Source organism: Schistocerca piceifrons, chromosome 7 (genome assembly GCF_021461385.2).
Source record: "Schistocerca piceifrons isolate TAMUIC-IGC-003096 chromosome 7, iqSchPice1.1, whole genome shotgun sequence".
Lineage (NCBI taxonomy): Eukaryota > Metazoa > Arthropoda > Insecta > Orthoptera > Acrididae > Schistocerca > Schistocerca piceifrons.
In genome coordinates this window covers 201,442,829-201,514,917 of record NC_060144.1, presented here as the reverse complement: position 1 = coordinate 201,514,917, position 72,089 = coordinate 201,442,829, and the positions used below count along the sequence as shown (strand labels likewise).

General features: G+C 42.9%; 1 long non-coding RNA gene across 1 annotated transcript; it reads left to right on the top strand.

Annotated features, from left to right (window-relative positions):
- The first annotated feature begins 19,560 nt into the window (after positions 1 to 19,560).
- LOC124805120 lies at positions 19,561 to 59,222 on the top strand. The gene is made up of 4 exons (XR_007017398.1): positions 19,561 to 19,587; positions 31,761 to 31,932; positions 40,827 to 40,931; positions 55,036 to 59,222. It is a non-coding gene; the product is annotated as an uncharacterized LOC124805120 (long non-coding RNA).
- The last annotated feature ends 12,867 nt before the right edge of the window (positions 59,223 to 72,089 follow it).

Genomic DNA, 72,089 nt, shown 5'->3' with positions numbered 1-72,089 from the left:
TAGTAGTAGTAGTAGTATTCTGCCTTACGACAGATCTTGTCATGGGTTCAGCCTTCACCACTTTTGTCTGTCCATAGCCAGTCTTTTCATTTCTGAATACGGACCTCTTTGTACAATATTCCTGAGGCATTATGAAAATGTTATTGTTCTGGTGTAACCACAAGCGCCGGAACGAAGATGCAGAACGCAAGAGAAGAGAAGGCGGTGAAACGACGTCGGCCAATAGTGCGCTGACCAGGACGTCACCACAATAGGAGCGGCATCTAGCCCAAGTGAATATAAGTGCCGCTCCTGCCAGCCTCGGTCGGCCATTAGTGGCAGTATTCGCAAAGTATTAGCACGGCCTAGCAGAGAGTGCTACGATAGCAGTTATTAGTGATCCACAAACTGTGTGACAAACTTGCATGAACACTGCATGTAGCAAAGAACTCAGATTTATATTGCATGTCACCCATCGCTTGCGACACCATTGCAAATGCAAGTTAACTATTGTCAATCTACTTTACTGAAATAAAACTACTAATGTTCTTTGCTTGAATTGTTGTATAACATTCCGAGAACGCAGAATCCTTTAGGCACCCTATACCAGACGAGTGGATAGTACCCCACAGTTATGTGGATTTATTTGGCAATGGTGGGGGTTAAACTGGGAGAGGGACACCAAGGCTTGAAAACGGGCAGCAGGTTCAATTAAATGTAGGTAGCAGTAGTTACGTAAGGATGAAGAGGATAGACTAACGTGGAGAGCTAAATCAAACGGATTTTCGGGTTGGTAACTTCAGCAACAACGTGTGAGACTAATGGTCTAACTTCGAACCTTTCATAATTTGCCGATTTCCAATGTACACTACTGGCCATTAAAATTGCTACACCAGGAAGACGACGTGCTACAGACGCGAAATTTAACAGACAGGAAGAAGCTACTGTGATATGAAAATGATTAGCTTTTCAGAGCATTCACACAGGGTTGCCGCCGGTGGCGACACCTACAAGGTGCTGACATGAGGAAAGTTTCCAACCGATTTCTCATACACAAACAGCAGTTGACCGGCGTTGCCTGATGAAACGTTGTTGTGATGCCTCGTGTAAGGAGGACAATGCGTACCATCACGTTTCCGACTTTGATAAAGGTCGGATTGTAGCCTATCGCGACTGCAGTTTATAGTATCGCGACCTTGCTGCTGGCGATGGTCGAGATCCAATGACTGTTAGCAGCATATAGAATCGGTGGGTTCAGGAGGGTAATACGGAACGCCGTGCTGGATCCTAACGGCTTCGTATCACTAGCAGTCGAGATGACAGGCATCTTATCCGCATGGCTGTAACGGATCGTGCAGCCACGTCTCGATCCCTGAGTCAACAGATGGGGACGTTTGCAAGATAATAACCATCTGCACGAACACTTCGACGACGTTTGCAGCAGCATGGACTATCAGCTCGGAGACCATGGGTGCGGCTACCCTTGACGCTGCATCACATACGGGAGCGCCTGCGATGGTGTACTCAACGACGAATCTGGGTGCACGAATGACAAAAGTCATTTTTTCGGATGAATCCAGGTTCTGTTTACAGCATCATGATGGTGGCATCCGTGTTTGGCGGCATCGCGGTGAACGCACATTGGAAGCGTGTATTCGTCATCGCCATACTGGCGTATCACTCGGCGTGATGGTATGGGGTGCCATTGGTTACGGCACTTTGAACGGTGGACGTTACATTTCAGATGTGTTACGACCCGTGGCTCTACCCTTCATTCGATCCCTGCGAAACCCTACATTTCAGCAAGATAATGCACGACCGCATGTTGCAGGTCCTGTACGGGCCTCTCTGGATACAGAAAATATTCGACTGCTGCCCTGGCCAGCACATTCTCCAGATCTCTCACCAACTGAAAACGTCTGGTCAATGGTGGGCGAGCAACTGGCTCGTCACAATACGCGCCAGTCACTACTCTTGATGAACTGTGGTATCGTGTTGAAGCTGCATGGGCAGCTGTACCTGTACACGCTATCTAAGCTCTGTTTGACTCAGTGCCCAGGCGTATCAAGGCCGTTATTACGGCCAGAGGTGGTTGTTCTGGGTACTGATTTCTCATGATCTATACACCCAAATTGCTTGAAAATGTAATCACATGTCAGTTCTAGTATGTTATATGTGTCCAATGAATAGTCGTTTATCATCTGCATTTCTTCTTGGTGTAACAATTTTAATGGCCAGTAGTGTAAACTTCTTGTCTGAATCCATGTCATCCTTCATTAATGGTTTATTGTATGTAATACATACTGTTTTTTCATCTCATATTTGAGATATCGCTATTGTTGTTATTTTTCCTTGTTTCACGAGTGCCTTGTGGAACATTGGAACACATGCTACGACACACCACGATGCTGTCAATCAGTACTGCTCTTTGCTACGTCAAAGCAAAAGTACGCTCATACGCTAGGTATGGGGTAGAACTTCTGTAGTTCGTGAGTAGTGTAGTACGAATACTTCGTTAACTTGTACGCTCCTGGTTTCATGGCTACCCTTTGTATGTAGAAGGGTCAGTCAATGGATGCCAAGGCGATCGGATGTGAAAAGCACACACTTCACTATGAAGGAGGGACGACTGTAGACGAACGTCCCAACGACATCTGAACCTACAGAGGCAGCGAAGGAATCTGCTGTAGTCTGTTTAACATTTCATTCCTGTATTTGCTACACGAGATACCAGCAAAGTACGAAAATCGAGAATCCAGAGAGTCAAAATGGAATTTCAATCGGAAAAAACTCCAGTATGGTCACAATTGTCCCACTTCGTCCAGTAACTCGGTCTAAATGAATCTCTTCTTCTCAAACCGTTGTGCTGCCTCCAGTGAGTTATATGTTCGCTGTCGTGGGAGCGAGACACCTGACGGTTCGATTTTGCCAACAGCCGATTGAGAGAAGGTTTTTCTTAGGCGCGGCCAGACGATCACGAGCGAGAGGCCTCTCCTCCATATTGATCGCGCCGACTAGTATCTTATTGGCAGAGAACATCGACCTAAGTTGCCACGCCGCTCACTGGCACTTCCCACGACGGCTGCGTTCGACTCCTGCGGAATGTATTGTTACGTAGCATCCCTAAACTAATGTAGGTAGGTCGCTGCGGTCTTCAGTCCAAAGATTGATTAGATTCAGATCTCCACGCTAGGCTAATCTGAGAAAGCCTCTTCGTCTTCGAAGAGCTCCTGAAACACACATACATTTGAACTTAGTTGCTGTATTCATCTCTTGGTCTCCCTCTACGATTTTTACCTCTCACACTTCCTTTCAATACTAAATTGATTGTTTCTTGATGTGTGATATGGCCTATCAACCGATCTCTTCTTTTAATTTAGTTGTGTCACATATTTCTTCTCGTCCTCATTAGTTACGTCACCTAGCCACCTAAATGTAGCACCACATTTCAAAACCTCCTACTTTCCTCTTGACTGAACTGCTTATCGCCCTTATTTCACTCTCATAAGAGGCTGCACTCCGGACAAATACCTTCAGAAAAGAATTCCTAACACTTTAATATATTACATTTTAACAAATTGTTCGTTTTTTTAGGTCAGTCTGCATTTTTCATTCTCTCTATTTCGCTCGTCATCAGCTATTTTGCTGCCCAAATAGGAAAACTCATCAACTGCTTTTAGTGTCTCGCTTCCTAACCTAATTCCCTCGACTACATTCCAGTACTATTGATTTGCATTTGTTGATGTTCATCCTGTATCCTCTTTTCAACTCACTGTACATTCCATTCAACTGCTCTTCCAAGTCCTTTGCTATCTCTGACGGAATTGCAATGTCATCCGCAAACCTCAATTTTTTTCTGTCTGTACTTTAACTCCTTTTCCAAATTTGTCCTAGGTTTCTTTTATTGCTTGCTCAGTGTGCGTAGTGAGTAAGATCGGGGATAGGCTACAGCCCTGACTCTTTCCCTTCTTAATTACTACTTCCCTTTCATGTCCTTCGGCTCTTATAAATGCAGTCTGGTTTCTATAGAAGTTATAAATGACCTTTCGCTCCCTTTGTTTTATCGCTGCCACCTTAAAAATTTCGAAGAGTGTAGTCCAGTCCCATTGTCAAAAGGTTTCTACCGCTAATTAAATCTCCGGCAGCATGTTTACTGTTTCAGTGTCTGATCAGTTTTTCCGACCGCCAGACGGAGTACACGGCCTCCATACGAAATACCGCCGGAGCTGATGAGAGAAATATAACAGAATTCGTTCACCCTCTCTGCGACAGCTGAAGAACCGCATGAAGACGTAGCGGCATCGATCTGTACAGCTGTCATTACCAGCTAGGAGGATGTTAGCCACATGCCCTTCCAATACTGATGTAAGAGAACGTCTCAGACAGAGGATGAAGCTGGTTCTTCGGGAGGTTAAGTGCTACAGCATCAAAAGCACCACGAAGTTCAGGTTTGTGTGTTGTCGCAATTAACGTCTGTTGTCTACGTCATTAAATCACGATAATATAGTAGCATAAGACAACTACTTCGGGACTAGAGAAATGCTAGTCTCCAGCCATGCCGGAACTGGTGACAATTTGCCCAAGTTCGGGAGCTATTAGTGACGGCCTGTTGGCATTTACGCTACGATGAGAAAGAAGGTAGTGCACTTCATTTGTCTGCTAATTGTTTAGGTATTATTAGATGTGTTTTAATAATTTGTTAGTGACGTTCAGTGATGTTTCCGAGACACATTTAATGAAACGACTGTACCATATTTCCAGAATAGTGCAAGAATGAGACTAAAGTCATTCAATCTCTATTGGTCCAACATGGCCAGGGGACATCGGCTTGTAAGTACTTTTCAATGTCAGTTAAGTTCACCAACAGCCTTATACTCTGAGATATTTTATTTTATTCTGAAAGCAAAAAATTTCGCCAATTCATTTTGCCATCTTCAGGCCCCATACGCTTTTATCCAAATAAACGAACTTATCGTATAGCACCATAAAACACTGGGTATCGTGAATTCCAATCGTTGTACAAATACTTCATTCGAAGACGTGACGGCACCAGTATGAAGTATTTGTATATCTTGCTTTCGCTCCGCGCTGCTATAACATTTGCCGAAATTTGTTAAGTTAAAGTTCGATTTTCCAGAAGCGTTTGTCGAATTGAAGAGTGATGCGGTAATTTTTTTATACTAAATGTAGGAATTCTCTTACTCGCATATACCTATCTGTATCTGCCAGTCATGTGATTCAATTTTGAGTGGCTCAGATGAAATACACACTGTTGGTGTTTTGCAAATATTCCAGATATCGCACCCATACGTACAAAAAGTGATGATACGCAAAGGGCAATAACTGAAGCAACTTTATTATGTTATGTCATATAAGGGGCGATTACAAGCGTTTTCATTCGAAGGCCACAGTAACTCCTTGTCTACATGTCGTCGATTATATTCCCGCATCCGAGTGCCCGGGACTGCGTATACGCTTCAGCAACCCTCTCAAACAGAAACGGAAATTTTGATGGTTAAAACAGCGTTCTTGGAATAAGTAATGTAGTCATATGACGCCAGTTTAGCTTTTCAGTGAAACGTTTCGCAAAAACTGTGGGAAGTGCAGTGCATTTAAAAAGAAGCCTGTCGGCACGTATTCTCATGTAAATATCGGATAATGAAGCGAAGAGTGAGCTGTGTCGGCAGTCATCTCCTTAACACTAAGGGAACTCTTAACTTTATTTCTGAAATGTTTCACTCAAATTGTAGTCAAACATGTTTGCACTGTAGTCGGCTTTTAAAGAGTGATTCCCGAACACTGCTTTCCTTTTAAAAATCAACAGTCTGATGTAACGAGGTAATGTAAGAACAGGTACAAATGTTTACCACATAATTACTGTCACTTGCTCTTTCTCCGCCACGCGGGGTAGCCGCGTGGTCTCGGGCACCTTGTCACGGTCCACGCGGCTTTCCCCGTCGGAGGTTCGAGTCCTCCCTCGGGCATGGATGTGTGTGTTGTCCTTAGCATAAGTTAGTTTAACTTAGATTAAGTAGTGCGTAAGCTTAGGGACCGATGACCTCAGCAGTTTGGTCCCATTTTTTTTTTTTTTTTTTTTTTTTGCTTTTTCTCCCTTTTACACATGGTGTGGGAAAACGATTCCGTCAAACTTCGAGGGATTGTGTGAACGTCTTGAGGAATTGACTGAGGGTGGGAATGAGCCCGTGCCTGGAACCGTCATTTGTCGACAGTACAGTACGTAAAAAAATTGAAGCAACTTGCAGAGAAAGAGGTTTGAGAGGAGATGTGGCGTTATTTCAGTGATTACAAAATCGAGCCAAATTTACAAATAACTTGACAGCATGAGCCCACTCATCAGTATAATGTTGCATCCCCTCAGACCTGAATAATGCACGGATTCGGCTGGGAAGGATATCATAAAGCCGTTTTATCATCTCCCGAAGCAAACTAGCCTACAACTGTTTTAACTGGACTACTGACAGTGGGACAGAGTTGACACCCTGGCTGTTCACGCTTTTGGAGAGACGTCTGAGAAGCTTGCTGGCCACAGGAGCACCTCAGCCTCATGCAGAAAGTTCATAGAGACGTGCCGTGTGTGGAAGAGCATTGTTCTGTTGAAAAATGGCACCACGATACAGCCGTAAGGGAGGTAAGACGTGAGGACGTAGGCTGTCCGTGAGATAGCGTTGTACCGCCAGAGTTTCCTCAGTCACCACCAGCCGTGTGTTGATCATACGTAGTGCTCCCTTCAGCAAGGCACCAAGGGTAACGCCGCTGTGCTTCTTCAAAACACTGGAGGGATTGAACCTCTCCCAAGGTCGCCACCATACTCGCTGGCGATGCTTATCCAGGTTAGTACAGAATCGCGATTCATTGCTGAGCAGAGTGCGACGACATTCATAAGCGGCCCATGCTTGCCGGTCAGGGCGCCACTCTAAACTCAACCGTTTGTGTTGTGGTGTTAATGGCAGCCTACAAAAACGTTCAAATGTGTGTGAATTGCTGAGGGACGAAATTGCTGAAGTCATCGGTCCCTAGACGTACACACTAGTTGAAGTAACTTATGCTAAGAGCAACACACACACACCCAAGGCCGAGGGAGGACTCGAACCTCCGGTGGGAGTGGCCACGCAGTCCGTGACATGGCGCCTCGAATCGCGCGGGCACTCGCCGCGGCGGTACTCTACACATGGGACGTTAATACCCTAGTTCGGCTCCTGTTACTCTCCGACCAAAAGTTCTCGGATAGCAGACGCAGATGTGAATCATATACAGATCCACCCTTGTGATCATCAGACGTGGTCGACCAGAACAACAGTAAGCCTGCCCTCACATTAGCATGCAGCCCAGCACTGGGCCAACGTCACATTCGAATACCTTACAAATCTGGGCACTGCAGGGTTCGACCAACTGGCCAGATGACGACTCACACTGAGGCCGCTTTTAAACTGTCTCACAGGAGTATGTGGCACGTAAGTGTCCTTCACAATGATCACTCAACATCTAGCGCTATTCACGCTTCTTATATACCCTACTAGGCCTTGTAATGACACTAAATACGAATAACACTAATGCATTCTGGTCGCCGTTCTACCCGTTACAGAGAAATGCAAGTATAACCATTTGAAAACCCGCCACTCGTGTGTACGAAGTTACATTTACATTCAATCACGTCTTCTGGCTCTTTCAAAATGGTTCAAATGGTTCTGACCACTATGGGACTTAACATCTTAGGTCATCAGTCCCCTAGAACTTAGAACTACTTACACCTAACTAACCTAAGGACATCACACACATCCATGCCCGAGGCAGGATTCGAACCTGCGACCGTAGCAGTCCCGCGGTTCCGGACTGAAGCGCCTAGAACCGCACGGCCACCGCGGCCGACTGGCTCTTTCACATTTTTTTAAAGGCAGTGTATATTCCTCAAGATACTCTTTATTATCCCTCAAAGGCTGCTAGCATCGTCTGTTACATTTAGTGTGTATACCTAGCACATACCTTCGAGTTTGTTTTTCGCCGTTTATATACAGTGTATAGCACAATAGCAATGATCACTCGAGTATGTGGTATCTACGTGTCCTTCACAATGATCACACAACATCTGACGCTGTTCAGAGCTTTTATATACCCTACTAGGCATGGTAACGACACTAAACACTAACAGCCCAAATGCATTCTGGTCGCCGTTCTACCTGTTATAATCATTTGAATACCCTTCACTATTGTGTACGAAGTTACACTGACATCAACCATGTCTTCTGGGTCTTACACATTTTTAAGGCAGTGTATATTGCTCAAGATAATCTCTACTACCCCTCATAGGTTGACCGAGCGAGGTGGCGCAGCGGTTAGCACACTGGACTCGCATTCGGGAGGACGACGGTTCAATCCCGTCTCCGGCCATCCTGATTTAGGTTTTCCGTGATTTCTCTAAATCGCTTCAGGCAAATGCCGGGATGGTTCCTTTGAAAGGGCACGGCCGATTTCCTTCCCCATCCTTCCCTCACCCGAGCTTGCGCTCCGTCTCTAATGACCTCGTTGTCGACGGGACGTTAAACACTAATATCCTCCTCCTCCCTCATAGGTTGCTGGTATCGTTTGTTGCATTTTGTGTGTATACATACCTTCGAAGTTTATCTGCGTGATTTTCTTATATCCCGTTTATATACACACCGATAAATTTCGACTCCAACAACCTACACGGGAATGGAGAGGGTGTTTCGAGGAAACAATTGTGAATAGCTGCTCATATTCGGAAACGCCACTCGACGACGGTAAGAGCGTCGAAGTCACAGAGGCCAACGCCTGTTATTATGCCACACTTTGGGCGGAAAACGTGACTTTTCCATGCTGACTGACAGGAAATGGACTTCCTCACAATCTTCCTGGCAGCGTCAGGACTTTATGTGATAACGGGAACGTCTACACCTGTCCCAGAAACTCTGTAGAACGTACAGACCTACGTTTTCTGCGGGAAAGATGGCCTATCTGCAGGCATTTGTCTCTATAATTTCCACGTTCTGCGGCGTCGTAAGATGACAATTCCAGACACGGGTTCGTATCCTCAGTTCATTTCTCGAGGCAGCATCTATAATTCCTCGAAGTTTGTCGCTGTATTTTCGTTACATCGTGTATATCAAGTCATGCAGAAATTAAACACACTCGGATTAGAGGAGATGCGATGTTAAATCATTACATGTAGTGTAGTTTCTAAACTGATTCAGAAATCTCTCCCATGAATTTAACTTTAGATCTAGTGTCGATTAACGTTTCTTTAATCAGTGTTAGAATTTTATTATCTAGCCCTTGTTCCTTTAAAATCTGGAAAAGAGATTCACGATCAACTGAGACGTAAGCCTTTTAAAAATCCACAAATGTACATACAATATTGTTACTAGGAATCCTTTGGTGTCTGAGGATTAGCTTTAAAGTAAGAATTTGTTCCGGACAGGATCTCTTTTACTATATAGTGTGTATTATATTCATTGTAGTATCCCACATCACTGGATATTTAATTACATTTATTTTTTTACGTGTTGACAATTCCTCTTCATTTCTTTTGTTTTGAATTTTGACTGCAAGATATTCTGTTAATTAGATAACGGATCACAGCAGTCGACGAGATTACTCAGGTACGGCACAGTCGTGCAGAGCTCGCCGATGTGACGTTCATGCTCTTTATGAGAAAGTTCAAGGCTGCTAAAGGCATTACAGTGAGCGATCCCCCAATGTACATCAATCAACAAGACATTTATATATGTAGACTGAGATTGAGGGACATTATTTCATTGCAGTTGGACAATGCGTGTAATAGGTAGGGGTACACATATTATATTAATACTTCAATATGTTTTATAACATGAACTCTACAGAAGTTTTATTTATGAATATTTGTCAGATAGTAAGGATCTGAATCCAATAACGTCATGAATTTTGGTCCTCCCCCCCTCCCCGCCTTGGGGTCCTACATCTTCGGACTACCCCTCTTCCTCAATTCCCCCCCCCCCCCTCTCCGATTTACCATCCACACTACTACCATCCCTATTGCCGGCCACTGTGGCCGAGCGGTTCTAGGTGCTTCAGTCCGGAATCGCGCTGCTGCTACGGTCGCAGGTTCGGATCCTGCCTCGGGCATGTATGTGTGTGATGTCCTTAGGTTAGTTAGGTTTAAGTAGTTCTAAGTCTAGGGGACTGAAGACCTCAGATGTTAAGTCCCAAAGTGCTTAGAGCCATTTGAACCATTTGAGCCACCCCTATTTAGTATGAATAATGTCCCACGTTCTGTTGGCTCCATAGCTGCATCCTGATTGCTTCCCTCTCCCCACCATTTCGTCACCATGGCACTGTGGTGTCTGGGATGATTGTACTGGTGTGAAGGACTTTTTGGAGTACTTTCGTACTGCTGTTGCAATTTGTAACGCTACACGTTACTACTCGCCTAGATAGTACACCATGCTTTACATAATTACCTGTATAACAAGGTAGATATTCCATATTTGTTACAAATCTATTACGAAAGACACTTCACGATATTAACATGTGAACTTTAACAGTGGACCTCCTTTTAATGTATTGTAAACACGTTATGTACCAATGTAAGCAAAGATAATGTAATTATCATGCAAAACAAACAGTTCAGCTACCTTGTTCTCTAGCACACCACAGATTGCGTTGTGATGTCTCTCAGGCGGTCTTTGGAAAATCGTTCCATCCCTGACCACGTCTGCTATTGTTCAGATACCGTAGTATGGCGCATATCGTTATTACTTAGCAGTCTGAAATAACAGATGTGCTGTAGGGCCCAGAAATGGAATTCTGCAATATATTCAGGCGTTTTAGAGATGTCCATACATTTCCTAATGACTGGTCTGGCCTGTATGAACAGATATACTTTTTTGACAAAGACTTTTGTTTCACGCCAGTCTGACGTCTTTTGACATATAAATAAGGTAAAGAATCATGGTATTTATACACTACTTTTTATGGTTGCCCGGTCTCTTGTTTTTGTGATTTATTCTTCTATTGTTTATTTCAGTTTCTGTACTTCAAAAACAGTCTAAGGCTGAAACCAGGATGTATAACAATAAAATAAATATTATTACATTCAAATGGCGACAGCATCATTCAAAAAATTTACTGGTCCCACGTTGGAAAAGTGCCATGAACTGTCTTTTGACCTCCATTATGTCGTTTCTGCAACTGTGGAGGCACTGGGAGAACGGTTGAAGTGAAGGAGAGACTAACGGGCGATAGGTGTTCCACACGATGATCGAGGCGGTAGAATCGGTGTCTGTCTGGAAGTCGATATGGTAATCATTGACGAACACCTGGAGGGACATTTCTCGACTCCGGACGGGAAGAACGGTGTTAATGTGAAGCACTTCTGGGTCGGTCTATCCGATCACTCCGTCGGGAAAGAGTCCACTTGAGCCGAATCCACGTGCATCTTGGTGGAGGCCTGGCAGACCTCCGCTTTTGACCTGTCTTGCCACATGGGGCACATTTGTAACATATCCCGTCGGTCCAAAAGTGAACTGAATTAATAAACATTGAGAAAAGTTAAGATGGTGGTTTTAGTGCTTCAGGCGTTCTAGATAGTTTCACCCCACATGAGTAAAGCGCACAGAAATTTCAGACAACCACGCGAAACTTTCAGATGTTGTTCAACTCATCATCACATGGGCTTGAATTTCGTTTGTCATGAAAGCGTTGACCCTTGTTGTGAATTTCTGCACTTTGTCGTTTTGTGGTAGGTTCTTATTAATGAAACCTAGTTTCTTTTCCAGAAAAGAGCTTCCATGTTTTGCGTTTCAGTCAACTCGTGGCAGGCGTCCACGCTACTTGGTTCTTGTTCGGGAGTCAAGGTGTGCGGGACAAACTTTGCACACAATCTTCATTGAATCATTCTGGAGGATGTCTTGAGACAGCACTTGTAACGTCGCAGCTATTTGCACGGCTGCAGAGTTTTGCAGTAAGTTTTTTCCGTTATGTCAAGCTTTATTGGAGGCTGGCAATGAAGCTTCCAGTCCCGGCCTTAGTCGGGCGTGTAGTCGTCTGCTGGCGTCATAATGCCATCTGTCGCGGTGTGCGGACCGTGAGACCTGCTCTGTGAGGAGCGTACCAAGATCACTTATTCATCTCACCTAAGAAACTAAATAACTATGATAAATATTATCTGTTTGTTTTGAAATTCAGTATAGAAACTTTTATAATTTAGAAGAACAGTGTGTAAAATTTTCATGCAGATAACTTTAATAGTTTTGAAAATATAAAAAACCTATTAAAAAGTACTTAACAGACACTTAGTAAAGTAAATTCAGATAGGAATCATGACAGTTTAAGTTTCTTTGTCATTTGAAAATACTAACAGCACTCTCAGCGCGCACATGTTATTTTTAGAGAATTTTAATTCTAAACTTTTAATAATTTTGCTTTCGTAAGGAAAATAATAGTTTAAAAGTTGATATTTATACTTTGTGTTAGGGTGGGAGTAGATGACAGTGAATGTGGGTGTGTATGTGGGGACATACGTCAAATTTCAATTTTATAATATATGCTGAAAACGGTGAATCCCCCTAACTGGTGGATGACGTATGTCTACGAGCGTTTGCTTTTATAATAAAGCAGCCAGAAAGATAGTAAGAAGATACATAGTTCTAAAGTATATTTCAAGCATAGTTTTCTTTTGATTTTCGTTTGGTTTGGTTTTGTGGAACATTTTGTGAAATTTTGCAATATGAAATGACGTAAATGCATCTACGAATGCTGATTGGAGTAAAGCGGTTTGCGCGCGAAAGTGATCATGAAAGGTTAATCTGATTGGATGATCACTTTGATCAACCAATGAGAGAGAAGTCTTTCCCGCGTAATTGAATGAGTTATATGCCCTGTGAGCGACGGCATTCAGTGAGTCGTGGAGTCGCTGTCGGACGAGAAAGTCATGTTAAATGTGTCCGAAAAAATTATCTGTAAGATGAAGAAATGACGGTTAAATCGCGCGCGATTTATATCGCCGTGCTAGCATATGCAATTACAGACATTTCGATGAAGTTTTGAGAGGTTTTGCAATGTTGGTTGCAGAATAAACCGCGTGTGAAACTATCGGCCTATGTGAATATTCTGCGTGGCGTGTTCCGCATGCAAGTACAGAACATTTTGGCGAGCATCTTCTTTCGAAGAATCCACTGAAAAGGACGGAATGTGAACTCGTTTTGCAACAGTGTGTTGCCTGTGTGAATCTCGTAATATTTCGGGTTGGACTTTGCACATTTCTGGGTGTCTTACGTGTGATACAAGTTGCACGAACTGGTAGTAGATGTACTACCAACGTAAATGTGGGATTGGTGACACCATAAATGAAAAGGACCGTAATAAAACATCAGTATCTACAAACAAACATTTTCAATGAAGGGAGGAATCACCCACTTTGCCCGTTATTGATAGAGATTTACAGGTTTATCTTGTTACTGGAGTTACGCGGACTTCGTAAATCGTAGTTATGGACGGTGGTTTTCTTCAACGCTGCTTTTCTCATCGTCTACATAGTACCTACGAATGCAAAGTAACGGGTGGTGAACGGACACTATACTGAGGTAGATGGACTATAAATAAATCGCAAAACGAGGCCCGCCAACCCCGCCCCGCCGCACACTGGTCTGTTAGGAACGACTTGTCCTGGTAGCCAGTTGTAGCAACCTGACCATACACCTGAGTGATGTAATTGGAAATGCCATACCTCGCAGTGTTTCTAGTTCTCACCTGTGTAAACATGTGTTGTAAGTATCATGACGTCGCATTCGCTGCAGAAAATAACTCTCGGTCATATCTTCGTTCATGCCGTATTGCTGCTAGGTGAAGATTATAAGAAATGAAGGTAGACTTAAACGTAAAGAGCATTTCTACATTATTTTAGGGGTGCCATATTTTTATTCTGCGCAGTAAGTTTTGCCACAGCACTGTTGCGACATCAAATGATTACACATTATGTCACTCACTTAATTTGCTAACGCCCAATTCAAATACTGCTCAACATCATCTTCCATAAATATCCTGAGCAGTGAACTACATTATCCACGCTGCAACTCATTCAGTCAACGAAACTTCACATTCGCGATCGCAATAAATTGTGTTCGGCCGTCACACCGGCGTCTCTTCACTGTGGGTGTTGCCAACCCACTCTAATAATGCAATATTTCTCAACAAGTGGCTGCAGCCATCACACACGCCATCGCTGACTTTGATCATCGCGACCCTACTCTAATAATGCACCTGCGTCATGCAGTTAATACTTTGAATGAAATAGTTAACTCATTTAACGAACTTCTCTACAGTGAACTTATGTGCTCGACTGTTCTCTGTGGCTGCCTCCACTCGACTCTAATCCAAAATGACACTGGAGTTAGCGCCTCAGACCTTTTGGCCAATCAACGGCCAGAGAAATTCTCGCTACCTTATAAGGAAGCGAATATTCTCTCTCCAAGTAGATTTGACGTATTAATTTGCCGTCATAACGCCTCCACCTCTTAAAAGGCTCCCCAACAATAGGCCTTGCAACATATTGCACAACATTACTACTAGTGAAATACTCATTTTCCAGAAATACTATAACTCGATTAAAGATGTTGCTACATTGTGATTTGTAATACAACGACGTTGATGCCCTACAGCCACACGTCCACTTTTAACGTTGCTTCTTCACAATTAACTGGTCAATTGCACAGTGGTTGTTCACAGTTGTTAGTTAAAATTGCCGTCGCAGTTCCTGGACTGACACAGAGAATAAAATCAGTCTCTAAAGTTTTTGGATAGGCAATGTCTTCCTACAATAAGTTGGTAAAAACCAGAGGAAACGTTCCTGTAATTGTTAGAAGTGTAAGTGCAGATATTTTTATTGGTGACTGAGGACAGTCTATTGAACAAAGTTACATCAGTATTTGCTTCATGTGCAGACTAATAATTATAGCTATTAGGAGTAGTATGTTTTTAGGTTGTTTAGTACATCCAGGCCGATGTGGCAAGAGCTTATTCTCCCCTGGGTAGCAAGTCAGGTGTGGAGGCGTGGACACGTGGATGCAAGACGGATAGTCTACACTGACAGGGGTAGTCCAGTTAGTAGTGCAGTTACGGCTGTACAGAAAACATCAAGTAGTAAATTATGTGATGAGTTTGTGGGAAAACTGTTAGATGCAGAGAAAAAAGAACTAACACACAGAAGTGGATACATACTAAAGTACCAATGATCACAATATCTGCACTGACACCCTCCACAATCTGTATACTTGGAAACAAGTATTTGTTGAGATATGTGCCTTTGAGTGTCCGGAGTTCAAACCCTGCATTTTACATGGAGATGAGGCAGGATTAAAAAGAGATGGCATAGTAAATTTCTATAACATCCACGCGTGGATAGATGATCTTCGAGGACTCTTGGATGTGAGGCGTCAGGATCGCTTTAGTACCAACGTACAGTCGAGGACAAACGATCTGCGTTGCTGGCGAGTACAGTACCCCTCGCCTTTTCGTTATGCTGATCCGCACAGCCTTAAAGTCTACTACACAGCATAACAGGCAAGGCGACGAAGTGCTACCAACATACTATGCACAGGCGTGAAATTGAAAAACTATCCGACCTTTGTCAGACTTTTTCAATCAAATTTAAGACTATATTAATGCTGATTAAACCTAGGTGCGTTAAATTGATACTGAAATAAAGTGTCATGCACGGACCAATAACAATAAATTCTTAACCACTTGTTATAGTACTGCAGTATCTGCCATCGTCTTCAGAAGTGGATATCGCATACGAAGTTCCTAGGGTGTTTATAACTAGATATTGCAGACGACTTCGAACAAAATTTGAATGTAGCTTCGTAAAAGTTCCATGATCAAACGATCTGCGTTGCTGGCGAGTACAGTTTACCCTCACTAGACAGTGTATATTATCATTATACATGAAGTGAAAAGGGTTTCGCCGGGTGCTTTGGCCGAGCGGTTCTAGGCGCTTCAGTCACGAATCGCGCGGCTGCTTCAGTCGCAGGTTGGAATCCTACCTCGGGCATGGATGTGTGTGATGTCCTTAGGTTTAAGTAGTTTTAGGTCTAGGGGATTGATGACCTAAGCAGTTTGGTCTCATAGATCTTAGAGCCATTTCTTGACCTGTCGCGTAAATTTTCTTTACATAAACTGCCGTATCTTTAGATTGCGTAGACATAAAAATGGTTCAAATGGCTCTGAGCACTATGGGACTTAACATCTATGGTCATCAGTCCCCTAGAACTTAGAACTACTTAAACCTAACTAACCTAAGGACATCACACAACACCTAGTCATCACGAGGCAGAGAAAATCTCTGACCCCGCCGGGAATCGAACGCGGGAACCCGGGCGCGGGAAGTGAGAACGCTACTGCACGACCACGAGCTGCGGACGCGTAGACATAGAAGCTCACTTTTTTACACCGCCAAGGGACCGTATACCGCAGGAAGTGCGATACATTTCCGCTTATTATGTCTACCCGTACTCGAGGTAAATGGGTTTTAAGGGTTAGGTAGACAGATAGATGGTCAAGAAAGTGAGACTAGTAGGGTTCCACTTTTACCGCTTCAGGTGACGAAATCCTAACATCGAAAATAGCTTCGACAGTTACTGAAGATGAGGGCCGCATAAATAATTCCCCCTACTCTTTATTCGAAATGTTCTAGTTGCAGTCGATACATCGGCATATTAATCGTAGCTTCGCTTTCGATCCAAATCATGTTTACAGGAATGCAAATAAAATCCATTTGCCCATGCACGTGGTAATTCAGATCCCAGTATTAATGCCACCGTTTTAGAAGTGCGAGCATTCCCATTGCTAGCTAGCTTAAGAAACCCTTCGGCTAATAAACGTTTTCTGGCTATGGCAGGTCTAATGGAGAATTCGAAACATTATAGAATACGTTTGGCAGCTATGTCGCCGTTTATTTCCTGGGGTGGTGCAGAATTATCCTACTAAATTTACTCGCTAATAACAGTATTTTGTTATTTAGATAGACATTCTGAATGATGGTCACATAAGCGGTGGCATAAAGGTAGAAAATTCATATTTTTGAGTCCAGAAAGATCTATGGAACAGAAACTGCAGATCATTTTACCATTTTAATTGCGAAATTGCCGGCTTATTCGTGTCTGGGGTAATAATAGAGGGCTGTTTGCCTCGGTTGTCTGTTAGCGTAGTGAAAGGTGTTTGCTACTGCAAGGGAAGTCTGGTTTGTTTTCGGTTCTAATCTCGATGGAGGCAGATGGACTATCAGTAAAGCACTTTTAAGAAATTGCCACACCCCCAATATCTTTTATTGCTATCTTTATTCCGTACCGGCTCCCTGTGGATGTCCATATGAGACTCTTCTAGAATTTCATACTTGTTGCTGCCTACTTTTTCCGCTTCTGTCAATAATTGAATTGACTTAAGTGTGACACTGAATGACTTTCAACTGAATTTCGTTATGAATCTTCACGCATTGCTAAATTTGCACACTTTCATAGTAGGTCAGCAACGATAATCCAGTATGACTGGTCTGAACGTTGACACAGACCGTTTCGCGGCCGAATGCGCATAATATTTTGCTAATTCGTAACGATCTGGGGTACTTTGTCTTACTAAAATCTCGATGAGCTGAAATTCATTTTTGTTAGTACAGTTCATGCTAATTAGTGTTTCTTCTTTCATTTATATCTTATACCTACATGTTACGTTTAACACACTAATCAGCATTAATATAGTCTTACACATGATTGAAAACACTCTGACAAAATTCGGATAATTTTTCAGTTTCACGCCTAGTATGTTGGTAGCACTTCGTCGCCTTGCCTGTTATGCTGTGTAGCAGACTTTAAAGCTGTGCGGATCAGCATAACGAAAAGGCGAGGGGTCTGGCTCGTTTTGTCCACGACTGTACAAGCAGGAATTCTGGGTGATACTCAAAGGATCATACAGTTTAAACAAATTAACAGGTGCTGTGTAGCACCGATTTCTGCGTGACGCGCTAACGGCGCTATTGGAGAAAGTTAGCACTGCAGAAAGATGTTGACTGTGCTTTATGCACAATGGGGCATCACCTCATTTTGAAGGTACTGGTATCTGCCCAGACCATCGACAACGATCAGACGTAACAACATCGTGTAACCGATGCAAGTGATGCAACCCTAATGCAGCCAGGTGTGTTTAAAACAGCGGTCCAAAGTGAAGAAGAGCCGAAGGATGTGTCAGAATGAGTGGTAACCACTTGCGGCATTGCCTGTAGTGTGTTTCCCCCGCGTAACATACAGATGAGAATGACAGAGCGGATTAGTGTATTTGTCAACAGGTGTTGGTTCTCGGACATATCGTACTAGAAACTTTTCCACTAGTTTTGAGCAATATTATCGCCTATCAGAATATGTGACACTTCTTTTTTACATAGAGATGAGGCAGGATTCAAATAACATGGCATAGTAAATTACTACAACATCTATGCGTGGATAGATGCAGATCCTCGAGGACTCTTGGCGATGAGGCACGAGGATCACTTTAGTACCAACGTACAAGCAGGAATTGTGGATGATACTCAAAGTATCATACAGTTTACCAAACGTATTAACAGGTGCTGTGTAGCACCGATTTTTGCGTGACGAGCTAATACCGCTATTGGAGAACGTTACCACTGCAGAAATATGTTGACTGTGCTTTATGCACAATGCGGGTCACCCCATTTTAAAGGTACTGGTATATGCCCAGACCATCGACAACGTTCAGACGTAGCAGCAGTGTGCAACCGATGCAAGTGACGCAATCCTAATGTAGCCAGGTGTGTTTAAAACAGTGGTTCAGTGTGAAGAAGATCTGAAGGATGTGTCAGAATGAGTTGTAACCACTTGCAGCATTGCCTGCAGTGTCTGTTTCCCCCGCGTAACAGACAGATGGGAATGACAGAAAGGATTAGCGCATTTCCCGGACGTATCGTGTGTGCGAAATCTTATGGGACTTAGCTGCTAAGGTCATCAGCCCCTAAGCTAACATACTACTTAACCTAAATTATCCTAAGGACAAGCACACACACCCATGCCCGAGGGAGGACTCGTTCCTCCGCCGGGACCAGCCGCACAGTCCATGACTGCAGCGCCCTAGGCCGCTCGGCTAATCCCGCGCGGCCCCGGACGTATCGTTCTAGAAACTTTCCCACTAGTTTTGAGCAATATTATAGCCTGTCAGAATATGTGACACTTCTTTCAAAAACTTTGTATTTGTAACCCTTATATTCTTTGTTCCGCAGATGTAGGTTATAAATGATCCACAGTACACGGTACGTGCTGTTTGCCTACAGTGGGCCGTGACGCTACGGCCGGCCTCGTCCCGCAGCAGGTGTCGCCCGGCGCTGCGGCGCATGGTGTCGGACTGCGGCCGCCGCGGCCGCCCCCGGCCTCCGCCCCAGGGCCCCGCCCCCACCGCCTCCGCCCCCCTGGCCGCCTCGCTGCCGCCCCCGGCGCCGCAGCTGGTGGAGCGGCGCAACGCCAGGGAGCGGCGCCGCGTGCAGGCCGTCAACTGCGCCTTCTCCAGGCTGCGCCGGCTCGTCGCCTCCACAGCCGGCAGGTTGGCGCATGCGCACACACTGCTTCTGCTCGCTCTCATCGGCGTACCGATGGTAGCCACATACAGTTTCAGTTATTACCACGTCCACGAAACCTGGACACGGTGTTAGTTCTTACCTATACAGGGTGAACCAAAATTAGCGCACTCTGACGCTACGCGCTATTCTTTACATTTTAACGGTACACAAGTGTCTCTAACAAAATTTCGTCCAGAGCATTTTTTGGTAGAAAAAGAAAAGCAATTTGGCAACGCTGTAATTATATACAAGGTGCTACAACAAAGTAACGAGACTGATGTGAAAAAAAAAATGTTGCTCACCGTTTTAGTCAAGTTTAGTGTTGTCTCCTTCAAAGTAGTTTCCTTCTAATTGCACACACTTTTTCTAGGCCGGCCGATGTGGCTGAGCGGTTCTAGGCGCTTCAGTCTGGAACCGCGCCACCGCTACGGTCGCAGGTTCGAATCCTGCCTCGGGCATGGATGTGTGTGATGTCCTTAGGTTAATTAGGTTTAAGTAGTTCTAAGGCTAGGGGACTGATGACCTCAGATGTTAAGTCCCATAGTGCTCAGAGCCATTTGAACCATTTGAACACTTTTTCTAGCGCTTCTGCCATTGATGGTAACATTTCTGGACCTCATATTCTGTAATATCCTCAAAGACCCTCGTCACAGCTTTTTGGACATCTTGTGTTGTTTGAAAATGGTGTCCCTTGACCGCCGTTTTGACTCTTGGAAATAAAAAAAAGTCGCACGGAGCGATATCTGGTGAATAAGGTGGCTGTGGTAGTACTGAAATTTGTTTTGAGGTTAAAAATTGCTGGACTGACAGAGCAGTATGTGATGGCGCATTATCGTGATGCAGAATCCAACTATCAGCAATGTTGGCACGGACACGAAGAACTCTTTTACGAAGTCTTTCTAAAATTTCTTTGTAGTAATATTGGTTAACTGTTTGACCAGGAGGTACCCACTGTTTGTGAACAATTCCCTTGGAATCAAAGAAGCACACAAGCATGCATATCACTTCTGACTTTGACATGCGAGCTTTTTTTGGTCTGGGTGCCCCCTTTGAGCACCATTACGAACTTTGGCATTTTGTCTCTGGATCGTACTGAAAAAACCAACTTTCATCACCAGTGATAACACGGCTCAACAATTCTGGATTTATTTCCGTTTGCTCCGACAGATCGGCTGCCACAGTTTTCCGTGTTTCTCGCTGTTGTGGTGTGAGGTTTTTGGGGACAATTTTTGCACAAATCTTTCTCATACCAAGATCTTCTGTTATTATTAGACGAACCGTTTCTCGATTGATGTTCAGTTCATCTGCAATCAATTTCACGGATAATCTTCGATCAGATCGTACGAGTTCACGCACCCTGGCCAGGTTGGCACCAGTCTGTGAGGTTGATGGTCGTTCACTGCGGTCTTCATCTTCAACATTCCTTCTGCCATCACTAGACATTTTATGCCAACGAAAAACTTGAGCTCTTGACATAACCTCTTCTCCAAAAGCCTTCTGAAGCTTACTGTAAGTTGTCGTCGCGTTTTCACCAAATTTAACGGAAAAAGAAATGGAATACCGTTGCGCTATATTATGCAGTTCCATTTCCTTGACGACAGACACAAACGCGTGTTAACGTATTACAGCATAACTCACGACTGAGCAGTTGCATCGATGTCCAGCTTGGACTAGAAGTAGCTTATAGACCTTGGGCAAAAATATTGTGCCTACGCAAGTCTGCAGGGTTGCCACATCTTGCAGAGAAAATCAGTCTCATTACTTTATTGCTGTACCTCGTATACGACATATATCTTCATTCGGTACTCCATAGCTGTCCACTGAGTGCAGTAGCAGAGTACTGCGTTAAAGTATCCAAAGGTCGAGAATTGCAGTGGAGGTGTAGTATCACCCATTACAACAGGCCTTACAGAAATTATTTAGTACTATACAGATATGGGCGTACAATCATGTCTGTTCCATGCATATAGACTGAAGTGACGAGTGAAAATTTCTACCAAGGCGAGGACTCGAACCCAGATCTCGTGCTTACTAGACAGATGCGTTAACCACTAAGCCATCTTGATCCAGCGGTTCACGGATTAACCTGCCACGCTTCCCTCCTCGATCCAAAGTAGATGGGAGCGGCAGTGAGAATTTGCATCGAAGGGGGAGGCGCCGGCCCCATTTACTTTGGATAGAGGACGGAGACGTGGCAGGTTAATCCGTGAACCGCTGGGCCAAGGTGGCTTCGTGGTTAACGCATCTGCCTCGTTGGCAAGAGATCTGGGTTCGATTCATGATCTTGGTTAAAATTTTCACTCGCCGCTTCAGTCTATATAGATAAAATCATATCTATATGAGACCAGTAAAGTCTCTGAAATTGTCATTTCAATCGTTTTTATTGTTCTCCTTCTTTTAAAGACATATTCTGCCTTTAAACGTTTTTCTGTTCCATACATTATACTTACACGCTCGCCCCCCCGCCCGTCCACCGTCTTCCATGGTTTCTAGTCCATTGCTAGCACTGTTTTTCTTCAAGGGGGTAAGGACGAGGTATGGTTTACCTGATACAACGTTCGACTGCGATCTATGAAGTACTGCGAAACAACGCACTTTGATGATGTGACTATGGGATTTGTGTGGTTGCCGCGGAACTATCTAGGATAAAAGAAGCAGGTATAGAACATGAAGGAGAGGTATGGAGTCGGTTTTTAGAGTTCTGCACATCAATCGATGACAACGGAACTCTTATGGGATCACGTTGTGGTCCATGTCTATCTCCCTGTCCGTCTATTAAGCCCCCTTTCCGTCAGGTACGGGTAGAAGTGTAAAGTTGAAAGCTTCTAAGTAAATGCAATCAAAAGATACGACCTTATATGTCACATGTTTTTATACTCGCTAACTCATTCATCAAAACGTTTTGATGAACTGTTACATAATTAAATTTGTACGGAACCCGAAGAACGCGAGTCCTTCTCGTACTTGTCCGGTTTTCTTATTTTTACTTTGGGAGAAGGGAAACAGAAATAGTTCTGCAAATTAATGACTGAAAAGTATGAAGGGGTACAGTGTGTGGAAGAGAAAGAGTGATCGTTTCGAGCCAAAATACTCCTTTAAAAGGGAAATAATAGAAACGATTGCACTATACTTCTAGTTAGTATTAAATAACTTGTATGAAATCATCTGTAATTGCTGTTAACGATGAAGAAGTCAATCAATCACGATATCACATAGTCTAAAATGAGAGAGAGAGAGAGAGAGAGAGAGAGAGAGAGAGAGAGAGAAACTACCTCTAGACCTGAAATTAAACTCGATTACGCAAAAGCAAACCGAGAGAGGTGGCGCAGAGGTTAGGACACTGGACTCGCATTCGGGAGGATCACGGTTCAAACCTGCGTCCGGCCATCCAGATTTAGGTTTTCCGTGATTTTCCTAAATCGCTTCAGGTAAATGCCGGGATGGTGCCTTTGGAAGGGCATGGCAGATTTCCTTCCCCATCCTCCCCTAATCCGAGCTGGTGCTCTGTCTGATCTCGTTGTCGACGGGACGATAAACGCTAATCTCCTACTCCTCCGCAAAAGCAAAATTCTGCTACTGCACAAACAGGTCAGCACAGCTATAGCGTATTGAATGAAGATTTTTCTCTTACACGTGACTACAGTGCTGCCATACTGCCTTTCTTTGACGCCCATTTCTACCGAAAGTGTGCGTGGTGCGACATTACGTTACAGGTATTTTTGTATTATTGTGTTCTACAATTCGCGTTGTCACGTCCAAGAGCGCGATTGTTTGTTTTCCCTGTACGTTCACCTTTCAGTGCGGTACAATTGAAAGCCACCTCGGTCGTAGAAGTCCGCATTGCAGGAAAAAGGCAGGAGTCATTCGGTGCCGTGTCAATAGAATGCGGGGAGACAGGCAAAACTTAATAGCGGCAAGAAGCAGCATGTATGACAATGTCCTATAGAGAATTAGCTGCGGCGTCGTTGTGGAGTGAAAATACCCAATTGTTGGACAACTCCCCGCGACCCTTCACATTGTCAGCATCTAGTAACCACTGCTGCATATTTCGGTAGTATGCTGCTGTGACCTTATCCACCTTACCAGCGTAATCTATTAGCACAATACCCGAAAAAAACAAACAAAAAAAAAGAAACCTCGTCTTTGCCTGGGAATGTAGTGATACACCTAAAACACGCCATGGTGATTGGTGCTTAGCAACCAATCTTATGTATTGGTCCGTCACAGTTACAACATTTTAGTTGCAATCTCAGGCTTTCTTGAGTGCAATAATCAGTTACAGACAACAGCTAGGGACGGCTTTGTCAAGTTCAAAATTTCGTACCCGATGTTGAAAGCTGATACTGATTTTCAATTTTTCCACTATCTCTTGCACTGTGATGCACCGGTCTTCGAGCACAATGACCTCCACCTCCCTGACGATTCCCAGTTCTTCCCAGAGAGACAGTCTACCGTTTTCTTCTTCGTCGTTCAGGCTTGTGTTCATCACACACTTGTCATATGACGGTGGATTGTTGCAGTACACTTCCACCAACGCATGATGAAGTGGTCGAGCATTCTTTCCCGTCAAAGCAGAAAACGAATTACCGCACGGTAATCCAGGTTACCAATGACATGCGCCATTTTTTTTTTTGGCCCCACTAGCAGCCTGCCAGGGTGCTGTGGCGCGGGGAATTCCACGTGTATCAGAACTGCAAACAAACTGTAAGTAGGCTGTTTAGGTTTTTTTATTGGTAACGCCACCTCTGTGAAAATCACTGGCTGTGCTGTGTGCAGCCTGTGGCTAGTTTGCATTGTTGTCTGCCATTGTAGTGTTGGGCAGAGGCAGCTGGATGTGAACAGCGCATAGCGTTGCGCAGTTGGAGGTGAGCCGCAAGCAGTGGTGGATGTGGGGAGAGAGATGGCGGAGTTTTGAAATTTGTCATGAACTGCTATATTTATAAATGATGATATCAAGGTAAATACATTGTTCGTTCTCTATTAATATCTTTCATTTGCTAACTATCCCTATCAGTAGTTAGTGCCTTCAGTAGTTTGAATCTTTTATTTAGCTGGCAGTAGTGGCACTCGCTGTATTGCAGTAGTTCGAGTAATGAAGATTTTTGTGAGGTAAGTGATTTCTGGAAGGTATAGTTTAATGTTAGTCAGGGCCATTCTTTTGTAGGGATTCTTGAAAGTCAGATTGCGTTGCGCTAAAAATTATTGTGTGTCAGTTTAAGCACAGTCCAGTATAATTAGTTCTAAGGGGACGTTTCAAAACCAATATAAAAACAGTTACATAACTTTGTTTTTTCGAGCTGATAACTGAAACTTCGTGTCTCCTGTTGTAAGCTAACACCATACTACAATACTTGTTCAAACTTGCGCTTTCTGTTGCATAATCGGAATTACCCCTATTAAGAATGATTTGTCATATGGCCAACATTATGCAGAGTCTTAGCGGTATAAATACAGATGTTTTTATTGCTAACTGAGGACAGTGTACCGAACGACGTTACTTTAGTATTTAATTCATTTGCAGACTAATAATTACAGCTATTAGGAGTAGTATGTTTCTAGATTGGTTAGTTCCTCCAAGTACGAGGGTTGCCCAGAAAGTTAATCACCGCATTTTTTTCTTCAAATGTTCCTTATTGAACATAATGCGAATTACACACACGAAAGGTTGGTGTTTAGTCTACACACCCTATTTTTAATGTAATCTCCATCCCGTTCTATGGCCTACCTCCAGCGCGAAACAAGGGCGTGTATGCCCTGTCGGTACCAATCCTTGTCCCGGTGGTGGAGCCAATGTTTCCCTGTGTGAGTCACCCCCTCCTCGTCCTAAAAATGTCTTCCACGAATGGAATCCTTTAATGGACCAAACAAGGCGAAGTCCGAGGGTGCTAGGTCAGGGCTGTCAGGTATGACAGCCGTGGACGGTCTTCTGACCGCTGCAAATCGTGGAGCTCCGCCGAACAGCCTTTTAATGACCTACCGTCCGTGCCCAGCGACTAACTGTACTTCCGTCGACATCAGATGATCCATAGACTGCACAAGCGTTTCTCAATATTCTCCACAGTTTCTTTCTCTGCAGGTAGAAATTCAGTGACGGCACGTTGCTTGGAATATATAATACGTACAGACGCAATTTTGAAACTGTCCTTCAGCTACGTTATCAGTCTAAAGTGACGGAAATTGGCGCGTTCACTCAAGAGACTTCAAATAAAACGTACGTAACGTTTCGAATTCATATTATTGGTTTCGGCTGAGGAAAAAATGCGGTGCATTACTTTCTGGGCAGTCCTCGTACATGTGGGAAGAGCAACCATTAATGTTTTCTCCCCTTGGCCCCAGGTTAGGTGTTGAACGGTGTAAACATAGACGCAAAACGGTTAGTGTGTACTGACAGGGGTGCAGTTACAATCGTGCAGAAAACATCAGATAGTAAGTTATGTAACGAGTTTGCTGGAAGACTATTAGACGCAGAGGAAAGACAACTAAGACTCTTAAGTGGATACGCACAAAAAGAATCAATGATCACAATATCTACACTTACACCCGTAACACCCTATGCATTGAACATGATACAACACACCATCGTTATAAGGCAGAATGCGATTTTTAGCGTACATCGATATGTGTGAATGCACAGTTCCAAAGTACGCAGTTACCGAGATACAGCCTTTCAAGAGCCGTTTCTTGTTAGTCCCACGACTGAATAGAATGCAGTCAATGCAAAACCGTACGCAGTTCTTCATTTATCTTAGAAAGCACATACATGTATAAGTTTTAAGCCAATAAATTTTATTCTAAAAGTGAATCCCAATATGAAACTGCTACTAAGATTGTCATAATGATTTTTCTGACGGAATATTGTAGGAGCCGACGTTGGCCAAGGTTGCTATGGGTTAGGGAGTCGAGCTGTGGTGTGGGAGTGATCCGTTGCTACATCCAGAGACATCAATAACACAGCGATGTCTAGAATGACACTGTCAGGATGAATACACAAATGAATGTAGTTGTTCCGTAGTGCCGAGCAGCGCTGTTCAGCGGGTACCGCAGGTGAATGAGCAGCGGGTGACACTAGGGCATGCGGGCTGCAGCGTGGGAAGTGAGTAGGCGTTTCTGTTACTGGGCGCATCGCAATACAGGGCGGCTCGATACCTCATTGCTCTTGTGGACAGCTCGTCGTGTGCTTAGGTGAGTGAAGCCGACTGCACGTTTCAGGAGGACAGTTTTCGTGAAGGACAGGCCTTGGTCTCCGGTCTTGGGACGACCAAGACTACAGCAGATGCTCACGGAATGACCAGGGAGCTGCCCAGATGCGCCACGCCATGTCATATATTGATATATTGACGATATACCGCGTTGACTCGCCCGTTCTGAGTTGGCCTATTTGGCTCTGAGCTCGACAAGTAATGATGTCAAAAAATTTAGACGTGCACACTGAGTTCGTTTTTGGGTGCTACAATCTACTGAAAACAGGCGCAATGGATATTTATGTTGTGTAGTAACATACGTGACGTACATCTTGTATGGACTTAATGTGTTAAGGCTTACCAAATATCCCAGATAAGCCTGAGGAACATTGTCCGATTCCTCCACAGCGGCCTCTGTTGCGTCCTATAAGGACTCTGGTGGGTCAGGACGATTACAAACCGCTCGTTTTAGCATGGGCCATGCATTCTCAATAAGGTTATAGCTGCAGAATATGGATGCCATTCCATTCAACTGATTCTGTTCAAAAAATGGCTCTGAGCACTATGGGACTCAACTGCTGAGGTCATCAGTCCCCTAGAACTTAGAACTAGTTAAACCTAACTAACCTAAGGACATCACAAACATCCATGCCCGAGGCAGGATTCGAACCTGCGACCGTAGCGGTCTTGCGGTTCCAGACTGCAGCGCCTTTAACCGCACGGCCACTTCGGCCGGCAACTGATTCTGTGCTCCACTAGGAGGGTCTTCACAAGACTATGACGACGGAGGCGTATATTGTCATCCATCAGGGTGAAACCGCACTCCAATACGTTGACCAAATGGAGTCACAATGCATGCAAGGATATCATCCCGATATTTCACACGTCATCCTCCCATGTAATGGCACAAGGGTTGTCCGCGGCCGTAAGTAATTCCTATCCAAAACATGACTGAACCGCCTTGATAAGGATGGCCGTCTACTATACAGTCAGGATGCAGACGTCGTCCTCGTTGCCTCCATGTACGAATATCAGTATTTCCAGGGTGGAGACTGATGCGCGTCTCATTAGAAAAGATCCTTGTATCCCATTGCGGCCTCTTCCACAAAAAGTGGAATGCTAGACGATACCCGCTCAAAACTCGATTTGGAGGAGGAATCTTGTGAGATCTTCTGGAACGCAATCCCTGCTCATGGAGCCTATTTCTCATCGTTTATGTTGACTCTTGCAGCTCTTTAGAAGTGCCGCCGTAGACGTATAGCATTGTGTTGAAGGTTTCTGCTTGCTTTTATACGCAGATATTGGTGCCGCACACCTGCTGTTTTTCTTCCACGTACACTTTATGAAACATCCCCTTAGAAAAATTTATTATTTACCGTGCTGTAAAACCTCTTACATTATTTGATTTTCAAACAGCTGAGCAGAACTGAACATACTCACACACTTCTCTCTTTACTTATTCTGATCAACACCAAACTGACACACAATATTTTCAGCGCAACGCAGTCTGACTTTCAATAATCCCTACAAAAGTATGGCCCTGACTAACAATAACCTATACCTTTCATGAATCACTTACCTCACAAAAATCTGCGTTACTCGAACTACTGTAATACAGCGAGCGCCAATATTGCCAGCTAAATAAAGGATTCTAACTACTGATAGGCGTAGTTAGCAAATGAAAGATTTTGATAGAGAACAAACAATGTATTTACCTTAATAATGATTCAAAAGTCATCATGTATATATCAGTTCATGATATCCAACATTACAAATTTACTCTTTCTGATGGACACACGTCCAGATCGTCCGCTCTCAAAATTCTGCCATCTCTCTCTCCACATCTACCACTGCTGGCGGCTCACCTCCAACTGCGCAACGCTACGCGCTGTTCACTAGACTTGGCCACTGTTTCTATGTTTCGATACAGTGTATCGATGCGTGGAACTGTTTCAGTGTTTCGGAACGGCTACGGTTCACTGTTTCGAAACAGTGGTGTTTCATTCCGCCCCTGTCTCGGATAACTGGACCAGATTCGATCTCGAGACAGATGCAGAAACTGTATCGTTGTTTCAAAATAAGGCTGTTTCATTCCACCTGTGATTGGAACGGACTAATTGTATCGAAACAGTGATGTTTCATTCCCCTCTGTGTCGGACGAGATTCGGGCTCGGCACAGGTACTGAAACACATTTAACATACCACTTCATGAAACACTTTCAAGAGTGTCGAAATCTTTTCGACAAGCAATAGCATGAAGCTTAAGATACCCGAAAATAAAGCTTTGATTCTAGCTGACTGTCATATTCCGAAATGGCGTAACATCTGCTTTATAAACACTAACCAAACAATAAAACAACGCATACTATTCACATTGAAAATAATAAATATGTGAAAATCATTCAGTTAAATTACACTTTTTGATAATATACGCTTCTTTGTTCATGTACAGTAATCATATTAAGAAACATAAGTAAGCTTACAACATTTTGAATAAAAAAAAAGGCATAGAGTGACAGTTATTAGACATATACATAAATTTGATGTAGGTGTAATTGCAAGCAATCTGTTTGACATATCACTGATAGTGTAATGATGAACGGGAAGGACCAGGAAGCATGGTGAATTTATAGTAACGGTTCGAAACACCTTGAAAGACAAAATTTTTTTTGTTATATTTTGTTATTTATTCGAATTATTTTTGCGTTATTTGTGAGTCTATAGTCACTGTGTTTATTATCCTCAATGATTCCCTTTGTGTGCATGGAAATTAGCAGGATGGGTATATTACCCATACTAACGGAATGTGGGAATCCCAGCAGCATATCCGTTGTTTCTGCCGTTTGCTCCCACTTCCAGTTCCGTTCGTGGTGGTTTTCTGTCTTCAGCTATGGCTGTCCTCAGCCAATTGAAAAGTATGAAAGTCACATGGCACGAAAGCAGAGCATTTGCTGCAGGAAATACGAAACTGCCAAGACGCCTAAGTGATAGTTTCATACTTCCAGCGACATGATTGGCGCTCTTGCACCTCATTTGTGTTTATGTGGACATACTAATACAGTAGACGGTCAAGCCACCGCCGCACAAATAACGACGTAGAGTGCGACATACACCTGTCTCACTCCCTGCTCAATGAGAGTGAGTACGAGGTGCGGCTAGAAATAAACCGGACTGATGCTGGAAAAAACATTTATTTACAATTATTTACAATTTCATGTTATCTCCTTCAATGTACTCTCCTCCTCGGTCTCCACACCGCTCCATACGAATTTTCCACTGTTCATAGCAATGCTGCAGATCATTTTCGGTAAGTCCATACATTACTTCCGTCGCTTTTTCTTTTACTGCTTCAACAGTCTCAAATCTAGTTCCTTTCAAAGCTGACTTGACTTTAGGGAAAAGAAAAAAGTCACAGGGGGCCAAATCAGGTGAGTAGGGTGGATGATCTAAGATGGGAATGTTGTGTTTTGCCAAAAACGTCTTCACTGACAACGCACTGTGAGCTGGGGCATTGTCTTGGTGAAGGATCCATGACTTTTATCTCCACAAATCGTTCCGTTTTCTCCGTACTCGCTCACGTAGGGTATCCAGGACGCTAATGTAGTAATGCTGATTCACTGTTTGTCCCTCTGGTACCCAATCAATGTGCACAATCCCTTTGATGTCAAAAAAAAACAATCATCATTGCCTTGAATTTCGATTTTGACATTCGTGCTTTTTTTTTGTCGTGGAGAACCAGGAGTTTTCCAATGCATCGATTGGCGTTTAGTTTCGGGATCGTAAGTAAAAAACCACGATTCATCGCAAGTAATAACATTTTGTAAGAAGGTGGGATCACTTTCAATGTTTTCCAGGATGTCAGAACAAATCATTCTTCGGCGTTCCTTCTGTTCAATTGTGAGACACTTTGGAACCATTTTTGAACACACTTTGTTCATGTTGAAACTTTCATGAAGAATCTGCCTAACACTTTCCTTGTCAATTCCTGTTAACTCAGACACTGCTCTGATTGTTAAACGGCGATCTTGTCGAACAAGTTTACCGATTTTTTCAATGTTTGCATCAGTTTTTGCTGACAATGGTCTGCCAGTGTGAGTGTCATCACTGGTGTCTTCGCGGCCATCTTTAAATCGTTTAAACCACTCAAACACTTGTGTTCGCGATAAACGATCATCGCCGTACACTTATTGTAACATTACAAACGTTTCACTTGCAGATTTTCCTAGTTTGAAACAAAATTTGATGTTAACACGCTGTTCTTTCTGTACACTCAACATTTTCCGACGCACAGACAAAACGTCAACTACTTAAAACAGACGCCACGGGCAGACTGAGTGCAGGAGGCAGATGAAAGTCGAGCAGTAGGCGGAGCGAGAGTCACGTGACAGGCCACGCGACTTTCAGCCTTATTGCATTCGTTTTATTGTTTCACCAGTACTAGTCCGGTTTTTTCTAGCCACACCTCGTATACAGAGCCTCTTATCATACGCTACTGTTGCTTTAACCCTCCTGAAGCAACACTTCTCTCGTAAGGACACAGAACAAGTACTGCGATGTTTACAGGTGTCGCGGTTGCCGCAGACTGAGCCTGCCGTCCCCTCACGGTACAAGTAAGAACTGTTTACACTAGAATAATACTACAAACAAACGTATTTATGGACCAAAACGTTCAGTATTAAGGATTCCGCATATGCAACATTTATTTTGACCACTATATCTTTTAGATTAAGTAGTAATAGGCATCAGAAAAGACTGACAGAACTTCGATTCTTATTGTATTATTATACAACATTGTTTACACTAATTGGATTGACTGCGACCATTGTATAGCATTTTGTGTTGTGATTATAATTGTTAATTGTATAATTTATGATGCGTCATATCTATACAGCGAGTGATAAAGATAGTTCAGCAAATAAATAAATAATAATACTATACGCACTGTGGGCCATACTCAGTGGTGCCTGGTTTTACAGCGGGCGCCGCGTCAGCAAGGTGAAGACGCTGCGACGCGCCATCGATTACATCCGGCAGTTGCAGCTGCAGCTGCAGCTCCACGCCGCCGGCGAGTGCCTGCACCCTCAGCGTCCTGACGTCGACGACGACGTCTCTACGTCGCCGTGGACACGCATCCCCGACTGCTGTGAAGTAGGTCTCTTGCTGCTCGGCCCTTTTCGCTGCGTCTACTCCTACATCTGTTTGCCGCGCATTACTGGCATAGCATATATATTTAACTGGGCCATGTATTAAGTTTCACTTTCTTTCCTCTCGCGGATGGAGCATACAAAGAGCCGACGACAGTATATCACTCTGTTGATCCGTTGTGGACTTTGCTGTTTTCTTTGGCTTGTATGGTTCAAATGGTGCAAATGGCTCTGAGCACTATGGGACTTAACTTCTGAGGTCATCAGTCCCCTAGAACTTAGAACTACTTAAACCTAACTAACCTAAGGACATCACACACATCCATGCCCGAGGCAGGATTCGAACCTGCGACCGTAGCGGTCTCGCGGTTCCAGACTGTAGCGCCTAGAACCGCTCGGCTACCCTGGCCGGCTCTTTGGCTTGTATTTGTTATTATTGTTCACCTACATTTGTATGCCTCTGTATTAATTCAGACTTTTATTTGTTTGACAATTATGTTTCCGGCAATCTACACTTTTCTTCACTTGTAATTTTGTGCCTACTATTGTTAGTATGCATGTATTTTTTTACTTTTAATGTAACGCATTGATTTCTTTGGCTTTGTAAATCCCCTTACTGTGAGTATTGGATTAGCTCGTAGACCTTGGGTGTCACCGCAACTCTTCGAATCTCACTTTGGAACACACTAATTTTTAGGTATGCAACATATTTTTTGTTATTGACTATGTTTCTTTTCTTTTTTTGTTGGTGGTTACCTCGTGCTCTACACTTATACTTAGGAAGGTGAAGTTTTTACTGGTTCCTTATGGTGTGATTTTATGTTATCTATTCGTCAGCACACAACTTCTCAACCGCTTGTATTTTTAGACCCTAATTGACACATTCCTCAGTTCATTTCTGGGATATTCGACGCGTGGCTGCTTCCAATCTCAACCCAACTTCCCGTAGTTTGTTCCAGGCTGTTCGTGGTGATACTCCGCCCGCAACCTCTGCCCGAATTTCAACTGTTGTCATCCATCTGTTCATCAGATCCGGTCGAAGATCCAGTCGAATACTCCCACGATCCTCTCGCAGTGCAGTCGCTCTCCTTTCTGGAGTATATCCACAAGCCACCTGACGATGTGCGGCGGTGGGTACTTTGTGTAACACTCTCACTTTCCCAAATTTCCTGTTCCGGTGGCGTATGGCTCACGTGAAAAACGATTGCTGGTAAGCCTCCGCGCGGGTTCGAATCTGTCTAATTTGATCTTCGTGGTCTCTTCGAGAGATATACGTAGGCTGAAGCGATACATTGGTTGAGCCTTCTAGGAACATACGTTCTCAGTGTTTTAACAGTGGAAGAAACCGGCCATGCAGAATGCTTCCCTCAGCGTCTGCTACTGGATTCCGCTGAGCATCTCAGAGATGCTTTCGCGCTTACCGGATGAACCTGTAATGAAACGTGCTGCTGTTACTTCGATCGCCTTTGTTTCCTATATCGATCCTGGTACGGATCCCAGACTAACGAGCAGTATTCTTGGACAACATGAACAATATCCACGTATCCATAGACGCTAAAAACCTGCGGAAGGAACTGAGTCACGTATGGAAAGTATAAAAGAACAACGACTGCAACAGGTGATAACCGCGATGGTGCTCCTGCACCCCAGACCATAACTGCAGGTGCAGATTCAGTGTCTAGCACGTAGACAAGCTAACTGCAGGTCCTCAACTATCTAGCTCAGGTGTACATACGCTCGACATCTACTGCAATAGGTAGTTTTCATTGTACTAGGTTTAGTGAAACATGATACGTGCAATTCTGTAAGTGCGGACCTATCGCTTAACCACTGCACCTGCCGTCATGACTGTATCGGAGGCACATGCCCCAGTCAGTTCGATCTTGGCATATTCTTATTCCACAGAAAAGCAGTTCTACGAACGTCTTTCAGTCCATAATAATGTGACGATGCTCTACAACGGCGAAACGCGTCATTTAAGTAATATTTTCCCAACCAAAACTGTTTTATTCACGAGAAATAGTATTACTGAGTTATTTTATTTCCTTGAAAATTATGAGCTGTAAATTATGTGTGACGAAACCACTTACTTACGAATGCTTCTTGTATTATCACTGTATTGTCTGTACACTTCAGCAGTGGTAGGAACTCTTACTTTAACGTTTCTACGAGAATAGAGTTTCACGATGTCTTACTAGCAGTATGAAACCAAGTGTACTCAATTCCGATTACAGAGTCGCCCACGTATTCTGATCTAGAATAACCTCTGCTACTCTACTTTTGAACAGGACTCGCGATGTATGTGGTATTCTTAAAGTTAATGTGACTATCTGTGAATGAAACTGAGTGAAAAGAATGGCTATCGACAGCACACAGAGTGGGTTTCACATCAAACAATCACGACACACTGGCTACCTGTCGCATATTGAAAACTGAAACCCTGTTAGAGAAACGAACGTATTGAATCAGGTGAAAATTTTACAAATCAATACACTTTACATCACAAAGTTCGGTTAGCTCCTACGATTGATATTTACCGTCGACGGGTAACTCAGCTCTGCTCTGTATGCTTAACTGTTTAACGTGAAATGTTGACTCCATGATTCTAAAATAAATCGCTGCGAGGCTAATTGCCTTCTCATTTACTTTAGACTGCTTTGCCAAACAGGAATTTTGTTTCCTTTCCAAAAATGCAGCTAGCTGTCCACGCAGTATTGCAAGACGTAGCAGTGAAGTGATGCTGCGATTTGCAATGAAACTGTGATGATAATATTAATGAAATGTTTTGTGAAAGAGTAAACAGTGCATATTGGATTGAAGTGGTATTCGGAATTCTTTAACTACAGAGAAATGAATCAGATCGACATGGAACTGTAGTCTTTCCCTGGCATTGTCATATACAATGAAAACTGATTCAGACAGACTGTATTTAATTTACAACATTTCTCTTGGCTTTTCCTATAGCGTACTTTTAACTTAGTGTCGGTTGACATGTAATTAACGTTCTGAACACATGACTGTTAATTCGCTCTAGATACTAAAATGTAAATATTCTGGCCAAAGTGGAATCTTTACATTACAATAATTACTAGGCTAGCACTTGCAGCAAATAAGAACTGTATTCGTGTTACCTTTTTTCCAAATGCGTCCTCTTTCTATTTAATCACCATAAAATCATTATTTATCATCAGTCATAGCAGGGACTATCTCAAATGAAATTCATTCTCTGTTCAGCCCATCAACTCATCATTGACCCAACACTTTCTCTCTCTCTGCGCAACCGACTCACTCTGTCGTCTACTGTGAATAGACATCCAAAGATGCTCATAGTGACAAAGATTTCAAACAGACTGTGTTCCTCTTGGTATATAAACCGCTGACCTTGACTAATTTATTGTACAGATTAAAGCTCCGCTAGGAAATATTATTTGATGGTTTTATTTCTTCATTTTTTTAGAGCGCTTGTAAGTTAAGCATGACGCTGTTCTATGACCATGAAAATATCTTCTTTTTCCCGTATCTTTGTCCCGCATCGCCGCAGGGTCGTCATGTTTAGTAACGGATTAATTTAAGGGGTGGCCGGGTGCCCTTCTTGTCGCCACGCCGTTACGCCCCGGCAGTATGTGTACGTCAACTGTGTCCGAATCGTGTAAATGAGGCGATATTCACCTAGTGGGATGTGGGAAATTGCCTAAAACTAATTAAGATGAGCGGCAGTATTGTAAATAAGTATATGTATTAGGACCCACTAATGTATTAGGTGGTGGGTTAATATGTATCATGTAGTTTGAAGAAGAAAGAACTATAAAAAGATAAAAGAAAAAAACGCCTAAAAACCACATCGAGGTTGAGCAGTTCACTGACCCTCGTCGTTAACCCGCCGGGGGGATTCGATCCGGGGCCGTCGCGCTTCCTCGTCCCGCAAGCGGCACATTAACTCGCAAAGCTACCCTTTCTTTCCATTCTGTTCGTCTTCGTTCTCCTCTTTTGGTCTGACCGAACACCACATGACGCCCCTTTAAGTTCGTCGTTGATTATTTCAATCAGTTTTTCTTTTCTTTTTTTAATTATTGCAGAGGGCAGACAGCCCTCTGATCGAACACGCTGAGCTATTGTGCCGGCTGGGTGGGTTGCCAATGAAAAGATCTGTTAGTGGTATAAGTGCTAATGTATTTTTAGTGTGCGTCATGGATTGGTAAACGAACTCATATGGACGGGGTGTTCAAAAAGTCTCTCCGCAGTGCCGTACGATTCTTAGCCGCGCGTGCCGTATGATTGTTCGCCTGCCCGCGTTACTTCCCTCCAAGTGGACTCTCCCAACATTCCACTGTTTCGCTTATCCCAGCCAGCGTCAGTAGTATCGTTGGTGTGTCGTTACGTGTTGACGTGAACGTTTAACTTTAGTCCCATTGTTCGTTTGTTTCGTTTCTGTCACTGTTAAAATGCTAACTATTGAAGAACGTGTGTTTTTAGTCGAAGAAGTGTTCAAAGCTGGCGGTAAATACACAGTTTCATTTCGTCAAACATTTAATTCAATTTTCCTGAAAACAACTCTCCCACATCGCAATACTGTGAAGATCTGATTAACAAATTTCGAAGTACGGGTTCAGTGACAGATGCACCGAGAAGTGGCCGTCCTAGCGTTTTGTCAGATATTTCTGATAAAATGTGCATGAGTCTGAACAAGTCAGTAAGAAAACTCGCCCAGGAAACTGATGTTAGTGTCGGAACGGTCCACACAGCTGTAAGGAAAAAATTAGAACTTTTCCCATACAACGTGGCAGTCGTGCAAGAACTCAAAAATACCGATCATGGCAAGAGACTGCATTATTGTCAATGGTTCAAAAATTTCGTTCAACAAAATGGAAGGGTTATTCTTAATGAACGTTTTTCACTAATGAGGCGTGGTTTCATTTATCCGGGTACAAGAACTCGCAAAATTCTCGTATGTGGAGTACTGCAAATCCATTGTGTATTCATAAGGAACCACTTCATTCTATGAAAATAGGAGTTTGGATTGCAATTTCTAGACGTCGGATTGTGGGTCCCATATTTTTCAACGAAACAATAAACGCCGAACGATACTGCAGTGATATTCTGTACCCATTCATAGGAGAACTTGTGTTAAGTGAAATACTAAACGGTTATTTTAACAAGATGGTGCAACCGTGCTTACAGCTCGCGTTTCAATGTCACTGCTTGCTGATGATTTTAGTGATCGCATAATTTCACAGGGGCTTTGGCCTCCACGATCGCCTCACCTATCACCGCCTGACTTTTTCTTCTGGGGTGCAGCGAAAGCAAAGGTCTATAAAAAACCGTCAAAAATCCATCGATGAATTGAAAACTGCAATATCAACTTTCACTGCTTCTGTTACAGAAGAAATGTTACAGCTTGTGTCTGGAAACATGATTAGACGAATTGAATTGTGTATTCAACAACAGGGGGGACACTTTCAACATTTATTGTGAAAATTTGTATGCAAAAATGAATATTCAATAAATTAATAACTTGTACTTCACTGAGTTTCATTTCGGTGTATTCACTGCGGCATACGGCACCCGCGGCTAACAATGATATGGCACTGCGGAGAGACTTTTTGAACACCCCGTAAATGTACAATCACCAATTCCTTAAACTGATTTTTACAGTGAACTCGATTATTGTATTTCGTTAATATTGAAATGGACCTTTTTCTATTGTTAGAATATTGTGGCGATGTATGGTGCTACTCCCTCTCTACATATTCATCCTTTTCTGCGTCACATTTTGCCCAATGATGAATGACTTGGCGGAGACCCTGGTTGTTCAGGAAGCGCTCCATCTCGAAAGTCACGTCGTCTTTATGAAAGTGTTTGCCACGCAATGGCTTCCTCATAATGACAAAGATATCATTGCATAATACGTAAGGAGAATGAACGACTTACACTCACCGTCGTGAGACCAACTGAGAAGCTAGTGTATTCAGATGTAACGACTCCATGTCACAAAAACTGACAACGACCGGAAGAGCGGTGTGATGACCCCGTAATCCTCCATACTGTATGCAATGACGCCATTATCAGAGGATGACACGGCGGTCGGTCGTTACCAATGGGACCGTCATGACCTGTGGATGGAATTTGTTACCACGCCATGGTAATCCGAAGAGACTTACCATAACCTCTTCCGATGACGGTTGGGTCGGCACCTTTTCGACATTGGTGAATCCTCATGTTTTCAATGTTAATTTGCTCGTTTCCGCCTGTGTTCAGCACTCGTGCATGGCTGTTAGGCAGCTGAAGCAGTTATCTGGATTGGCCCGACACAGCCGCAACATTTCTACTGTAGCCTCTGGTCGGTTGGCTGTTTGAATGTGTGTAAGCAGCTGGGGAACCAATGGGTGTCAACAATTGTCAACGTTAAAAATGTAATGCAAGGTGTTGAAAAATGATCCCTGACCTGTTTTCAACTTCTTTCCCTATCGCCTTTATCCTGATGCGCCGGTCTTCGATCACCGTGGCCTGCACTCCTCATGCGACCCTCGTGTCGTCACAGAGGGATGGTCTGTCACTTTTTTTTTCAACATTGAGAGTTGTTTGGCCATATTGGAAGATACTGCGCAAACTAACCATTGTAAATGCATCGTTACTGTATACTTCCATCAACTCATCAGGTATTATTACAGCATTAGTTCACATGACTGACACCGAAACTGTACAGTTTCATCTTCGGATGTGCTTGTGGCACTCCAAATCAGCTGAAATCTGAAGTACATAAAGTGATCCAAAACGTAATATCATCAAAAACCAGTACTACTGTAATTATAAAATATACCAGTTCTTGTGTGGGTACTGTAATACTTTATCCCTACATTAGAACAACCGCTTTTCGGCATCGTTGTGTTCTATATCATTTGATTTACTTCAATAGTTCAGCTGAACTGGACTGACGCAAACACGTCTGAAGCTGAAATTGTATAATTTCCAACTCGATCGTGTGAATTAAATGTCATCAATAAAAATAGGTGACTGGGCTGTCCAGTAAAAGTATATTAATGTAATACAGCCGAAAGCCCGTAAGGTTACACCTATGAAGACGAATTACACTAAAATTCCTGTATGGGGCAATCAAAAAGTTTTAGTTCGAAGCACGTACAATCCAGAATCGGTATGCCAATCACGCAAAATCACCTTTAGCATCAATCAATATTTTACGTTCATGGAGTATTACAATCGTCAAGGCAGATGTTTCATCAAACTTGCTGGAGTGCCGCGATCTAGGCAACCCGTCTAACACTGCGGGAGAGCAGAATATCTTCTTGGTAGGCGCTACCCACTCAAAGAGATCCGACTGCCAGAGCAAACCAAGATATTTAGATTCGACGTCACCGATCAAGCCTGCTGTATTAAATGAACACCAGTTGTTTTAGCACCTCATCAACAAACTTTGGGGAGAGGATAGGTCACACACTAATGATCAGCTGCTGTTAAGGTACGTATCCTTTCTACACAGTTATGTCCACTGATTAAGGTGCACTGGACATCATACGCCAGACTTTATGGTTAACACATCGTAAGCTGTTGTTCTATTTCGAAGCCGTGATTATGAATCTTATTAGTTGCCGTTGTTTTCATCTGAGTTACTGGAAACCACACGGATTAAGAAGAATTTAAGCTGTATAAGATAATTATGTGAGCCGAGAGAAAATGAAACAGATGATAGTCTCATCACCGAGCAACCATTTCCTAACTAGGTTATATAAGCGCTACAGTATTCCTAATGCAATTTATAGACACTTTGATAAAAAAAAAGCAGTCTCCATCCTAGGTAATTAGGTGGATACCTCGGGAAATGCTATTATTGAACTTACATATTTGACACTGATTTATGACGTTCTTGTACATACAGAAATCACCGCGTTTTTTAAGCCAGAGTCGAACGTAGGGACCGAGATAGGCGTGCCTTGATTAAGACAATGAATGGACTCGTATTCGTGAGAGACGTGGTACAAATCCCTGTTTGATTTCTCTAGCTCGCGTTTTCCGTGTATTTCTGAGTCAACGTGGGGCGAATTTACTGCATGATTTCTTCAGAAACGCTGAATCTGGTTTCCTAACCCATTCTTGTCAAGTTCGAGTTTGAGCACCTACGCCACTGACCTCGATGTCGACAAAACTCTCATCTGTTTTTTCCACCTTTCTTCGTACGCATGCTGTTTAATAACAATAACCCAATCTTATATTATCTCAGATAAATGTAAGTATGACGTCACCATAACCACATTATGGTAGTGAAGTCTAGAGTAACTGGCGGCACACCGCGCGGTGGGGGAGAACAGCGAACAGCGGAATATTCATAGTCTTATATAGTCGTTTAATGTCAAATGTCAATATGAGATGTGGAAGTTTACTGGCTGTTCATCCGGTTAGTGATAACAGAGGTTATTTATTTGTAATTAATCGAAGGGAGGTTGAATATAAGTACAATTGCAAAAAAGTTACGTATTACTACAAAATGTATTTTTGAAATAATTTATTTACTTCTATAGTGTAACATACTCATTTTGTAACTGTGGAGATATTTGTATGAAATGTGTCTGCTACGAAAAAGTGCTCCCGTCAGAGAACATTGTTCTCATCTTCTATTTAATTAAATCATTCAATAATTGGTGCTGAACGCCATGTTTTCTCCATAGAATTTGAAATTATCCTTAAGATCTTTCAGATCAGAGGCGGAAGAAAAGGGAAATGAATTGAACCTTATATGAACCAGTAGACGAACCAATGTCTTAAGATTTGTTAAATAAGAAGCTTTAGAACTTCCTCAATTTCCAAAGACTAATTAACAATATTTTATGAGGAAAAAAATAATATATGTTCGTGAGCGTATTACTTAGCGTGCACCTCTGTGCTTAGTTGCAGACGAGCGACAAAGAGAATTCGACGTCGGGCCACCAGTTGCCGCCTCCGCAGCAATGCCAGTATACCGTTCCTCGGCAGGAGAACAGCGACACTGACAAGGTTAGTGATCAGTACTTTACCACCCACGTAGAAAGGACAAGGGTAGTTTTATGGCACTGTTTAGTGCGGAATCGTTAGTTATCGAGTAGTCACTTGTCGCAGGATAAGGCCATACACATCTGCTTTTCAGTTATTTTTACAGTTTTTCCTTGCATGTGCAAATAAATAGAAATTTGTCTAGCGCGATCATTACAACATCGTAAAAATTATGCAGACCATATTTTTCGTACTAATTGTTTACTATTATTTACGTTACCTGTGTTTTTCCCCTAAAAATATCATTTCGTACCTGCGTCTAAATGTTCGTAACTTACCCTACATCACGTGCGAAAGAGCTGTTCGTAAGTTACCTCATTAACAAGCAATCGAAAACTCACAGTCGTCTTCCAGTTAAAATTGTGACTCATTGTTCCTTTTAAAAATAATGCCTTGTCAAATACCGTACATTTTGTGTCACCACCACAATATTTCCGGAAAGCGTTCGCAAGAGTGGTGAAATAACAGAAATAATAGTGAAAATAAGACCATCATGTAAGCTATTAATAAGCTTTCTCACAATCTCGTAATTATCTCTGTCTTTACAAGCGTTATCCAGCGTACAGGGTCTGCTGCTTTAGTAATACAGTGAATTATTTTAACTTTGTGGCCGGATGCCCTTGCTGTAGCCACAGTCGGCAGTTAACCTGAGAGAATACATAGAAAGAAGGATCCTTTATTGTATGATTATATGATAGCGGAACAAACACTGGTAGCAGTTACTTCTGTAAAATATCTGGGAGTATGCGTGCGGAACGATTTGAAGTGGATTGATCATATAAAATTAATTGTTGGTAAGGCGGGTACCAGGTTGAGATTCATTGGGAGAGTGCTTAGAAAATGTAGTCCATCAACAAAGGAGGTGGCTTACAAAACACTCGTTCGACCTATACTTGAGTATTGCTCATCAGTGTGGGATCCGTACCAGATCGGTTTGACGGAGGAGATAGAGAAGATCCAAAGAAGAGCGGCGCGTTTCGTTACAGGGTTATTTGGTAACCGTGATAGCGTTACGGAGATGTTTAATAAACTCAAGTGGCAGACTCTGCAAGAGAGGCGCTCTGCATCGCGGTGTAGCTTGCTCGCCAGGTTTCGAGAGGGTGCGTTTCTGGATGAGGTATCGAATATATTGCTTCCCCCTACTTATACCGCCCGAGGAGATCACGAATGTAAAATTAGAGAGATTAGAGCGCGCACGGAGGCTTTCAGACAGTCGTTCTTCCCGCGAACCATACGCGACTGGAACAGGAAAGGGTAATGACAGTGGCACGTAAAGTGCCCTCCGCCACACACCGTTGGGTGGCTTGCGGAGTGTAAATGTAGATGTAGATGTAGAACGAAATGATACGCGGCAACTATCTGTGACTCGGATAAACTCTGTTCCGCATTCTATCGTAATTTAACGATTTGTGTATCTTATTTCCTGATTTGGAGATTGGTGACCAGCCCAGCGTTAGCCTAAACAAGTGTGGCAAACTCCCTGAAAACCACATTCTGGCTGACCGATATACCAGGCCGATAAAAATCAGTCCATAGTATGGGTTCGATCCCCATCTGGTTCACCTCCCTGTGTTGGAAGCTAGCGCGCTGCGCGTTAAGCTGTACGGACAGGTCATTCTTGTAACTATCTCCAGCTTAAAAATTTATTGCATACGCTTCAACTTATTAGCAATGCTTTGTTTTAAACATAGAGACTTCGGTAAAGACAGCATACTTTGCGTTGCGACGACGCCACCTTCGAAACACATGTGCAAAGGAATTGGAATGGTAATAACAATACTAATAAAATAATAATAATAATAATAATAAGACAGTGTCTTGGAGAAGGTGGTCTCGTCACGCCGAAAGGTAAGTGGCATTTTCAGCTCTCTATTACTACTGGGACATTGGCGAAGATGTACCAAACGAGCATTCTGAAAGCAAGTCAAGCAATTTCTTTAAAAGTTTCGAAACAATATTTCTCTATTTTCAGGTAACACATTCGTATGTAATCATCACGAATGTAATTGTTTCGTCACACACGTCTTAGCTCTCAATATAGTCATAATCATTATCATATATCACTCTGTACTTATAAAGGATTGTATTGTCGTGTGTAACTTATGCTCCATTATCTTAGTCATAAACATTATAAAGTAGACCACTTCTGCAAAGCCTTTTCCCGTGTATCGGTAAAGAAAATGGTTCAAATGGCTCTGAGCACTATGGGACTTAACATCTGAGGTCATCAGTCCCCTAGAACTTAGAACTACTTCAATCTAACTAACCTAAAGACATCACACACATCCATGCCCGAGGCAGGATTAGAACCTGCGACCGTAGCAGTCGCGCGGTTCCGGACTGAAGCGCCTAGAACCGCTCGACCACCGCGGCCGGCATCGGTAAAGAGCTTCACTACTTTCGTAGCTATATTTCATTTTTCATTACGCCATCATCCAGAAATTTCTAACAGTGGAACTGTTGCGACATTCAGAAATCGTTTGATCAGTTCCTACCGTTGTTAAATGTATATAGGGTCAAGGAAAAAATGCCACTTTGAGGTCGGTATGCGATTCCTCATCCATTCATTCAAGACAAAAGTTCATTTAGCATAATCATACCGGGTGCATTCTGAAAACACATGTCTGAAAACAAGGAGCGGCAACACTGTCACATCATGCAGCGCTTAGGAATACGCAGAGGAATGTGTGTCACTCCACACTACCGTACCAGCCGTCGTAGCTTACTGAGACGACTGCTGGGACATCAGACTCACATCCACCAGGGAGCTCTTCGTCGTCATGTTCTTTTACAATTTTGCAGACGTCCATTCTCTAGTTCTCGTCGTTTATAAGCCGGACATCATTTTGTCACGTAACAATGGCCTATCACTTTACAGTGGGATCCGTTATACTGCATGCATGTATCTACTAACTGCGCCTTGCACAATCATATTGTCCTGTCACGTTCATTTTAGTGGCTTCCCGATGGATGTACAAACGATGGATACCTCGGTATGCTTTGGTGCTGGATGCATCCAATAACGAAGCTGCTGCCGCTGCTCGTGCGTATGCCGCACGGTACCCGCAAAGGTGCCATCCGGATAAGAATGTGTTTGTCGGCTGGAACAACGCCTACGTCAAACCGGTTATTTTCGTCCACAAGTAATGGACAATAGTCGTACAAGGACGTACTCCACAAGCACAGGACGCCATTCTTGAAAGCTCATCAATCACCTCGGCGAAGTCCGCCCCGATAGCTGAGTGGTCAGCGTGACGGATTGCGGTCTTACGGGCCCGGGTTGGATTCCGGGCTGGGTCGGAGATTTTCTCCGCTGAGGGACTGGGTGTTGCGTTGTCTTCATCATTTCAACCCCATACGGCGCAGGTCGCCCAATGAGGCGTCGAATGTAATAAGACCTGCACCAAGGCGGCCGGACCTGCCCCGCAAGGGGCCCCCCGGCCAATGACGCCAAACGCTCATTTCCATTACCTCGGCGAAGTACCAGTGATATTGCAAGGCAGTGCCAGATGTCTCAAAGGCTGACTGTCGAAGTGTTACACAATGAAGAACTGCATCCGTAGCATTACACATTGACTCAACGCCAGCGGGCAAAAGACCGTATTCGACGAAAATAGTTTTGCGAATAGCTTTTGCACCAAGTGGAAGATAACGAACATTTTACAAATTACCTGATATGGATTGCAGAATTCAGTTTAACTCGCGAAGATATTTTCAACTTGCACAGCAGCCCTTCTTGGTCGGAACACTATCCACAGGGCACCAGTGAACTCGGCTGTAAGGCACGCCTTGGCATAAACCTGTGGTTATATATATGAAGATGGTATCTGTTCGGACATGTGCATATATATATAAGGCTCACCGGCCATTTGACCATCTTCTTCTGAAGCAGTGCCCGGAGTACTCTTACGGGAATCGGCAGTGAAGCCGCGAGTAATGAGTATAATGGGCAGGATCACTATGAATACAGTGCGGGACAATAAGTTGCGAATGTGGGTCTCATGGGAGGCGTGCCAGAGATAAATCCCTACATTCGCAGTATCGTCTCTCTCCTTGGTGGCTCAGATGGATAGTGTTTCTGCCGTGTAAGCAGAAGATCCCGGGTTCGAGTCCCAGTCGGGGCACACATTTTCAACTGTCCCAGTTGAGTTATATCAACGCCTATATGCAGCTAGGGAAATTCATTTCATTGAATTTCATAAACCTGTGGGGCGGAATTGTGGGAGCAGTGCTTTTGGGCCCACGTATCGCAAGCTTCTCCACAATACTTTGTCTGGCGCGTTAGAAAACTTTGCACTTGGTGTTCGACAGCAGCTATGGTTTCAGCTAGAGGGTACACCGCCAACTTTGGAATGAACGTGCGTAACTATTTAAATGAAATGTTTCAAGGGAATAGATTGGTCGCAGTGGTGCCACGTTCTTCCAGCCACGTTTTCTGGACCTTAATTCACTATATTTTTTTGTGTGGGGACACAAATCTTCGGCTTTGGTGGGTGCAGGCGAGTTGCGTAGAGTCCCGCGACGAACAATCCAGCAAATGCCGAAGTTTTGGCAAATGCAAGGTGGTCGCTTTGAACGTTTTCTCTAAAGCGTACATTGCTCGTACGTGTACTTACTAAAGTGCGCGTCATTTATGTTGGCGGCCGAGTTTAGGTTCGTTCTGCGCATCTGACGTCACAAAACACAGTCAGCCAATGAACAGAGAACGACGTTGCCACATCTCGACTGCAATGCAGAGCATGGACGAGTGTCTTCAGTTTTAGAAACATTCAGTCATAAATAAAATAATAGAACAAAAGCAATGTCTTGATAGCAGACATTCTTTTATAGAAAGTTTGGAAAAAGCATTCTTTATACCAATTGCTTCATATTCTATTAATTAATTAAACCAAACAAGCAATAAGACTCCTAATTCAGGCGATAGCAAGGAAAGGTGTTTGTATCACTCTCACAAACCGCTTTTTCGCAATAAAGAACAGCGGTAATTGTTTTTTCCTATTGTACTTCGACGAAGCGTGAGTAATTCATAGTCATACCAACAGTGTTTGTCAGTATTTTGCGTGACGTGTTATACTCCTCATGGCGTTATGTAGTCGGATGAGGTGCGTTGCCGGCCCTAGTGGCCGTGCGGTTGAAGGCGCTGCAGTCTGGAACCGCAAGACCGCTACGGTCGCAGGTTCGAATCCTGCCTCGGGCATGGATGTTTGTGATGTCCTTAGGTTAGTTAGGTTTAACTAGTTCTAAGTTCTAGGGGACTAATGACCACAGCAGTTGAGTCCCATAGTGCTCAGAGCCATTTTTTTTGAGGTGCGTTAGCGTAACGGTTAAGGTGTTGGGCTGCTATACGAAAGGTTATGAATTCAAACCTTGTGCGGTGCTTAATATTTTCATTATTTAAAAACAATATCGAAGTACCTTACTTCACGAATTATATTCGTTTGAATGCCATTTTTTGGAATTTCTAGTGCTTTGTCTCTTCATTAACCCTTTCGCTGCTGCAGACACGTGCTCGCCGCATTCCGCGCTGTGCGCGATTTTGTCATCACTGCACTGCTCGCCTGTGCAGACACATGGTGTTCCCACTGCTTTGACACACTTATCATTCGACACACTTATCGATTGATAAGAGTGTCAAAGCAGTCGGAACACGATGTGTCTGCACAGGCGAGCAGTGCAGTGACAAAATCGCGCACAGCGCGGAATGCAGGGAGCACGTCTTTGTAGCAGCGAAAGGGTTAATGCGGCGGTGGTGGCTTTACTTCATGAACTGCGCGCTCCCCCCTAAATGTAAGCTTGCGAACTATGCTATACTATGGCGCTGCTTCTATTGGCGCGTGCGTCGTGTGCAACTGGCAACGCAGCAATCTCCCGCGTCTGGGCGGGCATGCGCGAGCCGCCAAGAAAAAAGAATTGAACTATAGCTGTATGAAAATAAGTCTGGACGTCAAACGTGCCAAATGGAATTATTGTGCGTAGCATAATGTGCAATCTGGTGTAGCCTACGTACTGTATTTTTTGTACTTCGTTGGATAAGACGATATTACTGTATCCACTATTATTTTCTGTTGGCTTTATTTGTGTCATGAACGAAACAAAGTGCTCGTTTACGTCTATAAGAAGTTTACGTTATGTCTTAATGTTAGAATAAAGATAACAGTAGCAGAAAGAAATACACAAAGTACCGCATTGTGGAGATATAAATTGGATACAGTTAGATGCTTTAATTGAAAAACAACAAGTTTTAGCGAACGCGACTCGAACATTGGTGGGTCTGCATATTGTTCCCCACTGTATTGCCTCGTCTCAGTGAGCTAATGACACAGGCCCGGCACAGCACAGAGTTCTTGCTGCCTGTTCTCGGCAACATTGAAGGCAGTCAGAGCGTTGCCAGAGCCTCGTGTTTTAAATCTCATTTCTGGTGAACCTAATGGTGGGACTAGGTTATGCTAGATACACTTTCTTCTTCAATTGAGATGAGGGATCGCATGCCTAAGCCAAGTGCGACATTTTTTCTCCATCCTGCATATATAAATTGAAGACACTTCCTCGCGTTCGTCTGTATGTGCAGGCTAATCTCAGGAACTGCTGTAGGGATTTTAATCCGCTTTTCATTAATAGATAGAAGGATTCATGAGGTAGGTTTTTGTGCATAATTTATAAATATTTCGTAGAAATTGTCTGAACTACGATGAATTACTGGTACGTTATGAGAACGATGCCGTTGCCACTTAGCGAACAAACTCGAGAGGGCAGCAGCACTTCGAGTTTTCAGAAAGCGTGAACTAAATTGTATCTAGAGTTATGGTCTAATGGTAGACAGTTTGGCTATAAACCATATGGCTGTAGGATCAAATCCTGGCTGGGCCAATTTTTTCACTCTGCCCTTAACCCTAGCATTCACCTCTCAATGACGTGGAGGATTCAACAAAAATGAAACGTGCATCGAATATCGCCTTACATTGTAGCTCGTTTTTCCCAGTTCGGTAACTCGTTATGGACATACAAGTCGCTTAAGTGATATCCAATTGAATGCAATCGTTTGAGAAAAATCATGTGAGTCCAAAACCTGCGCTTTTCAATTATTTATCCATAGAGTAAAACGCAGCGTGGCATGCAGCTTTACTTTGTTTCGCCCGCATCTCGTGGTCGTGCGGTAGCGTTCTCGCTTCCCACGCCCGGGTTCCCGGGTTCGATTCCCGGCGGGGTCAGGGATTTTCTCTGCCTCGTGATGGCTGGGTGTTATGTGCTGTCCTTAGGTTAGTTAGGTTTAAGTAGTTCTAAGTTCTAGGGGACTGATGACCATAGCTGTTAAGTCCCATAGTGCTCAGAGCCATTTTACTTTGTTTGTATAAAAAAGTTTTGCAACAGCGCAACGAATGACTCTTCTTCAAGCTTCCTGCTGCTCTTGAGTCGAACATAGATTCGCAGACGATACACTGCGTGGGAGTACGAAAGATATTGTTGTTTGGACAGTTTCAAATTATGCAGAAGAATGGCAACCGAATTACCAGTGGTGAGAAAGACATTTAGGCCTATTAAAGATCATAAAGACATGGACATAATCTTCTTGAATGGAATTCAGTAAGTTCTTTTTTATGAATTAGTATAATTTCGAAATACTTCCACAGATGGTTCATGGACTCATTTCGAAATATGACAATTTCAGACCGCCAATTTTTGTTTCCCTCAGATCACCAGTCGCATTTCGCACTCATAGGCCTAATTCACTTCAAATTCTTCGGACAACGGGAAGGGAGTTACTCAACTTTGAAGCGCCGTAATAAATATGACCAGTGAAACCGCCTCATCAGACGGATGTGATGTGAGACTCAGTGCAAACTAAGCTTCACAAGAGCAATGCTGTAAGACGAACTAAACATGTAGTTAAGCGTGTTTTTCCTTATTTTTTCTTTTGTTTGTGCCACGTCAGCCAGCCTTTACATATTGACTCACTCATCTAGACATATACCCATGATTCGCAAACATTACTTACATTGGTTATAACCATATTACTTACAAGGGAACTTCCCCATTGCACCCCCCTCAGATTTGGTTATAAGTTGGCACAGTGGATAGGCCTTGAAAAACTGAAAACAGATCAATTGAGAAAACAGGAAGAAGTTGTGTGGAACTGTGAAAAAATAAGCAAAATATACAAACTGAGTAGTTCATGGGATGATAGGCAACATCATGGACAGTGGGCCCGCAAGAGCGCCGTGGTCTCGTGGTAACGTGAGCAGCTGCGGAATGAAAGGTCCTTGGTTCAAATCTTCCATCGAGTGAAAAATTTATTTTTTATTTTCAGTTTATGTGACAAACACTTATGTTTTCATCACTTTTTTGGGAGTCATTATCACATCCACAAGAAAACCTAAATCGGACAAGGTAGAAGAATCTTTTTACCCATTCGCCAAGTGTACAAGTTAGGTGGGTCGACAACATATTCCTGTCATGTGACGCACATGTCGTCACCAGTGTCGTATAGAATATATCAGATGTGTTTTCCTGTGGAGGAATCGGTTGACCTATGACCTTGCGATCAAATGTTTTCGGTTCCCATTGGAGAGGCACGTCCTTTCGTCTACTAATCGCACGGTTTTGCGATGCGGTCGCAAAACACAGACACTAAACTTATTATAGTGAACAGAGACGTCAGTGAACGAACGGACAGATAATAACTATGCAAAAATAAAGAAAGTAAAATTTTCACTTGTGGGAAGACTTGAACCAAGGACCTCTCGTTCAGCAGCCGCTCACGCTACCACGGGACCACGGCACTCATGAGCTTACATTATCCTTGATGTAGATTATCTTGCACATGGACTACTCAGTTTGTATATTTTGCTTATTTTTTTTCGTAGTTCCACACAACTACTTCCTGTTTTCTCAATTGATCTGTGTTCAGTTTATCAAGGCCTATCCACTGTGCCAACTTATAACTAAATCTGAGGGGGGTGCGATGGGGAGGTTCCCTTGTTAGATCACGATGTGCTCCCACCATTGCCATGAGTGCCACTCCAGACGTCAATTCAATATGGAACACATAGCACTCCCACCTGTAGACAAGTTTCCTGGTGTGCATTGCTTGCATTTGATAAGTTATAAGAAAGCGATGATATTCATTAAACGTTGTTCTGTGAATTTTACTCGCGGCTCTCCAAACATAGTTCACCACGCCAACGAAGTCGTCTGGCCGGAGGTACTTAAGATTGCAAAATCACAGTTTGATGTAAGCACAAGATAAGCCTTTGCAAATGTAAAATGCTGGTGCGTTAATAACCCTGAAATGCTGGTACATTAATAACCTGTGTAACCGCCAGAATGCTGAATGTAAGCATGCTAACATGCTTGCATTGTACTGTGCAGCTGCCAGATGTCAGTCTGTGGAATTGAGTTCCATGCCTGTTGCACTTGGTCGGTCAAAACAGGGACAGTTAATGCTGTTTGTGGATGACGCTGGAGCTGTCGCCCAATGATGTCCAATATGTGCTCGATTGGAGGCAGATCTGGTGATCGAGCAGGCCAAGGCAATATGTCGACACTCTGTAGAACATGTTAGATTACAACAAAGGTATTTGGGTGAGCGTTATCTTGTTGGAAAACACACCCTGGAATGCTGTTCATGAATAGCAGCACAACGGGTCGAATCGCCAGACTGACGTTTAAATCTGGTTTCGCAGGACAGAGCGGATCAGGTTGTGTTAAGGGGCCAAGGTCAATTACTGTTAGTTATACAAGAACACATACAACTTTATTCCTCAAACCAAAGCACAGTTTTCTCTTTAAAACAACAAAGATCAATTCATAGCTGAGGGCCCAAGTAACTTCTCCAGAATAAGTTACCAGGATTTAGAGTAACGGCTGAAGGCCTTAAGTAAAATTACAATATCTTCCCAGCTAAAGGCCGAAATAATATTTCAGATCAGCTAAGGAAATTGTTTAAAAGCCAGACATTTACAAATTGCGCCTAAAGGCCATATTAAGGAAAATTCAAGTTAATTCTTCGACTGAAAGCCAATTGAAAAAGTTTTCTTTACATAATAAAAGAGAGACTTTAAAGATAAGCTGTTACACAGTACAACAGAAAAACAGCTTAAGAAAACTTGAAGTATCTTGTCGGCTGAAGGCCCAAACAATTACTCAAGAATAATTAAAGACAACCTTAAGATAAACATTTACAGAACACGGCTGAAGGCGATTTCAAGAATTCAGGATAATTAAAGAGAAACCTTACAGACAAGGATTTACATATTAAAGCCACAGATTCTGAAATAAACGCGGCTGAAGGCCTAAATACAGAGCAACAAGAATTTTCAATGAAACACAGCTGAAGACCTAATCTTAAGGTTGTGATGAAGTTCAGCTGAAGGCCATATCCTAAACATAAAACAGACAATATCAATACACGGCTGAAGGCCTGGCACAGTACCTGCGACCAAATAAAATGACAATCACAAACAACAAACAGTGGTGCTCAGAAGTGTTCCAAGGGTCGGCCTGGGGAGGAAAAATGGTTCAAATGGCTCTGAGCACTATGGGACTCAACTGCTGTGGTTATCAGTCCCCTAGAACTTAGAACTACTTAAACCTAACTAACCTAAGGACGTCACACACATTCATCCCCGAGGCAGGATTCGAACCTGCGACCGTAGCAGTCGCACGGTTCCGGACTGCGCGCCTAGAACCGCGAGGCCACCGCGGCCGGCCGGCCTGGGGAGGAAATTCTAACCACACTTTAGGTGAGACAGACAGCCAAGTGTAACACTAAACAATCGGGTTGCAGCACGACCTACTGACGGCTGACTAACCAACCAACCGCTTAATTAATTCTCTTCCGCCCGACCAATAGCACGACAACCAAAGATATCAGCGAAGACAAGGATCGCAGCAGGATTGTGTATTAATAAATGGTGTATAAACACAGTCAAGGTACAATAAACACTCAAAGAGAAAAAAGAACAACACCAAGCTGTCAAACTACATGCCTTACCAGACAGCATCAACCCAGCGAGGGAAACACACTGCTGCAAAACTACGCTAACGACCAGGGCAGGTAACCGGAACTTTAACGGCCACAAGGCAGAAGATACCGCTGGTGCACTTCACTAATAAATTATAATCGTTTCAAAGGTTAAACACCACACAGGGAGATGGCTGCAGAATTTTGCTGACTCCAACACACCATCACGTTGCTCCTTGTGGGGACAGCCCAGGATGCAACAACCGGCAATCTGAAGAGATGTCACAACGGTTGAGCTTTCATGACAGGTTCACTGATTACTCAACTCCGGTATGCAGGTGCGGTGTGCGACGAACTCAGCAGCCCAGAAATCGCAGCTAGTGCCACACAACTCAGACCGCGGGTGCACGCCGCCAGCGGCTCCGGTCTGATCACACGCCGCAGAGACTTCCTCGCCGCTCCGCCGCGACGGACAAACTGCCCCACACACACCATGATACGGAAATATAACTGCCACACCAAAGAAGTTACGGCAGTACTAGTATCGATAAACGCAGCTGCTGCCATTGACGGAGGCCAGTGAGCAGCTCGTTCAGGTAGTAACTGAGGGAGGAATAAGACGCCACTCGGTGGTGACAAAATGCCCAAAAGGAAAAATGGCACTAGCGCGAGCCGATATAATTTTAATTAATAGTGTGTTTATACTGGTTGCTGGTGAGGAGAAAAGTTAGTTATTAGTATTTTATTAATGATATCATTCATAAGCAGCCATATCACAGTCATCACAGTCGCTCAAGAAAGTTATAATTAAGCTTTACTTGTTTAATCAGAATCGGACGATGACTCTCCTTGTCCGCAGTCTCGATGATTCGAAGCGATCTTCAAGCCTGTGTAAATAAAATGTCTTGGTTTTCTTGCGTTGCGTAGTCAGTCGGGAAACCTCAGATCGAGCGGAAAGTTTGCTTTGATAGAGTTTAATTATCCGATGAAATAATGGAGCTCTTGGATCTAATGATTACAGATTCGTTTACAATTCATCGGAAGTTCTCTTCTGATTACCAACGAAACGACATCTCCGTGCAAATTTCCAATTAGAGAATACATATATAATGAAATTCCTTACACACCTTTGATGTAAATGCTCAGTATACAGGGTGTTACAAAAAGGTTCGGCCAAACTTTCAGGAAACATTCCTCACACACAAATAAAGGAAAAATGTTATGTGGACATGTGTCCGGAAACGCATAATTTCCATGTTAGAGCTCATTTTAGTTTCATCCACCTACGCTCAGTGGAGCACGTTATCATGATTTCATACGGGACACTCTACCTGTGCTGCTAGAACATGTGCCTTTACAAATACGACACAACATGTGGTTCATGCACGATGGAGCTCCTGCTAATTTCAGTCAAAGTGTTCGTACGCTTCTCAACAACAGATTCGGTGACCGATGGATTGGTAGAGGCGGACCAATTCCATGGCCTCCACGCTCTCCTGACCTCAACCCTCTTGACTTTCATTTATGGTGGCATTTAAAAATTCTTGTCTACGCAACCCCGGTACCAAATGTAGAGACTCTTCGTGCTCGTATTGTGGACGGCTGTGATACAATACGCCATTCTCCAGGGCTGCATCAGCGCATCAGGGATTCCATGCGACGGAGGGTGGATGCATGTATCCTCGCTAACGGAGGACATTTTGAACATTTCCTGTAACAAAGTGTTTGAAGTCACGCTGGTACGTTCTGTTGCTGTGTGTTTCCATTCCATGATTAATGTGATTTGAAGAGAAGTAATAAAATGAGCTCTAACATAGAAAGTAAGCGTTTCCGGACACATGTCCACATAACATATTTTCTTTCTTTGTGTGTGAGGAATGTTTCCTGAAAGTTTGGCCGTACCTTTTTGTAACACCCTGCATATTTTCTTGAGTAGCATACAATATATTTTCAATTTCTTTCTTCCAGTAATCTCGATAGCAAAATTACAATTATTCAATGCAGCTATTCGGCACGGAGAAAATCCTAGAAGTCCCCTCAACACGCCAGAGAGAATATTACAAAGAGTAATTATGCGCTCATGGAATAGTAATAGTACTGTACTACTTTGCACGTCGATTCTGCGATTATATAGATGGTCAAGTAGGAAACGTAGTTCACTCATAGAATTGTGTAGGGATAATTAGTAGAATATAAAGAGATATTACACCGACCACGGCTCAGACGTAAAATTTGCAGTCATGTTGTGTGAGATAACCACGAGAGATCACCTGTTACCATACGAAATCGCACCCCAGACCATAGCTCCAGGTATAATGTGTGTCTAGAACCCAGACAGGTTGGTAGGAGGCCCAGAGCTGCTCTTCTGTCCAAGACACAGCCATCACTGGCACCGAGGCAGAACCAGCAGCCCCCCAAGCTGCCCTGAAATGGGCTCTCGCTTGATACCACTGACGCTACAAATTGCGCTGTTTTGAGCCCAGTGGAATGTACGCTACAGAGCGTCAGGCTCGGAGCTGTCCTTGAAGTAACCGATTTGTAACAGTTCGTTGTCACTGTGGTGCCAACTGCTACTCAGATTGCTGCAGTATGATGCGCCAGAGCCATATGCCGAATGCTATGGTCTTCCTTCTCGATAGTGCTACGTGTCCGTTTGGAGCCCGCTCTTCTTGCAACCTACCTTCTCGTGACCACCACTGCCAGCAATCATGTATAGTGGCTATATTCCAGCCAAGTTTTGTACAATATCGCAGAACGAACATCCAGCTCCTCGTAGCCTTATTTTACGACGTCGTTCAAACTCAGTGAGGTCTTGATAATGGCGTCTTTGTCGCTTAAAGGCATTCTTGACTAACATTAGTTCACGACGGCCAATCTCAAAGGTAACTAACACTCACGACCGTTAGAGCGTGTGTTTAAAGCAAACCTGATATTCAACCTCATACCGGCGCTACTGGCGAAATTTGAATTAGACTTCGTCTTTCAGGTGTAGTAACACGCCTACGAACTTTCGTTTGCGCGTCACTCCTTTTGCGGTTGCGATTTCTTTTCCGTCAATGTCTATTTTTTTCATTTGAAGCTAAAAATGTGATTTTGTTGTGTTGGCAGGTGTGCGCGACAGGGAACTACCTGCAAGGTCTCGACTGCGATTTGGATGGACTGCTGCGTGGCTGCTACCACCACCAACTCCTCTGACTGTTCCTGAAGACACATCTCTGCCACTCGCCAGGGCTGCACGCTGAAAAGCGTACCCGAAGTCACCTAAGTGGACATTTAGCTTTAGCATCAGTGACGGTAGAGCCAGCAGGTCATGTGAAGAGGACCGTGCGTGGGAATGCGTGAAGAAAGAGGACGTTTCGTCATAAAGCCAAGCGTGCTTAGCGTATGCGGTAGAAGAGAAAACTTAGAACGTCAGAAATAACGGAGAAGATGATCGCACACTCTTTTTGGAAACTGCAGTTTGCGATTAGGCTCTTAGTGTATCCTTTAGGGACACGACATTTTCGCTTCGCTAGTCACCGTGCCGCGCACATCACCATATTTTGTCTTAGTTCGTCGGTATATAAACACTTCTAGGAGCGTTGAAGATCTAGTCATCAAGCGCTTGTCACAAGCCGCGGTATGTTTTCTACTGAAAAGGCGTTTCACAGATGTCTCACTTTCGCAATGCCGGGTGGTTAAGAGACAGTCAGAACAGTACTTGATGAGAACTTTAAGAATACACAGAATTTTTGTCTTCTGATTTCTAGAGCGAGTGTCTCAGAACTTCCTAGTGTAGAATGCAGAACTCGTCCCTTGATTAATGAAAAGCGCAATTATTTGAACAGTTTAGTTAATTACAGTGCAAAATGCATTTTGGAATTGCAGAAAGTGTAATTGGTATTAGCAATAATGTTTGTAAAAGGAAGTAAGCGTGTGGCGTAGTGATAGGAAACCTGTGCTTATTAAAGATAATAACTGCTGCATATGTCAGCCATTCTATGTAGGCGACGGCCTGTCATTACACATACCTCCATGATTTTGTTTCTTATTTATTTTTTATATTTTTCTAATCCTTTTAATCACTACCTCTAAAGGTAGAGCGGACTGTTGGAGTCGGACTTTTCATCCCAATACCTATAAGGCCAGCTGGCAGTGCAGCAGAGTGAGTCGCAATTGCGAATATTTAAGAGGCCACTATCAGCTTCAGCATTTCCTTTGTAACAAAGGGAGATCCCGCGAAAACATTGAAGGGAAACAGAGGATGTAAATCATTTTTAACTTAATTCTGGGTCAATATGAAAGCCTAGTGTATGTGTAGGAGTATTTGTTTACTTGCACACACAGCAAAGTCTATGACGCTCGTCATGTGCAGTGTAAATACGTCGCTGTTGGGGCTATGATTCTATTCGTAGTTCAGAGAATACATACATTTTGTCGGAAATTTCTCTCCATAACCACCGTGCTCTCATGTCTCTCTGAACAAAATAAATGCCTACCATTGTCACGAATTACTGTCGATGAAAGAAAGATCATTCAACGTTTCTCATTTGAACGCCTGCATCGTCAACCAAAGACTCACAAATCTGTTTTTAAAAGTATTGCTAGATATCTCAGGTTTTAGACTTCTGCTAGTTAGTTCTCCAGCTGTTGCTGCACTAATCTTTTCATCTCTGCACATGTAGTACATCCAACGTCCTCAGTAATCTACGACACTACCCTTCTCCACCAAAAATACAAACTGAGAAAAATTCAAGTTTCATGCTCGAATAATTGAAATAAAACTCCGAGAGATGCTTAATTTTGCGGACACATCTGAGTATCTGATAAACTTTTTCGTATAAGGTTATTTTCACAGTCACACTTACTAATACCTCCATATTTAATAACTCATTTGGCCATTCATTTATATTTCTATAAAAACGCAATCAGAAGCTGCCCGTTTCCTGTTCATCAGTTCCATACCACCTGATGACAGATATCAACATATGCTCAACAAATTTTCTTGGATTAAATTAATCTGCTTCTGCTGCTTTCCTTGCTTTGACGATTTACTGGAATAGTGATTCGAAGATATCGTAATTATTTCGGGTTTTGTAGCGTATTAGATGTGTAACTAAAGAAATGACACCAACTTCCCGCCAGCCTTCTTCACTCTTTATAGACGTTTTATTGGAATGTCACACAGAACAGTTGTTTCAAGAGATTTTAAAAATCTGTTTCTACAAACTAATCCCGGTACGTCAACTTCTGCATCCTATTTGAGTGTTTACCGCACACTCTACACTAGGTTCCTTCCCAGATGAGCACCTGAATCTCGATTTGTGTTTGTCACAAACACAGAGAGTAAGAGCATTTCCTTTAGCAGCATTCCAACAGTTTTTTTCTTGTTAATTAATCATATTACATGTCAGGTTTTCTCTGCATAGTAAGGGGACGTCCATCTATTAAGTGAGGTACTTTTCTTCTTTTTCCTTTTTCTTTTTTTAATGGACCTCTTGCCCCCTTGGTAAGGTTTGGTCAGATGTGGTGCGACAGCCCTCCTGTCTCTCACGTTGCTTTTGCCCTCCAATTTTTTAACAATTCTACTTAATTGAAATGTTCATGTTTTTGCTTCATACTACTAAAATACCTATTACATTGCTCAGAATTAATTTTACAAATAAAACGTTATCCGTTATAAAAACGGATATCCTCGGAATATTCTGACATTTGGCAGATTTCAGGATAGTTAATTTGATTAAACTCATTATAATGCATCTTAAACGTAGTTATAATTTCACCCCTAATTTCAGAGAAAAAATTTAGTAGCTAAATTTAGAACTTTTAGCTCGTGATTAAATATATTGTATTTTAAACGTGCCAGTCGTGAGTAGATTTGGACGGACGACAGGCAGAGACAGACAGTCAGACAAAAAAGATCCGTGAAAATAGTATTAACCTTTTTGAAGGGTCCCTAAAAAAACCGACCTTTTGTTGATGTATTATATACATTACATGTGACTGATTGTACGTTCCTTTGAACCGTGTGATTACGTAACTTTTCAATCTCTTAAGTTATGTGATCAATAAAATAATTCTCGTCGGTGAACTTCAGCTTACCTGTCTTCCACAAACGGTTAACCCCACGGTGGCGCGTTTGTTTCGACTTGTCCGCATGCTGCTTTCCATACGCACTGTAAAAGCTTTGGTACAGATTCATTTTGAACACAGTAACACAAAGATTATATGCGTTGCAGAATACCACCAGTGACTCCATGACTGGCACGCAGTGATTTCGACTGGCACGGCAGGAAACTCTCCGAATGAAATTTCACTTTTGTTCGGCTCTTGTTTCAAATCATGGAATGCCGGGCATGCACTCATGTGAAGCATGCAGCTCAGAGAGGCCATAAAGATTGTCTACGCTCGGAATTACTTTCCTAAAACAAAATATTAGCCTTTATAATAACGCATATTCTCTGAATTAAAAAGTTGAATTCATATTTTAACTATTGCCCCCTCCCTCGTGTCCTTAAATGAGATTTTTACGGACACCCCCCCCCCCCCATTTTGAGCTTACCTAATTAATGGACGTCCCCTAAGCATTACACATAATTAACAGCTATATTTAAGAAATAAAACAGGAATATAATAGACGGTGACGAAAAATGTGCTAAAGTAAACAAATAATTGGGTTACACATGTATTTTCCAGTAAGTTCGAATACACTGCGAGTTGTTTGTAGCTACTGCCGTTTAGCGCTTCACAACCTCCGTAGTTTATATCTTCCGAATTTTCTTCCCGGTGGTTTATGGAGTCCATAGCTTCCTCGACACCTGTCATCCATCTCCTAGGCGGTCAATTTCGTTTCCCTTTTCCCTGTGGGATCCGCCTCCACACCTATCTTCTGTTATCATCGACCTTCCTAATTGGGTACACTGTAGTAGCGTTCCCTTATCAGTAGCTCCCAATACGTTCCTTATCACTTCCACCACTCTTTCTCATTTCCGTAATCTGTACTTATTCTAAAATTAATGATCTTTTAGGAACCCCTTATTCGTAACAGGTGAATTCATCACAAAGCTATTTACTGCGAAAGATTTTCATACATTTTCCTCATGAAACTACTCATTCTCAAATTTGATTTATTCTTTCTCTCTTTGTGGAACACTCTGTGTCAAGCTATTAGATGAATGCGTACTGTCTCTCTAGTCAGGCTCAGCAAACTAGTCATGCTTTTTACAGAAATAAGAAATATTAACTAGCAACAACTTATTAAATTCTAGTCGTTTTTATTCCATGCAAATGTTGTTTCTGTTTCAATAAAAAGATCAATACAGCCCGAGAATTCTTTCTTTATGTGTTAAAATTCCTTTCCCCATAGTTCCCAAAGTAGTTGCCTTTTATTATTTTTCACTGCCTTTTGTAAACTGGTTCTTTAATTGCAGAGTTTCCTACATTATTTATATGGAACACGCAAAGACAAGCAAAATTTTGAAGTCAAAATGCGGTTACTGATAGTATAAAAATTTTTCGTAAGTAGTTAAAAAAAGAAATTGTCTTAGACTGCAATGAACTGTTCATTTCTAGTACGGTCATCGATTTGGAAGGTTCAAGGTCCATTATCAGATGTAGGTGGCACATACATAGACTCGATGTGTGGTTTGTTCATCTTTGGAACGTGTTTACTTACATCAATTGTCCTTTAGCAAAGTGTGCTGGAGAAATATGTAAGGATGTTCAAATGAAAAGCTCCGAAACATTGTAACAACCAAAACGGTTGAAATTTACATATACCGCTTAGGGATAATGTAGTTTGACATCTAGGGAAACGAATGTGGTGTCGTCACCTCCCGCTAAAAATTCACAGCTGTGCCCTCAGCAGGCAAAGTGATGCTTGCCGCCTTTTTCGACTTCCGAGGTCGGACACTCATCGAATTCCTCGAGTACTAAAAAGCCATTATCAGTGATGTGTGCTGTGGAACACTCTGTAGCCTACTCAAGTCCATAAAGTGCAAACTACCTGGGTTGATCGCGGAGGGAGTGATTCTGCTTCGCGGTAAGGCGCGTCCACAGGTCTCCAAGGTCACGCAAAGTCTAATGGCCAAGTTCAAGTCGGAGCAGCTTGCGCATCCACATGGTCATGTCGGCCTGCAATTTCCATGTGTTTAGCCGGCCGCTGTAACCGATCGGTTCTAGGCGCTTCAGTCCAGAACCGCGCAGCTACTACGGTCGTAGGTTCGCATCCTGCCTCGGGCATGGATGTGTGTGATGTCCCTTGGTTAGTTAGGATTAATTAGTTCTAAGTCTAGGCGACTGATGACCTCAGATGTTAAGTCCCATAGTGCTTAGGGCCATTTGAACCATTTTGAACTTCCATGTGTTTGTTCTGCTAAAATGCATCTCTTAGGGAAGCGCCTCAACTTGGACAACGAACGAAGGATACAGTGGCAGATCGGCTCCTGTCACAGCCACAGGAATTCTGGCAACAGGGAACAACCCTTCAGTTCGTGAAACAGTGGATCAATTGTGCGGAGGCCTCTGGTGATTACTTCTGAATCAGGACTTTAATTACGCCCACAGTGTTGTTTCATACCTTTTCTTCTGAACGCCCTCCAGATATATTGAAGAATCTGCAACCGACCACTGTGAATGTCGCTGCGTGGGTGGTGCCGTGGTCCCTGATTTGAGAGGTAGAGTAGTATTGATGAAGTGGGTGTTGTCCGTCATGCATGCCAAACATACACTGATGAGCCAAAGAGTATAACCACTTGTTTAATGGCTTGTTTGAGCATCTTTGGAATGAAATAAGCCATTGAATCCTCGTATCAGGGATCCGATAGGTCATTGGTAGCTTTTTGGGGGTATGTTAGTTCATTGGTTTAAAGGCGGGAGAAGGGAACTAACTACGAGGTCATCGGTCCCTTGTTCCTAATAATCCAATTGAGGAGCTACTCGACCGAATAGTAGCGACTACGGTCAAAGTAAACCATTATAACGACCGGGAGAGCGGTATGCTGACCACACGCCCCTCCTATCCGCATCCTCAACTGAGGATGACACGGCGGTCGAATGGTCCCGATGGGCCACTTGTGGCATGAAGACTGAGTCCATTCCTAGAAGAGTCAATATATTGTCCCACCTACATATAGCCTTTCTCGCGAAAACAGCATGAAAGTAAAAAAAAAGTTTAGGAAAAGGCGCACCATGAAGAAATTATCCAAATGGGACGGAAATCGGTAGTGTGATGTACGTGTACCGACAAACAAATAATTATAATTTCAGAAAAACTGGGTGATTTATTCCAGAGAAAGAGCTTCACAAATTGAACAAGTCAGTCCGCAGCTCGTGGTCGTGTGGTAGCGTTCTCGCTTCCCACGCCCGGGTCGCCCGGGTCCGATTCCCGGCGGGGTCAGGGATTTTCTCTGCCTCGTGATGACTGGGTGTTGTGTGCTGTCCTTAGGTTAGTTAGGTTTAAGTAGTTCTAAGTTCTAGGGGACTGATGACCATAGATGTTGTCCCATAGTGCTCAGAGCCATTTCAACCATTTTGAACAAGTCAGTAACGTGTTGTGCCGCCTCTGGACCTTATTGATTGATTGATAGAGTAGTTGCTTGTCCTCCTGAGAGATATCGTGCCAGACTCCGTCCAACAGGCTCGGCGACTTTGCTGGCCTAGGTAAGGTCTAAGCAGCATGAAGGCGAGCAGTAGGAACTCTCGTCATTTGCAGGTGATCATACTGAAATGTAAGCCTGTGACGTACCGCTGTGTTGTCAGCGTGACGCAGATGATAACGAAAGGGCCTGCTATGAAAAAAATGGCTCCTGGTTGTCGGGCTGTATGGCGGGCGACAACCAGGTTAGTATCGTACCGCTGCTGTCAGGGGCGTTTCTAGACACGTCTTTGGCCTAGATTCTCATTGACTAGAGTAGAATCATCTTCAGTGATGCGTCCCGCATCGAACTGAGACCTGATGACCCGTGAAGACGTGTGTGGAGACACCCCAGACAGTGATAGGAAACCAACCTGACGCGCCCTCCATATGGCCCGAAAACCACTAGTGATGGTCTGGGGTGTCATTTCTTTTATAGCAGGACACCTTTCGTTGGTATCCACTGAACCCTTACAGCACAGCAACACGTCGAAGATATTATATGTCCTGTTTTGTTGCCCTTCATGCAAGCCTTCATGGTCTTAAATTTCACCAAGATAATAACCACCTGCACACGGTGAGAGTTTCTACTGTTTGTCATCGTGCTCGCCAGACCCTATCTTGGACAGCGAGGGTGATTTCTCCCCAATTAAGGAGGTCTGAAAGCATTATGGGCAGGACCCTCCAACCAGCTGGGGATTTTGAAGATCTAATGGACCAGTTGGACAGAATTTGCCACTATGTTCCTCAGGAGGACATTCAACAACTCTGGCAATCCACGCCAAATCGAACAACATCTTGCATAAGGGCCAGAGGGGGGCCAATGCGTTATTGACTAGTGGTTAAGTTCTAATGGTTCAAATGGCTCTAAGCACTATGGGACTTTACATCTGAGGTCATCAGTCCCCTAGACCTAGAACTACTTATACCTAACTAACCTAAGAACATCACACACATCCATGCCCGAGGCAGGATTCGAACCTGCGACCGTAGCAGCAGCGCGGATCCGGACTGAAGCACCTAAAACTGCTCGGTCACAGCGGCCGGCTGGCTAAGTTCTTATGATCGCTGCGCGCCTACGTAACATCTTGGCGGGCGAGCCAACAGAGGGCGCTGATCAGTGATCTGTTTTTTTTTTTTTTTTTTTTTTTTTCAGTCATTTTCTCATATAATCATTTTATCTTTCATAGGTAATTTATAGGTTGCTATAGGCAGTGTATTACGTATACATCATTTTTTACCGTAAATTCGCCATAAAAGTGACAGACCTATTATATTTCCTTTAGATAATTTTACATGGTTAACTGCATTCGTCTTTTATTTTATCACAATTGGTTTCTATAATAGCTATCAAAACAGTAGCGACATCTATGAAGCATATAGGCAAACATATTTCCGGTAGCTACTGCACTTCAGTATGTTCTGTACAGTAACGCCAGTTGCAAAATGACTGTGGATGATGTGGCGTATTTTACGCCATATTGTAGTTCTACGTCACTATGCTTTGTTGAGTGTATATGTTTTGACGATGCCATTACGGCTTTATCACATTAGGACATGGTGTAGAACAGGTACGCTTTACCTTATTTTATCTGTACATTTCCCAGTTTGTATGAGAGTAAATCGTGATATGAAATGCTGTGTTGTTTTGAAAGATAGACTGCCCAGTAGGTGTATATTTTTATATTGTAGATCTGAAGATGGTCATTAGTGACTGAGACCGGTCATCGTCGAAGGACTTCATATTGTGATCAAAGACTGGATAAATTTAAAAAAAATTGACAGTACTTGGATCACTGTTTGTATTCGCGACTATGTCGCAGCTGATGAAATTGACTAGCTTAATTTATGAAGCTCTTCGTCTTGAATACATTATCTAATTTTCTGAAATTGATCACTTGTTTGTCTGTACATACGTCACATCTACCGATTTCCGTCTCATTCGAAAAATTCCTTTGTGGTGCGCTGTCTTTTTGTCTTAGAGTGTATATGTATCAGCTAAATCTCATTATGTGGCTAGAAAATTCGAAATAGATCGTGGTATACTAAAACGAAGACCATTTAATTGAAATCTGATGCAGTTAACTATATGACTGGGTTCCCAATAGCACCGCCAACGATGAAAAACTTTGGTGTTTTTCTGGGTACTTTTGCGATTGCTAACATTTTAAGAAAACAAACACCATATCATTTTACTTTCGTGAGACAAAGTAAAGAAGTTACAGATATGGTTCTGCAAAGGTGTTAATTTGTAACTGATTTGAGAAATAACTCGGCATGTATTTACAAAAGTTCCCTTTATGTTTCTGTTGGTTGGGAGGCCTAATACCTGAAAAAGGCGATGGGAATGATTTTGTTGATGAAATAATTAAAATAGATTTATTTATTGATCACGCCATCACACATCGTTAAACATTTTTTTAGTTGTTGCAGGAGACGTATATTGTCACTAGCATTTTCCATGTGTACTATGGCAAGGCTATGGACAATAATACTAGGAGGGAGTTTCGTAATGTAGAAGACATTGGTTGTTGCTAATTTTTCGTGACGATTTACTCCTTTAAATTTTGACTGTAGGTGGTTTTTATCATTAATTGAATTAATACTTTCATTGTTACTAGTGCACTTGTGACCTTGGAGTGCCTCGTTTTAACAAATCAGTGAAAATTGCTCGTCTCTGTCCCCGAAGTTCATTCACTTGTGTCACTGCCGTTCACTTCTTCGGGTCAAGTCGTTTCTAAATACATTTGCTACACTTCACCCTAGCGTAGGTCGCTGAAGACTCAAAATGTGAAGCAACAGAAGCTAAACTGTGAAATGAAATGGAGAGCAAGACTTAAATACAGCTGTTATGTTGAATGCCCCGGCCTAAGGTGAGTGTGTAAGACGTTTTGGAAAGTGGACAACGATTACGAAGTCACCTGATAAAGAGCTTGCTGAGAAAGATTACTTCAGTCTAAATTCAGGGTATTGGTAACATTACAATCCACGAGTCTTCTCACTCAAATTAAAAAATTTCTTTGCAGTTCCTTCTCAAAAATAAATGAAATACACAGTCAAACACATACGTGAGAAAGCTCTTCTTTGGGTCATGTAACACTTGTAAAAAAACAGCTTTTTGTTACAGAATATAGATATTAATGGCCTCCGAAAGTCACTGAAGTGCCCAAATGAGATCTCTTTAGCCAGAGAAGAACTCGTAATTTTACATGAACTGTGAACGAATATGAGTAGCAACATCAGATGACTATGAAATATTTAATGACTGTGGTGTCACCGCCAGACACCACACTTGCTAGGTGGTAGCTTTAAATCGGCCGCGGTCCATTAGTACATGTCGGACCCGCGTGTCGCCACTGTCAGTGATCGCAGACCGAGCGCCACCACAAGGCAGGTCTCGAGATACGGACTAGCACTCGCCCCAGTTGTACGGACGACTTTGCTAGCGACTACACGGACGAAGCATCGCTCATTAGCCGAGCAGCTAGTTAGCATAGCCTTCAGCTAAGTCAATGGCTACGACCTAGCAAGGCGCCATTAGCATTACATTGCATTTATCTAGAGGGAGTCTCACTTGTATCATCAAGAACGCTGTATACAAATGATGGATTAAAGTTAAGTATTCCAGCAGCTACGTACTTTTCTTTATAGCATTCATTACGTATCATGTTTCAGATCTCACGCCACCCTGCGTGAGTCAGCGCGTGCATCTTGGCCGCCTCTTTCTATTAGTGTACGTAGTGTTAGCAAGTCTGCCGATACTACAATGACAACATGTGGGAGTGTACATATCATATAACATTGTTCTTATTCTTTCATTTGTAGGGTTGTAACAGAAATCTGAGTTAACATTGATCTACGTATTGATGAACACGAATACTCACGCAGCCACCAAAGTGCTGTAACTAACAACTAGCCATAGTGTATGAAAGCGTAACAGCTTTATAGCCTCAAGAAGTTAGCACTAGGCTATTCAACTATTTTACGAAGGGATATTTCCTCATGTGAAGAAATTGTAATGAGCCTTCAGTAGGACTCGATCTTAAGCCTGTTACTAATATTACTGTGTTAACTGACTACCATTTGGTAGTGAATCAGGAGTCGGAATTAGTTTTCAAGCCGACCAAAGAAAAATTAACGAGAAAATGGTAACATTATGTTTTATGAAAGTTATTAAATAGTTTTACACAGACAGGTGAACTGTAAGCTTTGAAGAAAAACTGAGGAGCTTAATCAGCTGTGTAAAGTGAAAACCACTACTAACAAGATCTAGTAAGTTGCTGAGTGAGCACATGAGTAATACCATAATTTTGAATATACCAAAAATAAACATGCTAAAACATTTTGATTCAGGTCCTTTAGACGCATGACTAATTGACGACGTTATCGTCACAGAAACCAGTAAAAACAAGTTTTAAATACATCCATTCTTTGATATCTTCCAGGATAATATTTTTAGCTTACTCTGTCCACAACGAGTATTTGTTGCTCAAACGTTAGTACATTAATGTATTCAAGTCACGGAAGGATATCCAAAAGGCATTAATTCAGTCGTATGGTCTTAGTATAAATACTTTGTTATGTCTTTTGACGTTAACTATGTACTTTAGGTGGCGAGTAATAAAAATATTCACAAACACAGTTCTAGAAGGAAAAGTAGAAAAGTTCGAATACACAGTTACAAAATTCTTTGACAAACAACAAAGGCCAGTGAAGTATGAGACGGACATCATATACGTTTTACAATGTAGATTATAGCTGTTCTTCCTAAACAATTACTTGTACATCGTAAGGTAGAATCTTCGACAGGTGGCCGTGGTGGCCGAGCGGTTCTAGGTGCTTCAGTCGAGAACTGCGCGACTGCTATGGTCACCTCGGGGATGGATGTTTGTGGTGTCCTTAGATTAGTTAGGTTTAAGTAGTTCTAAATCTAGGAGTCTGATGCCCTCAAATGTTAAGTCCCATAGCGCTCAGAGCCAATTTGAACCATTTGAATCCTTCGACAGAAATAAGAAATCAACGAAAACCTTGAAATGACCGGAATATGGTCATATAAATGCTTTTTCAACATGAGGTATTTGAAATCTGAGACCATTTGATTGGTTCCACACCATAAAATTAATCGTTAAAATGATATTCGAAACACGGGACTAAGTAAACAAAGTAAATATTCTCGATTATGTTACAACAATTCTCGTCACCAAAATTAAATTGTTAAATTTTATTGCCGTAATCTTCCTTGAAATCACTCAGATGACGCTTGCAGGAGATTCCGGCTAGTATTCCCCATGTATAGTGTGGATAGGCTATCTTCAATATTACTAGCAAAGCAGTTCAATAAAATACAAAATTTTCATGATAACTTAGCACTTAATTTTATTTGTAACTGAATTAATACACTGATAGCTGCTGTCGGCATTGTATTCACTTGTCTAAAACTAAACTAAACTCCGTCCGAACAGGGCTTGGAAGTCCCAACGCAACCGACCGGCCGCCGTGTCATCCTCAGCCAACAGGCGTCAGTGGTGCGGATATGGAGGAGCACGTGGTCAGCACACCATTCTCCCGGCCGTATGTCAGTTTACGAGACCGGAGCCGCTACTTCTCAGTCAAGTAGCTTCCAGTTTGCCTCACAAGGGCTGAGTGCACCCCGCTTTCAACAGCGCTCGGCAGACCGGATGGTCACCCATTCAAGTGCTAGCCCAGCCCCATAGCGCTGAACTTCGGTGGTCTGAAGGGAACCGGTGTTATCACTGCGGCAAGGCCGTTGGCTTTCACTTGTCTAGTTATATCTTTCGAGCGCTGGAAACGTAGACAGTGGGAAGTCTAGAGAAAAAAGAAACTGGAAGCATTTGAACTGTGATAGACACACATTCACGAGCCTAACGCTGTGACAGCTGCCCACGAAGAGTCTGAATGCGGAAGGGGGCGTTGCGCGCACATGACTGGGTAACGTGAACATTATTGCGGACCGCCTGCATCCTTTCATGCTTGATGTCTTCCCCGAAGCCGATGGCTTCTTAAAACACAGTAACTGCCCGTTTCACAGGGCCACAATTGTCATACTGTGGTTTTAGGACCATGATAGTGAGCTCATGTTGTTGTCGTGGCCACCAGATTTGTCTGACCAGAATCCGATACAACTCATCTGGGACGCTATCGGCGGCCAGCTGGGCGGCCACAAACCACAGGACCGTAAATTACGGGAATTGTGTGACCTGTGCCTAGGCATCTGGTACCACGTACAACGGAAACTGATCGACTTGTCGAATCGATGCCGCACTGAATCACGGCTGTACATTGTTTGAAAGGTGGAACAACACGCATTAAAGAAGTGCTCATAAAGTTTTGGATCATCGTTCCATAAACTGTGGACGCATTGGACATCTATCTATATCCATACGATTACTCTGCGATTCACAATTAAGTGCATGGCAGAGGGTTCATCGAACCACCTTCAAGCTATTTCTCTATGGTTCCACTCTCTAACAGCGCGTTGGAAAAACGGGCTCTTAAATCTTTTTGCGCGAGCTCTGATTTCTCTTATTTTATCATGATGATCATTTCTCGCTATATAGGTGGGAACGAAAAGAATATTTTCGCATTCGGGGGAGAAAGTTTGTGACTGAAATTTCACAACAAGATTCTGCCGCAACGAAAAAGCCTTTGTTTTAATGACTGCCACCCTAATTGACGCATGTCTGTTGCACTCTCTTCCCTATTTTGCGATAATACAGATCAAGCTGCCCTTCTACCCTTCTTTGAACTTTTTCGATGTCCTCCGTCAGTCCCGCCTGATGCGGATCCCACACTTCACAGCAATACTCCAGAAGAGGGCGGACAAGTGTGGTGTACGCAGTCTCTTTAGTCGATATGTTGCATTTTACATGTATTCTACCAATAAACCGCAAAGTTTGGTTTGCTTTACCCACAACAGTACGTGATCGTTCCAATTGGAGTTATTCGTAATTGTAACCTCTAACTATTAGCTGAATTTACAGCCTATAGGTTTGTGTGATTTATCGTGAGACCGAAATCCAGTGTACTTTTCTAGCACTCATGTAGATAACTTGACATTTTTCGTTATTTAGAGTCAGTTTCCACTGTTTACACCATACAGATGTCTAAATCATTTTGCAGTTGTTTTGATCATCTGATGACTTTACAAGACGGTAAATGATAGCATCATCTGCAAACAACGTAACAGGGCTGCTCAAATGGTCTCTTACGTCGTTTATGTAGATCAGGAGCAGCAAACGGCGTATAACCGTTGCTTGTGGAACGCCAGATATTACTTCTGTTTTACTCGATGACTTTCCGTCAGTTACTACGAATTGTGATCCCTGATAGGAACTCACGAATCCATTCGCACAAACTGAGACTATACTTCATAGGCACGCAATTTGATTAGAAGACGCTTGTGAGGAATAGTGTCGAAACTCTTCTGGAAATCAAAAAATACGGAATCAATTTGACAACCCCTGTCGATAGCACTCATTAGTTCATGATAGTAGAGAGCTAGCTGTGTATCACAAAGACGATTTTTTCTGAATCCGTGCTGATTATTAGTCAATAAGTCGTTTCCTTATAGATAATTCATTATGTTCGAACACAGATTATGTTCTAAAATCCTACAGCAAATCGACGTCAGTGATGTGGCTCTGTAATTCAGCCGATTGCTCCTGTTTCCTTTCTTGGGTATTGGTGTGACTTGTGCAACTTTCCAGGTACAGATCTTTCAATGAGCGAGCTCCTGTATATCATTGTTACATACGGAGCTATTGTATCAGTATACTCTGAAAGGAACCTAACTGCCTTTATTAAGTGATTTAAGATGCTTCACTACTCCGAGGATATCTACTTCTAAGTTACTCATGTAGCTAGTTGTTCTAGATTCGAATTCTGGAATATTTACTGCGTCCTCTTTGGTGAACGAGTTTCGGAAAACCGTGTTTAGTATCTCTGCTTCAGTGGCACTGTCATCAGTGACATAACCATTATGTAGTGACAGACTACTAAAAGGAAAAGGTGAGGAAAAATCTGTGGAAGACAGTTACTAGGTACATTAGTGGTGCACCTGCCATGACAAAGAGTTGGCCTGATGCTGGGAGCAGTAGCGGGGAATAATAGTGATGGCACCCGAAGATTAGGATATGCGAAGCATATTATAGGGATTTTGGGTTTAACGGTTACGTAGAGATGAAAAGATTACGGAAAAGGAGGGGTAGTGCATGCGAGCATCAAACCGGTCAAAACTCTGACGACTTGGAAGAAGTTTGCCTTAATTTTTGTTAAACCTTTTTATTACAATCATATCCTGCAGGTTCTATGATCTGCAAGCATCCGCATTTATGTTAGTTTATTCTGTAGCCTCATTGAAGGATATCAAAATGGTACTCATGTATAACGTGCGTAGTATGACGAGGGCGGGGAGAAGGGGGAGAGTTGGAGTGGGGTGCTTAGTAGCCGATGATAACAAACCTTAAACGCAAATGAGTTTGTTTTCAGAATTCAATTGGTGTCTGGTGATGTTAGGAAGCAGGCGCATCTGTGCTACCAGCCAAACTCCGCGATGTTGCATGTTGCCTACACGACAAACTGCAGGGTGTGCCTGTGTACTGACGCTGGGAGCAGTTATCAAGTGGGTATAGTTGCAACGTCAACCACAAACGCCGTTACCCCTGTCGCAACGTGACTTACTGCCTGTTTCTCACCTTGAAGACAAGGCAGAAATCAGATGATGGCTTTAAGGAAGTAGTCTGCAATTTATCAGAAGTACTGAAACGGCTCTGGACGATTCTTCCAGAATTGTAAATGTTCAACGAAAGACGGATATAAGTACATATACTATCATTTTGCACATGTTAACACTAAGCATTATCGCAATCCTTGGTGAAAGCACGCTATACACAATCCAGTGTTCTGTTTCCTGAAGGTGAGAGCCACAACACAGACGCACCTTATCGGCAGATGGCTACAGGATAAGGTAAGACATTAGTGAATGATAGGAAAGTGCTGCAAATTTCGCGGAGAATTTTGTGGCAGAGCTGCAGACGGTTGAGCGAAGAAGGCGGAGAAATGGTCAACATTGTGCTACAAGCAGTTCAAGCAATTGCCGATCAACATTAGTTCAACGTGTGACTGCTGTCTAGTGACTTACCTGCAACTTCAAGTTAGGTTCTCTAGACTGCTGGGTCTAAGAAGCTTGTGTTTTGGAAACTCATCTTGAAGGTTGGTTGGTTGGTTTGTGGGACTGAAGGGACCAGACTACTAGGGCCATCCGTCCCTTTTCCACAACTTGAAACACCTACAAAGAATAAAAACAAGCAATGGAGATGACAAGAAAGACACAGACAGAGACCAGAAAAAAGGAATTAAAATCACACCGAGTGTGACAGTGGTTGTCCGACCATAGAAACAAAAAAAGGAAAAGCCAATCACCAAGAAATGTACTAAAAACCCATAAACCCATCTTGAAGATAAAGAATTTGAGAAAAATATGTAGAGGCCCTTATTGCACGAGGGTATCTTATTGCCATCGCATTAAAAGAGGCTTGCAGTGTTTATCTTTTTACTCGATTTATAAATGATTTTATTACATCTTCAAGAAAGAATTATTTTAAAGTTAAGTAGTATTTATGAAAATAGAAAATACCAATACTGTGAAACAGCAAGAAAAAAAGGATTCGTCGTGCTCTGAGGCTAAGTCAATCATTGTTAGGCCAGTGTTTTCCTGAGGCTTCTCGTGTTCGGCGCCGCTGTATTCTACCAAATTCTATCGAATTCCTGTACTGCAATCAGATTTCACCTTTCTGGGGCAAGAAGTTAAATCTAAGTATGCTACACATGGCGCATATTTATATAGTACAATACTGATCCCCTAATACATCTGGAATAACTTTTAGCAGGTGAAAGATACAGGAACCTACTAGCGCCTGTTTTTCTTTCTGTACATCAACGTACTGGCACCGCTGTCTGTACCTTAGGCAACATAACCGACTGCCCAATCAACCTAAATTGTATCATAGTGGTTAATAAATTTCGGATTTTCAACATATTTAAAGAGTTGTGACATTAAAATTTATGACAATCCAGGACTCAAACCCATAATTCCTGCAAATCGTAAATAGCGCATTAACAGTTAGGCAATATCACCACGAGGTTAGGTCCGAGACAGATTTTTAATGTTACTACTTTCCTCCTGTTACTTCGGAAATTTGAACAGCATCCATAAGCAAGAAATCCGGATTCGCGTCCCGATCTGGCATAAGTTTCATTCTTCACTAATTGTTCATTCTATTGCAGGATCAGAATTTCTGAACAATTTCCACGGAATCATTTCATTCCAATGTGCATTCAATTTGTGCACCCTATTCATTTTAATCAACTGATACGTTAAACATATGGAGCGTGCAGCAGCCAAACTTTTCTTCGCTCAGAAGAGCACCTGTTATATGGTGCAGCGGAAGGCGTCTTGAGTGTTAGTCTCGAATATATCTCTTTCATGTGACGTTAAGAACGTTTAAAAAACCTATTATTACGGCATCGA